Source organism: Pelodiscus sinensis, chromosome 18, assembly GCF_052426305.1.
Source record: "Pelodiscus sinensis isolate ZL-2025 chromosome 18, ASM5242630v1, whole genome shotgun sequence".
NCBI classification, from domain to species: domain Eukaryota; kingdom Metazoa; phylum Chordata; order Testudines; family Trionychidae; genus Pelodiscus; species Pelodiscus sinensis.
This window is the reverse complement of record NC_143069.1, coordinates 30,196,691-30,267,189: the sequence shown is the minus strand read 5'-3', so window position 1 is coordinate 30,267,189 and position 70,499 is coordinate 30,196,691. Positions and strand designations below refer to the sequence as shown.

General features: G+C 52.5%; 2 protein-coding genes across 2 annotated transcripts; both read right to left on the bottom strand.

The window, feature by feature from the left end:
• Positions 1 to 29,116: 29,116 nt before the first annotated feature.
• Positions 29,117 to 62,559, bottom strand: LOC102452746 (long-chain fatty acid transport protein 2). Its single transcript, XM_075915115.2, has 10 exons — positions 62,039 to 62,559; positions 51,885 to 52,094; positions 49,677 to 49,835; positions 48,325 to 48,449; positions 45,657 to 45,851; positions 40,121 to 40,211; positions 37,346 to 37,544; positions 32,488 to 32,585; positions 31,367 to 31,497; positions 29,117 to 29,950 (listed from the first exon to the last, which is right to left on the bottom strand). The coding sequence occupies exons 1-10, from the start codon at positions 62,511 to 62,513 to the stop codon at positions 29,774 to 29,776; spliced, it is 1,860 nt and encodes a 619-aa protein (XP_075771230.2). The 5' UTR covers positions 62,514 to 62,559; the 3' UTR covers positions 29,117 to 29,773.
• Positions 62,560 to 67,482: 4,923 nt separating this feature from the next.
• On the bottom strand, positions 67,483 to 69,212 carry LOC149523362 (uncharacterized). Its single transcript, XM_089770059.1, has 2 exons — positions 68,367 to 69,212; positions 67,483 to 68,171 (listed from the first exon to the last, which is right to left on the bottom strand). The coding sequence occupies exons 1-2, from the start codon at positions 68,914 to 68,916 to the stop codon at positions 67,624 to 67,626; spliced, it is 1,098 nt and encodes a 365-aa protein (XP_089626185.1). The 5' UTR covers positions 68,917 to 69,212; the 3' UTR covers positions 67,483 to 67,623.
• Between the last annotated feature and the right edge of the window lie 1,287 nt (positions 69,213 to 70,499).

Genomic DNA, 70,499 nt, shown 5'->3' with positions numbered 1-70,499 from the left:
ACTGACCTACACATTCCCAGGAACAACAGCCAAACACAGATGGGGCTTTAATAACTAGATAAGAAAGTGCCTAGGTGTTTGATGTTCTTCTCTCCATAGAGCATCCCCCTCAACTATTATTCATATGTCTCAAGTTCTAACATGGACATGAGTCTACAGCCTCACAGCCACACTGGGTGCTGGAGGAGGCGCGGTGAGGAGCTAAAAACCCCAATGAGTTGAAATAGCCCCTACTGGAGCGTGGTTTAGTCTGCTATTGTGTGCCCAGAGCAGAACATAAAATTTCCATCCATGTGCCTTCTATTTTTGCTGGCTTGGAAAACAAAATTCCCAGCCCCATTCATGAAGATTCCCCATGGCTGCGACTTGTCTCCGTGTGTGTGGATTTCTTGACCATTTGCAACATCAACTTTTCTCAATAGCTCAGCCTGAAGCTCCTGACACTGAGCAGGTCCCCTGCCTATAAGAGAGGCTGGCGAGGCTGCAGAACAGCCAGGACACCACCAGCCGTGGGACAGACACAGTGTGTAGCCCCAGGGGCTCTGTTTTGCCTGGGCTCCGCAGGATACTTCTTTTCATGGGGACTCAGCCAGCCTGGACCCAGGGAGCATGAGATTCATACTCAGGGTAAGTCTTGCTCTGCTCTGCAGCCCTGACACTTGATATTTGAACCTTTGCAGCATAACCTGCGTAAAATTCCACAGGTTTGTCTGATGCTGGCCGTTGTAAGCTGGAAATTTACACTGGATGTACCATGAGCTGGGTTATGTCTGGCAATTGCTGTTTGCTTTGTTCCTCATCTCAGCATCTCCCCTAATATATCCCTTCTCTGTATTTTCTCCCCAACTTTTCTGCCTTTGCTTATTTCACTCTTTCCCTGTCTGTTTTGTTCCATCTGTTTAGCAACAGCTTTCAGTGACAAGCTGCTGCCTAGTTAGGATATGGTGGACACAGACCAAAGCATATTGATGGGTTTCCCTGGTAAGATCCGCCTTCTACTCAAAATGGTCCTGGCAAATGCCTTTTCTACATGGGATAGAAAAGCCAAGATAGGTGCTCACCTTTCTCCAGAAAGGAATGTTTCATCCCGAGTGGATGCCCATTAGTTGAATATTTGTGGTCCATGTGCATGACATTTTCTTTTGTTTCTTTTTAAAAATGAGAGACTAGTTCTCTTTTTCTGTCTCTTCCCTTTCTGAAATCTCAGCAGCCTTCTTGATACAAAAAAGCAAAATCAGAAGAACGTTATGGAGTGTCCATAGAAAACTCTCTTTGCTTGCAATAGGCTATGGATTGTTTTTCCTAGAATTCCCAGGACCAATATCCAAACACAGCTGGCACTCTCTGGAGAACTAAATAAGAAAGTGCTGCTTTGTCTGGACTTTGTTTCTGCGGTGGAGTCTGTGTGCTACACAAAACAGTGACTCTTCCCCGTCCCCAATTCTTTTCCTCACTGTTGTCCCTTTTCTATTGATTCTAAGTTGGAATTCAGTGATGGTTGTGCAAAGACAAGGTAAAACACTGCCCCTGCACTCCAGAGTGGAAAGATGAACCATCTCCCCCGAGGAAATTCTCACCAATCATCTCTAAACCGCTGCACTCTCCAGTCAGGCCTAGAGGCTAGTGCTGCTTGGTTTGGATCTGGTTTCTGGAGAGAACAAGCGCATTGCTGAGTTTCCACGCAGAAATCTGTGGGTTGAGGTGGCATTACGGAGACTAATGCTCTTCCCTCTGGACATTCCCAGGAACAACAGCAAAACACAGGTGGGGCTTTTTAAATAACTAAATAAGAAAGTCCCAGAGTGTTTGGATGTTTTCTCAGGATTTGACTCCATGGGGGGGGGGGGTTCCACCTTTCCCCTTCCTCAAAACAAAGGTGAGGTCTTTTCAGGAGAGGGGGTGCATTTGGGGACACAGCTAAAGCTGGCTGCATCACTCAATTCCCCCTCGCCATAGGCAGGCTTGTGTGGTCTATACATTTAACCCTCAAGAGACTTTGTGTTGGAGGGAAGTGGTCACGGACCTAGCCCCCAACGGGAGCACTCACTGGAGTAGGGAGGAAGGTCAGTGCTTCCCAGGTGAGGCATCAAGTAAAAATCCACAACACGTATTCATGTCTCAAGGTCTAGAATGGACAGAAGCTACAGCCTCATGTCCAGACTACAGGTGTGTGTGTGGGGACGGGGCGGGGAGCATGGGAGTGAAGGGCAGAAAATCTGCAGCTGTGCATCTGGACCCCAAACTCCCATCCATGTGGCTTCGCTATTTGCTGGCTTGGAAAACAAATTCCCAGCCCCGTTCCTGAAGGTTCCCTGTGGCTGAGACTTGTATCTACTGATTTCATCAGTTGCTTGGCCGGAAGCTGCTTTGATCTGCCTGGCCATTGTTCCCTACTAGTTCATGGGGTGCCTCATTCTGATAAAAGGGCACAGGGACTTGTGGGGATACACTGATCGGGGCCCCAGCTTCTCCTGGGAAAAGGAAGCTGCCGGCTAGATTTGTTGGTCTGATGCTGGCCCTGGATGCTGGAAATTAGACTAGATGGGCCACAGGGTGGTTTAGGTCCAGTAATTCCCATTTGCTTTGTTCCCCATCTTATTTTTGCCCAACATCTCCCCCCTCACAACTCACTTATTTCTTTCTCTGACTTTTATCTGCATCCAACCTTCTGTCTTTGCTCCTTTCATTCGTGCCCTGTATCTCTCGTGCGCCATCAGTTTATCAACAGCTTTCAACTACAAAACCCTGGCCATTTTGTGTCAGGTCTGATCATTCCTCTTTGTTTGCTCCCCATCCCTCTCGCCCCTTATATCTTGTGTCTTTCTCTCTATTTTCTTTCCCTGTTTTGCCTGCATCCCACAGGATGCTGCTTTCATGGAGACATCTCAGCCAAACGGAACTCAGGGAGTATGAGTCTCACCCTCAGGTTAAGTCCGGCTCCTCTCTGCAAACCTGACTCTCGATTATTTGCACCATAGCAGCAAGGCCTGGGTGAAAATAGTGGTGCTTCTCCTGGGAAAAGAAAGCCACAGGATCAATTTATTATCCAAGGCTGGCCACTGGAAGCTAGATATTAAGCTAGATTGGACCATGAAGTGATTTCTCTCTGGGAATTCCTATTTGCTTGTTCACCATCTCAGCATCTCTCTGCCCATATATCTCCTCTCTTCTCTGTATTTTCTTTCTCTCCATCTGCATTTGCTCCTTTCACTCTTTCTAATGTTTCTCTGTCTGTTTAGCTCCCTCTGGTTAGTGATAATTTTCAATTACAAGCTGCTGCCTAGTTTGCATCTGGTCGATATAGACCAAAGCACATTGGTGGGTTTCCCGGGTGAGATCTGCCTTCTAGTGCTCCTACTCACAAATGGCTTTCCTACATGAGATAGGAAAGATGAGACAGGAGGTCTCCATTCTCCATAGCTTTCTTCCCCATCTTTTTTGGCCCAACATCTATCCCCTTATAACGCTCTAAGTTGTTGCTCTGTCTTTTATCTGCATTCAGCCTGTCTGGTTTTTGTTTTATTCAAACTAATGCTCTTTTTTTCCCCCTAGAGGAAATTTTCCCAGGCAGGACCACATCACCTGCCACCATTTACCCAGCCCTACCTAGGAACAACAAATCCAACCCATCCAAATGGACCATCACTGATGTACCACCCCAATGGGGGCACTTGCTGGAACATTCAGAATGGTAAGACCCTACCTATTGAGGCATCAGTCAAGTGAAAAACAACCGCCATTTGCCTCTTCCAGGAACGATCTCCAAACACAGCTGGCATGCTCTGGAGAACTAAGTAAGAAAGTGCTGCTGTGTGAAACCATGGGTTCAGCAACGGATCCCATCCGTTAGATGCTTCAAAGCTCCAAGTGAGTCCCTGATTTCAGAGAACATCTCCCAGTGCTCAGTCGAGGGACCCACAGAATCGCACTGAACATTCGCTGACCCGGTACCCCAACGGGAGCACTTGCTGGGACACTGAGCAGGGTAAGTGCTCCCCTGTTGAGGCACCGGTTCAGCATAAAACCAACAACAGCATTTGCACTGCACAGAAAGTGATTCCCATGATTCCTGTCTGGTGAGTGTTTCCCTTTTCCGCCCACTGTTTGCATGCAGTGATTATTGCAATGCGCTGCTGGTCCTACACGCAGACAAGGACAAGAACCGCACCTGCACCCCAGAACTGAATGAGGAGCAACTTCCATTGGGGAAATTCCAACCGACCACGTCCAAACCACTGCGCTCTCCGATCATTCTGCAGGATAGTGCTACCTGGTTTGGATCTGGTTTCTGGAGAGAGCAAGCACATTGCTGGGTTTCCCAGCACAATTTATTTTTTGCACTCTAATGTTCTCTTTCCCTAGAGAAAGTTTCCCGAGACCAGGGCTGGTTGGCTGCCACCATTTCCCTAGAGGTTCCTAGGAACAATGGCCAAACACAGCCGGCACTCTCTGAAGAATTAAATAAGAAAGTGCCAGTGGGTTTGGATGTTCTTTCTGGAACTGACGCCGTTTGTGATCCAACCCCCTCTTCTTCAAGGCTACAGGAGAATCTCTGATCTTTGGGAAACTAAAGATTATCTCACTGACCTGGCGTCCCAACGGGAACCCTTGCTGGAATATCGAGCGGTAAGGGGTCTCATGTTGAGGCTTCGGTCAAGTGAACACACCCAGCATTGGCTCCACACAGAGGATTTCATGAGCTTTTAGTCTCCCTCTCCAGCCACTTACTATCAAATGCAAGCACAATTATGAACTGTGGCCTTTCTAGATTTGGTGAAACACAGCACCTGGCTTCTAGGGCTGAATGTGAAGCAACCCCCACACAGGAAGTGCTAACCCCTCCTGTCCCAAGCCCATCCCTCCGGTTGCTGGGTAGGATAGTGCTGCCTGGTTTGGATTTGGTTTCTTGTGCAACAAAAGCTCATTTCTGGGTGCCCCAGGAGAACACATCCTCTTGGTTTGCACAGCCCACTGCTTGCTTTCCCCACAGGAATATTGACCTGGATGTGTCTGGCAGCTCCCATTCCCCTCCACCATCCAGGAACAATCTCCAGACACCGCTGGCACGCTCTGGGGAGGTAAATAAGGAAGTGCTGCCGTGTTTGGACATGGTTTCAGCAGTGGATCCTATCCCTTCAAACCTTCAAGCGAGTCCCTGGTTTCTGAGAACATTTCCCGATGGACAGTGGAGGGACCCACAGAATCCCACTGAACATTCGCTGACCCGGCACCCCAACGGGAGCACTTGCTGGGACATTGAGCAAGGTAAGTGCTCTCTTGTTGAGGCACCGGATTGGTGAAAACCCAACAACAACAGTGTTTGTACCTCACAATAAAGCGACTCTCTTTTGATTCCTGACGCAGACTAATGCTCTCTTCCCCATGACATTCGCAGGAACAAAAGCCAAACACAGATGGGGGGGTTTCCAATAACTCTAAGAAAGTTTCAATGTCTTTGGATGTTCCTCCAGGAGCTGACTCGTGGGATTCCAGCGTGCTCCTTCCTCAAACTACAGGTGGCATGCATTTGGGGGGCCTTTAATTGGGGATGGTGCCTAAGCCAGACCCTTCTTCCCTGGCAGACCTAAGTGGTCTCTGCCACTACCCTGAAAGAGACTCATAAATGGAGAGAAATCAAATCCGGCTGTTGGAACTGACTGTCACTGACCTAGCCCCCAACGGGAGCACTGGCTGGAATATTGAGGAAAGTAAGTGCTCCCCTGTTGAGGCATCGGTCTAGTGAACAGATCTACGTACCCCAAACCCAGAACAATTGTTTGTTTGTTTGTTTGTTTCAGGCTCTGCCTTTCTCTTGGTTTCCTCTTCAGTCCAACATCCCCTCTGAGGACTCTCAAAGGCTTTCTCAGCTCTGTAGCAAAACTACATCACGTTCTACCATGGATATGGCCAGGCTGGTGAGGGAGTGGGAGGAGCAAACCTCCCCAAAGAGGTTGAATTATCTGTGTTAGAGCCTGTGAAAAAGTCCGGTGTTGTCCACAGCAGGGCCTCAAACTCCCTTCCACCTGGCTTGTGTTTCTGCTGGTTTGGGAACAGCTTGCCAGCCCCATCCTGCAAGGTTCCCTGGGCCTGAGGTTGTGTCTATGTGAAATTTGTGGGGGTGTTTCCTGATCACTCGCAGCATCCACCGACTTCATCAGCAGCTCCGCCTGACTCTCCTTTGATGTGCCTGGCCATTGCTCCCTGCTTGTCCATGTGGGGACTCACTCGGATGATGAAAGCGTAGAAGGCACTTGGGAGGGAGACGCTGAGCAGGAGACCCAGCCTATGAGAGTGGCTGACGAGGCTACAGAACAGCCAGGACAACACGAGCCCCAGGAGGAACCGGGTGCAGCCTCAGAGACTCTGCTTTGCCTGCGCCCCACAGGACGCTGCTTTTCACGGAGACACCTCCGCCAGCCTGGCTCCAGGGAGCATGAGACTCGCACTCAGGGTAAGTCCTGCGCTGCTCTGCAGACCGGACGCTTGATAGTCAGCAGCATGGCCTGATTTGTGCTCCTCCTGGGAAAAGGCAGCCACAGGCTAGATTTATTATCTGGGGGCTGCCGGAAGCTGGAGATCAGAGTAGATGGTCCATGGGGTGGTTTGTCTCTGGTAATTCCTATTTGCTTTGTTCCCCTCTTCGCATCTCTCCCGTCTATCTTTGTATTTTTTTCTCTTCAGCCAGCTTTCTGCCTTTGCACCTTTTGCTCTTTCACTGTCTCTTTCTTGATCTGTTTTCCTCCCTCTTTCTATCCATAATTTTCAATTACAAGCTGCTGCCTGGTGAGGATGTGGCTGATACAGACCAAAGCACATGGGTGGGTTTCCCTGGTGAGATCTGCCTGCTAGTGCTCCTAGTCCTGGCATGTGCCTTTCCTACGTTGGATAGGGAAACCAGGAGCAGAGCTCACGTTGATCAGGACTGAACATTCCTCCATTGAGAATTCGTGTCATTATTCCCCTTTATTCGGCTCTGGTGAGGCCACATCTGGAGTATTGTGTCCAGTTCTGGGGCCCCCACTCCAGAAAGGATGTGGACACATTGGAGAGGGTCCAGCGGAGGGCAACCAAAATGATTAGGGGACTGGAGCATATCTCCAATGAGGAGAGGCTGAGGGAGTTGGGTCTGTTTAGTCTGCAGAAGCGAAGAGTGAGGGGGGATTTGATAGCAGCCTTCAACTTCCTGAAGGGAGGTTCCGAAGAGGCTGGAGAGAGGCTGTTCTCAGTAGTGACAGATGGCAGAACAAGGAGCAATGGTCTCAAGTTGTGGTGGGAGAGGTCCAGGTTGGATATTAGGAAAAACTATTTCCCTAGGAGGGTGGTGAAGCACTGGGATGGGTTCCCTAGGGAAGTAGTGGAGTCTCCATCCCTAGAGGTGTTTAAGTCTCGGCTTGACAAAGCCCTGGCCGGGTTGATTTAGTTGGGATTGGTCCTGCCTAGAGCAGGGGGCTGGACTTGATGACCTCCTGAGGTCTCTTCCAGCTCTATGGTTCTATGATTCTACGAGTGAATGCCCATTAGTTGAATACTAGTGTGTCTGTGCAGGACACCTTCTGCCTTCACAAATAAGAGACACTTTCTCTTTTCTCTTCCCCTGTCTGAAATCTCAAAACCTTCCCAAGACTATTATTGGGTGGTCCTAGAGAACTGCTGCTTTGATTTCAATAGGTTTTGCTTTTCCTAAAAGAACATTGACCTTTGATTTGTCTGTCTGGAAGCCTCCATTTCTCTCCCCAAATTCTCAGGGCCAGTCTCCAACCAGCTGGAGAACTCAGGAAGAAAGTGCTGCTCTGTCAACATTGCTTCTGCAGTGTTGAGTCTGTGAGCCACACAGACCAGTGACTCTCCCCCTCAGCTGTTTTCTCACTGTTCTCCTTTTGCTATCAACTCTCCCTTGACATTCATTGATCATTGCGAACTGTACCTGTTCCCCCAAGCTGGATGATGAGCAAATTCCCACCAACCCCTTCCAAACCACGGCACTCTCCGGTCCGTCCTAGCGGATAGTGCTGCCTGGTCTGGATCTGGTTGCTGGAGACTGGAAGCACATGGCTGGGATTCCAAGCAGAAGTCTCGTTGCTTGGTTTTAGGCACAGACTAGTGCTCTTTTTCCCCTACAGGAAGGTTTCCTAAGTAGGGGCTTGTTGGCCGTCACCTTCCTAGGAACGGCAGCCGAACACACTGGCACCCTCTGAGCTGAACAGGAATGTGCCCGTGCGTTTGGACGTTCTTCCTAGAATCGAGGCCATTTGGGGCATCCCGCCCTGCTCCTGAACGGCTCCAGAAGAATCTCTCCTTCTTGGGAAAATACAAAGGATCTCAACGGACCATCACTGACTTGTGCCCCAACGGGAGCCCTTGCTGGAATATCGAGAGCGGTAAGTGCTCCCCTGTTGAGGCTTCGGTCAAGTGAGCACACCCAGCATCGCGTTAATCCACCAGGCTTGTTTTGGGGATCTGTCTCCCTCTTGGTTGTCTCTTCTCCAGTCACTGATCGTGTGAAGGCCATTTTCATTGGGAATTGCACCCAGCCTCCTCTGCTGCAGCTAACTCAAACACTCCCCTTTCTCCCCCTAAAAAAATGTCCAGAAACGATCTCCAAACACAACTGATACTCTCGGGCAGAAAGTTGCTGCTGTGTTTTCCATGGTTGCAGAAGTGGATCCGATCCCTTAGATCAGGGGTGAGGAACATTTTTGGCTCAGGGGAGGGTGACCCGCAGAAATCTGTGGGGGGGGGGCCACACATAAAGAAGAAGCAAAAAATAATCCCCAAACTCCTCACTGATGTGACCCCTGACTGAGAACGACACTCCCCTCACACAGCCTGGGAGGGGCCATGCTAGTCGATGTTGTGAGCTCCAACCCCACCGTAGGGTTGTGAGGCTCCCCATTGCTGCAGGGAGCCCTGAACCGCAGGGGCTGGATCCCGGAGAGCCGGGAGGAGCCGGGGGGGGGGGGCTGCATTCAGCCCCCAGGTCTTAGCTTCCCGAGCCCTGCCTTAGATGCTTCCATCTCTAAGTGAAATTCTGATTTCTGAGACCATTTCCCAGTGGTCAGTCCAAGAACTCCACGGAACAACCGCTGACCCGGCCCCCCAACGGGAGCACTTGCTGGGACACTGAGCAGGGTAAGTGCTCCCCTGTTGAGGCACCGGGCAAGTGAAAAACCAACAACAACAACAGCGTTTGCCCCTCACAAAAAGTGACTTCCATGATTCCTGTCTCCCGAGTGTTTGCTCATGACTTTCCCTTCCCCACCCGCCATTTGTACGCCATGATCTTTGCAAAGTGCTGCTGGTCTTACACAAAGACAAGGAAATGAATCTCACTTGTACTCCAGAGCTGAATGATCGTTGCAGCTTCCATTGGGGAATGTCCAACCAACCACGTCCAAACCACTGCGCTCCCCCGTCACTCCGTAGGGTAGTGCTGCCTGGTGTGGATCTGGTTTCTGGAGAGAGAGCAAGCACATTTCCCAGCACAATTTATTTTTTGCACTCTAATGTTCTCTTTCCCTAGAGAAAGTTTCCCGAGACCAGGGCTGGTTGGCTGCCACCATTTCCCTAGAGGTTCCTAGGAACAATGGCTAAACACAGCCGGCACTCTCTGAAGAATTAAATAAGAAAGTGCCAGTGGGTTTGGAAGTTCTTTCCGGAACTGACGCCGTTTGGGATCCAACCCCCTCTTCTTAAAGGCTACAGGAGAATCTCTGATCTTTGAGAAACTAAAGATTATCTCACTGACCTGGCGTCCCAACGGGAACCCTTGCTGGAATATCAAGAGCGGTAAGAGGTCTCCTGTTGAGGCTTTGGGCAAGTGAACATACCCAGTATTGGCTCCACATTACGCAAATCCACAAGGCCCCCGGGCCTTAGCTTCCCCACCCCGCCCTAGATGTTTCCTATCTCTCAGTGAGATTCTCATTTCTGAGAACATTTCCCAGTGCTCAAGCCGAGGAACCCACGGCATCCCACTGAACATTCGCTGACCCGGCACCCCAACGGGAGCACTTGCTGGGACACTGAGCAAGGTAAGTGCTCCCCTGTTGAGGCATCGGTTAAGTGAAAACCCAACAGAAAAAGCGATTGTTATGGATGATTCCTGCCTTGCAAGTGTTTTCTCACTGTTCCCTTTTCCTATGCACGGTTTGCATGCCGTGATCGTTGCAAAGTGCTTCTGGTGTCACTGAAGGGAAGGACGAGAACTGTACCTGTACTCCGGAATTGAATGAGGAGCAACTTCCATTGAGAAAATTCCAACCAATCACATCCAAACCACTGCGCTCTCCCGTCATTCTGTAGGGTAATGCTGCCTGGTTTGGATCTGGTTTCTTGAGAACAAGCACATGGCTGGGTTTCCAAGCAGAACTCAGACTAATGCTCTTTTCCCCTAGACATTCCCAGGGAGAAAAGCCAAACTCAGACGGGGCTTTTTCAATAAAAGTTTCCCTGCATTTAGATGTTCTTTGTGGAGTCGGCTCTTCAGGATCCCAATATGCCACCTCCTTAGATCAGAGGTGGTGTGGTTTTTTGAGGCGCTGTTTTTGAGGACACAGCTTAAACCAGCTGACAGTGCTCAGACTACCTCCCCCATTTCCACCTGTAGGCCTGAGCGGTCTGTTTCTACCCTGCAAGAGACTCATTTCAGAGACCCTTTTGTAATGGAGAGAAGTCAAATCCCAGCCATCAGAACTGACTGTCACTGACCTAGCCCCCAACGGGAACCCTTGCTGGACTGGTGGGATAGGTAAGTCCTTCCCTGTTGAGGCATTGGGTCTCGTGAACAAATCCATCACTGTCTCCTAAGCCCAAAGCTACAGCACTTCTTTGTGGCTGCGTCTAGACTGGCATGATTTTCCAGAAATAGTTTTCCATTAAAGCATTTGCGGAACAAAGCGTCTAGATGGCACGGACGCTTTTGCACAAAACCACTTTTTGCGGAAAAGCGTCCGTGCCAATCTAGACGCGGTTTTGCGCAAGAAAGCCCCGATCACCATTTTCGCCATCGGGGCTTTTTTGCGCAAAACAGTTTTTTACCTGTCTACACTGGACCTCTTGCGCAAAAGCATTTGCGCAATAGTGCTTATCCCTTAGCGAGGGCATCATAATATTTGCGCAAGAACACTGACAATCTTACATTAGATCGTCAGTATTCTTGCGCAAATTCAAGCTGCCAATGTAGACAGCTGGCAAGTTTTGTGCCAGAGCTGGACCCAAAACCCTCTTCCATGCGGTGTCTCTTTTCTACTGGCTTTAGGATCCGTTTTCTAGCCCCATCTTGTGGTCCCTAAGGATGAGGCTTACGTGAATATAATATTGTGGGTTTTTGTTCACTTGCAACATCAGTTGATTTCATCAGCAACTCAGCCTGAGGCTGCTTTGATCTGCCTGGCCATTGTTCCCTGCTAGTTCATGGAGACTACGAGGTGACTCACTCTGATTAAAGGCAGAGAGGACTTGGGGGGCAGGAGACACCGAGCAGAGGCCCCAGCCTATAAGAGAGGCTGACGAGGCTACAGCACAGCCAAGACTCCACCAGCCCTGGGAGATTCACAAGGCAGCCACAGAAGCTCTGCTTTGCCTGGGCCCCTCAGGACGCTGCTTTCCATGGGGACACCGCAGCCCACCTGGACCCCGGGAGAATGAGACTCACACTCAGGGTAAATTGTGCTCTGCAGACCTGACACTTGATATTTGAACATCAGCAGCATGGCCTGGGTAAAAATAAATTGACGCTCCTCCTGCAAAAAGAAAGCCATTGGATAGATCCATTCCTTCTGCCTTTGCTCCGTTCACGCTTTCTCTGCCTGTTCGCTGTCTGTTTCCCTCCATCTTTAGCCATCGTTCTCAGCTAGTTAGAATCTGATCGATGCAGACCAAAGCACATTAGTGGGTTTCCCTGGTGAGAGCCTCCTAGTGCTCCTACTAGCGAATGACAAATGTCTTTCCTACATTGGATAGGAAAGCCAGGAGAGGCGCTCACCTCTCTCCACAGTGAATGTCCTTTAGTTGAATATTGTGTGTCTGTGTGTAGGACATTTCCTTTTTCTGTTTCCTTTTAAAACAAAGAGACTCTTTCTCTTTCACTTCCCTTGTCTGAAATCTCAGTCTTCCCATTGGTAAAAAGCAGTGTTGTCTTCAAGTCATCATTGTCAAGTCTAAGGCAACTCTCAAGTCACTACAATTCAAGGCTCAAGTCGAGTCTCGTCCCTAAAGTCACTTTCGAGTCTCAAGTCTTAATTTAAAAAATGTCAAGTCACTTTTGTACATGCCATCAATATCGATAAATAACAATCACTATCTGTTTTCATTTATTAGCATAAATGGTACTTACCGTACTTGTTAACTGCTAATAGTCCAGCTGGGAGGCAGGGCCGTGATCGCTGCTGTGGGCGGTTTGTTACTAACAATAGTGGCATTTTTGGACAATTTTTTCACCAAGTTGATTTAACAAAATGAGCAAGTCTCAAGTCACAAACAATGAACCCGAGTCGAGTCTCAAATCGAGTTACCTAGGTGACTTAAGTCCGACTCGAGTTCAAGTCGTGCGACTAGAGTCAACAACTCTGGTAAAAAGTCAAGTCACAAGAATATTACCAGGTCTCTATAGAGAACTCCTCCTTTGGTTTCATAGCTTATGGCTTGTTTTTTACTGGAAGAATATGGACATTGATGGGTCTGGCTGGCAGCTACTATTTCTCCCCCCAAATTCCCAGGACCAGTATCCAAACACCACTGGCACTCTCTGGGGAACTCGGTAAGAAAGTGCTGCTCTATCTGGACTTTGTCTTTGTGGTGGAGTCTGTGCTATACCACACAGCTTCTCTCGCCCTCTTCCACCCTCTAATGTTTTTCTCTCGCTGTTTTCCCTTTTCTCTCAACTCTGTGTTGAAATTCACTGATCATTGTGAAATGCAGGTATCTTATCCAAAGACGGAGTGAAGAACTGCACTTGTGTTGCAGGGCTGAAGGATGAGCAATCTAGACTGGGGAAATTCCCACCCATTGTACCTAAATCACTGCACTCTCTGGTCAGCTCTAGAGGGTAGCGCTGCCTGGTCTGTATCTGGGTTCTGGAGAGAACAAGCACATGGTTGGGTTTCCAGGCAGAACTCTCATTGGTTGGTTTTTTTTTATTCGGTGCTCTTTTTCCATAGAGGAAGGTTTCCCAGGCAGGGGGCTGGTTGGCTGCCACCAGGAACCGCAGCTGAACACAGCTGGCACCCTCTGAAAGAACCAGATAAGAAGGCACGAATGTGTGTTGGGACATTCTTCCTCAAGTTGATGCCGTTTGTCATTCCACCTCCTTCCTTGAAGCCTCCCGGAGAATCTTTGATCACGGGGGAACTTTTCCTGTAAATAAGAAGGAAAATGCAAATATCTCAATGGACCATCACTGACCCGGCACCCCAACGGGAGCACTTGCTGGGACACTGAGCAGGGTAAGTGCTCCCCTGTTGTGGCATTGGTTAAGTGAAAAAACAACAGTGTTTGCACTTTACCAGAAAGTGACTTGTCCTGATTCCTGCCTGGCAAAGAGTTTTCTCGCTGCTTCCTCTTACTCCCCGACTGTTGGCACGCTGGTCTTACAGAAACACCAGGACAAGAACTGCAGCTGTTCTCCAGGGTTGTAGGAAGACCTTCCATTGGGAAAATGCCAACCAGTCACATCCAAACTGCTGCACTCTCCTGTCAGTGCGAGAGGCTAGTGCTGCCTGCTTTGGATCCGGTTTCCTGAGAGAAGGACCACATTGCTGGGTTTCCAAGCCAAACTCCATGTTGGGAGGAATGAGATGACCCAGACTGATGCTTTTCCCACCCTGGGTATTCCCAGACATAGCAGCCAAACACAGGTGGGGCTTTTCTGAATGACTATAAGAAAGTGCCAGTGGGTTTGGATGTTCTTCCTGGAGTTGATTCCTTGAGATTCCAATATTCCCTTTCCTCAGTCCAGACGTGGTGTATTTTTTTGGAGGGGCTGTTTTTGAGGACACTGCTTAACCAGCAAAAGCAGCTTCTCCTCTCTTGCTATTCACACCTCCAGATCAGCTACTAGAAGTGGGCCTCATCCTCCCTTATGTTCCAACACTGAGGTTAGTCTATAAGGTGCCACAGGACTCCTCGCCGCTTTTGCAGATTCAGACTAACACGGCTACCTCTCTGATACTCTTCCTTAGCTCAGTAGCTAAACTATATCCAGTTCTAGTATATATCCCAGTCGCCAGCCTCATGGACAGACTGGGGGGAGAGGGAGGCTACAAACCTGGAATAGTCCTTGTTGGAGCCTGGTTGATGTCAAAAAGTGCAGAATCATGTGCCTGGAGCTGGACCGCAAACTCCTATCTATGTGGCTTCTCTTTGCTGGCTTTGAAAAACAAATTTCTAGCTCCATTCCTTAAGGTTTCCTGTTGAGATTATGTCTAGTGTATGGGTGTGTATTGGGTGGGAGGGGGTAGGTCAGAAGCCAAATAAGATTTCTAGGTGTTCATAGAGAACTCTCCTCCTTTTTTTAAGCAGGTTATGGCTTTGGTTTTCCTGAATTTTTATTGGTCTGGTTGGCAGCCCTTTGATTTGTCTGGCTGACAACCACTCTTTCTGTCACCAAATTTCCAGGAACAAGTCCAAACACAGCTGGCACTTTTCAGGAAAACTAGATTAACAAGTGCTGGACATTATATCTGGGGTGCAGCCGGCACATGGTTCTAGCCATCGGATACTACAAATATTCAAGTGAGTCCCTGATTTCTGAGAGAATTTCCCTGTGATACCTAGAGGGAGCTACAGCATCACAATGTACCTTCATTGACTTTTTTTGACCTTCAGTAGGAGCACTTGCTGAAGCAGTGACAAAGGTAAATGCTTCTGTGTTTAGGCATAGGTTAAGTGAAGCATTTTCCCCGGATAGCACAAAATAGTATCTCTCTCTGTCTCTCTCACTCTCCATTAGTTCCTTGCTGTTTTCATTGTTTTTCAATTCTAATGTAAATCTATTGTACTAATTCTGTTGGAACAGTAGAATTCTATTGTGAAATTTTGCCCATGGACAGGGCATAAGAATGACACCTGTACTCCAGATTTTAGCAAACTCCCTTGGTGAATTTCTAACCAATCCAATTCAAACCGCTGCACTCTAGGGTTGTTCTGCAAGATGGTGCAGCCTGGTTAGGATCTGGTTTCTTGAGAAAACAGGCTGGGTTTCCAAGCACAATACATATGTATATTTCATTCTAAGGTTCTTTTTCTCTAGAGAAAATTTTCGCAGGCCAGGGCAGGTTGGCGGCCACCATTTCCCTAGAGATTCTTAGGAAGAACAGCCGAACACAGCTGGCCCTCTCTAAAGAGCTAAATAAGAAAGTGCCAGTGGGTTTGGATGTTCTTCCCGGAGTTGACTGCTGACGTGATTCCTCCCTCGCTTCCTCTCCAGTCTCTTAAGAACTTTTCCTATCAGTGAGAAGTGACATAAAAATTATCTGAATGGACCCTCACTGGCCTGGCGCCCCAACAGGAGCACTTGCTGGAATATCGAGAGGGGTAAGTGCTCCCCTGTTGAGGATTAGGTCAAGTGAAATCTTCCAGCATCATCTCCACACAGTGGAAATCTACAAGGCTCATTGGTAGGTTTTGGGATCTCTCTCACTCTTGGTTGTCTCTTCTCCAGTCACTGATCATGCAAAGGCCATGTTCATTGGGAACTGCGGGCTGTCTAGATACAGAACTGCCCCTGTCCTCTAGTGATGAATGTGCAACAACCTCAATATAGGCACTGCTGGCTCCCTCTGGAGCAGAAAGTGCTGCCGCGTTTGGCCATGGTTTCAGCCGTGGGTCCCAGAGATGCTTCAAACTTGTAAGTGCGTTTCTTTTCCTACAGGAATATTGTCTTGGATGTGTCTGGTTGGCAGCCACCATCACCCCCCAAACTGAAATTCCCACGAACAATCTCCAACACAGCTGGCATTCTCTAGAGAGCTAAATAAGAGAATGCTGCTGTGTGTGGCCATGGTTTCAGTTGTGGATCTCATCCGTTAGATGCTTCAGACCTCCCAGGGAGTCTCTGATTTCTGAGAACATTTCCCAATGGACAGAGGAGCCCACAGAGTCACACTGAACATTCGCTGACCCGGCCCCCCAACGGGAGCACTTGCTGGGACACTGAGCAGGGTAAGTGCTCCCCGGTTGAGGCATCGGTTAAGTGAAAAACCAGCAACCGTGACTGATCTTTGCAAACAATGACTCACATGATTCCTGCCTTCCAGCGTTTGCTCACTGCTTTTCCTGTTTGCATGTAATAATCATCAAAGCACTGCTGGTCCTACACACAGACAAGGACAAGAACTGCACCTGTACCCCAGTGTTGAATGATGAACAACTTCCATTGGGGAATGTCCAACCAATCACATCCAAACCACTGAGCTCTCCCATCATTCTGTAGGGTAGTGCTGCCTGGTGTGGTTCTGGTTTCTTGAGCAAGCAAGCACATTGCTGGGTTTCCCAGCACATTTTTTTTTCTGTGTGTGTGTGTATGTATGTGCACACTGTAATGTTCTTTTTCCCTAGAGTTTTTCCCACACAGGGTTTGATTGGCTGCCACCAGTTCCTTCTGGTAGGTCTACAGTACAGCATTATTTTGAAATATCTTATTTTGAAATAACACATCTACACACAAAATGCACTTTTGAAACAAGCTTTTTGCTATTTCGAAATAGCTCATCCACACTGATTGGACGGGGAATTGCATTTAACGCCAGCCGGTTCCTGCAGGACATCAGGTCAGAAGTTACCTTGTGGCCAGGGTGGCCAGCAGGGCACCCTGGAAGGGGCTGGAGGCCCCCCTATATCGAAATAAGCGTCTACACAGTGCTTATTTCGAAACAGCAATTTTGAAATTGGTGCTATTCCTCGTGGGATGAGGTTTACCAATTTCAAAATAAGCCCTCCGGTATTTCAAATTAACTTCAAAATAGCAGTTGGCTTGTGTAGACGCTAGGAAAGTTATTTCGAAATAACTTTGCTGTGTAGACATACCCTTAGATATTCCTAAGGAACCACAGCCGAACACAGCCGGCCCTCTCTAAAGAGCTAAATAAGAAAGTGCCAGTGTCTTTGGACGTTCTTCCCAACGTTGATTCCTGATGTGATTCCACCCCTTCTTCTCCAGTCTCTTAGAAGTTTTCCTATCAGTGACAAAGGAAAATATAAATTATCTCAATGGACCCTCACTGGCCTGGCGCCCCAACAGGAGCACTTGCTGGAATATCGAGAGGGGTAAGTGCTCCCCTGTTGAGGATTAGGTCAAGTGAAATCTTCCAGCATCGTCTCCACACAGTGGAAATCTACAAGGCTCATTGGTAGGATTTGGGATCTCTCTCACTCTTGGTTGTCTCTTCTCCAGTCACTGATCATGCAAAGGCCATGTTCATTGGGAACTGCGGGCTGTCTAGATACAGAACTGCCCCTGTCCTCTAGTGCTGAATGTGCAACAACCTCAATATAGGAAATGCCACCCCCTCTTGTCCTGACCATGGCCCCTGGTCGCTGTGTGGGGCAGTGCTCCTTGACTTGGATCTGGTTTCTCGTGAAACATGAGCACATTGCTAGAAGCCTGTGGAGATCTCCTTTGGGTTTGTCCAGGCTAATGCTTTTCCTACAGAAACACTGACCTGGATGTGTCGACAGCTTCCTCTCCAACCTCCTCCCGCCCCCTCCAAATTCCCACGACCAATCTCCAGGCACTGCTGGCTCCCTCTGGAGCTCTGGAGCAGAAAGTGCTGCTGCGTTTGGCCATGGTTTCAGCCGTGGGTCCCAGAGATGCTTCAAACCTGTAAGTGTGTTCCTTTTCCTACAGGAATATTGTCTTGGATGTGTCTGGCTGGCAGCCACTATTCCCCCCCCCCCCCCCCAACTGAAATTCCCAGGAACAATCTCCAACACAGCTGGCATTCTCTGGAGAGCTAAATAAGAAAGTGCTGCTGTGTGTGGCCATGGTTTCAGTTGTGGATCTCATCCGTTAGATGCTTCAGACCTCCCAGGGAGTCTCTGATTTCTGAGAACATTTCCCGATGGACAGTAGAGGAACCCACGGAGTCACACTGAACATTCGCTGACCCGGCCCCCCAACGGGAGCACTTGCTGGGACACTGAGCGGGGTAAGTGCTCCCCGGTTGAGGCATCGGTTAAGTGAAAAACCAGCAACAGTGTCTGATCTTCACAAACAATGACTCACGTGATTCCTGCCTTCCAGCGTTTGCTCACTGCTTTGCCTGTTTGCACGCAATAATCATTGCAACGTGCTGCTGGTCCTACACACAGACAAGGACAAGAACTGCACCTGTACCCCAGCGTTGAATGATGGACAATTTCCACTGGGGAATGTCCAACGAACCACGTCCAAACCACTGTGCTCTCCTCTCATTCTGTAGGGTAGTGCGGCCTGGTGTGGATCTGGTTTTTTGAGTGAGCAAGCACATTGCTGCTGGGTTTATGAGCACAATTTCTTTTTCTGCGTGCGCGTGCGTGCGTGCGTGCGTGCGTATGCATGCATGCATGCATGCGTGCGTGTGCATGCATGCGTGCACACATGCTCTAAAGTTCTTTTTCCCTAGAGAAAATTTTCCCCACACGGGTGCTAGTTGGCTTCCACCATTTCCCTAGAGATTCTTAGGAACCACAGCCGAACACATCCGGTCCTCTCTATCGAGCTAAATAAGAAAGTGCCAGGGTGTCTGGACGTTCTTCCCGGAGCTGGTTCCTGACGTGATTCAAGCCCCTCTTCTCCAGTCTCTAAGAAGTTTTCCTATTGAGAAGGAAAATATAAATGTATCTCACTGGCCTGGCACCCCAACGGGAGCACTTGCTGGAATATCGAGAGCGGTAAGTTCTCCCCTGTTGAGGAGTCGGGTCAAGTGAAAACTTCCAGCATTTTCTCCACAAAAACGGAAATCTACAAGGCTCATTGGTAGGTTCTGGGGCTCTCACTCACTCTTGGTTGTGTCTTCTCCAGTCACTGATCATGTCAATGCCATTTTCATTGGGAACTGCGGGCTGGCTAGATACAGAACTGCCCCTGCCCTCTAGTGCTGAATGTGCAACAACCTCAACATAGGAAATGCCACCCCCTCCTGTCCTGACCATGGCCCCGGGTCACTGGTTAGGGTAGTGCTGCCTAGTTTGGATTTGATTTCTTGTGAACCACAGGCACGTGGCTGGCGCGTGGCTGGGTGCCCATGGAGAACACATCCTCTAGGTTTGCACAGGCTAATGCTTTCTGTTCCTACAGGAATATAATTTTGGATGTGTCTGGGTGGCAGCTACCATACCCCTCCAACTGAAATTCCCAGGAACAGCTGGCACTCTCTGGAGCGCTAAGGCAGAAAGCACTGCTGTGTTTGACCATTCCTTCAGCCGTGGATAAGAACGGAACATAAGAACAGCCAGACAGGGTCAGACCAAAGGTCCATCTAGCGCAGGGTCCTGTCTGTCTGTCAACTGTGGCCAATACCAGGTGCCCCAGAGGGACTGAACACAACAGAGAATCATCCAGCAATCCCTCTTCCATCACCAATACCCAGCCTTTCACAGAGCACAGACACCATTCCTACCCATCCTGGCTAATAGCCATTGATGGACTGAACCTCTGTGCCAATTTATCTCAGAATCTGCTAGAACTGGAAGGGACCTTGCAGGTCATTGAGTCCAGTCCCCTGCCTTCACAGCAGGACCAAGTACCATCCCTGACAATTTTTGCCCCACATTCCTAACCAGCCTCCCCAAGGATTGAACTCACAACCCTGGATTTAGCAGGCCAATGCGCAAACCACTGAGCTATCCCTGTCCCCCAGCTTGTTTTTTTTTAAACCCTGTTAAAGTCCTGCTCTTCCCAACATCTTCTGGCAAGGAGTTCCATAGGCTGACCATGTGCTACGTGAAGAAAAACTTCCCTTTGCTTGTTTTTAAACCTGCTACCTATTTCATTTAGTGACTCTTAGTTCTTATATTGCGGGAAGAAGTACATTACTTTTCCTTATTCGGTTTTTCCACACCACTCATGATTTTATAGAGCTCTAGCCTCTCCCCCCTTAGTCTCCTCTTTTCTAAGCTGAAAAATCCAAGTCTTTTTTAATCTCTCGTTATATGGCACCTGTTCCAAGCCCCCTACTCCTGTTTTGTTGCCTTTCTCTGAACCTTTTCCAATGCCAATATCTCTTTTTTGAGATGAGGTGACCACATCTGTACGCAGTATTCTACACGGGCGTACCATGGATTTATAGAGAGGTAATAAGATATTCTCTATCCCTTTTTTAATGATTCCGAACATTCTCTTTGCTTTTTTGACTGCCGCTGCACATGGCGTGGATGTTTTCAGAGAATTATCCTTAATGACTCCCAAGAGCTCTCTCTTGAATAGTTGTAGCCAAATTAGTACCCGTCATATTGTATGTATAATTGGGATTATTTTTTGCAATGTGCATCACTTTACATTTATCAACATTAAATTAGTGAGATCTTTTTTGCTCTTCATGGTCTGCTTTGGTCTTAACTATCTTGAGCAGTTTAGTATCATCTGCAAGATGATCCGATCATCCTATCCCTTTGATGCTTTAAACCTCCAAGTGAGTCCCTGACTTGAAAACACTTCCCAGTGCTCAGTAGAGGAACCCACAGAATCCCATTGAACATTCACTGACCTGGTACCCCAACGGGAGCACTTGCTGGGACACTGAGCAGGGTAAGGGCTCCCCTGTTGAGGCATCAGATAAGTGAAAAAACCAACAACTGTGTTTGCACCTCAGAAAAGTGACTCTTCCGATTCCTGTCTCACTGCTTCCCCCTTCCCCCGACTGTCTGCACACAGTGATCGTTGCAAAGTGCTGCTGGTCTTACACAAACACAAGGGCATGAACTGCAGCTGGATTCCAGAGCTGAATAAGGAGCAATTTCCATTGGGGAATTTCCACCCAATTCCATCCAAACCATTGCGCTCTCCTGCCATCCTGGAGGGTAGTGCTGCCTGGCATGGATCTGGTTTCAATGCAGCGCTCTGATGTTGGGGGGTTGGGTTCTGTTTTTGCACAGACTTTCTCTCTCCCAAGAGGCTGGCTTTTCATGCAGGGACAGCCTGGCTGGCACCATGGCCTCAGCCTTTCCAAGCAACACCAGCCAAATGCAGGTGGGGCTTTTTCAGTATTAAAAAGTGTTTGCACCTTCCTTCTGTAACTGACAACGTCCGGGCATTCATTCACCTCTGGCGTTCCTCCAATCCCCAGCAGGCTCTTTTGAGTGCTGGGAACTTTTCCCACTAGTGAGACGTCAAATCCTCCAGGTTGCCCGCTGCAAGAGACCCCGGTCTCAGCAGTTAAAGTCTCGGGTGTATAGTATACACACACACACACACACCACTCACTGCCCTGACCATCGGTTGGCAGAATTGGGGCACTCGTCAACCTCCTCCAGGTTGCCCGCTGCAAGGGACCCCGGTCTCAGCAGTTAAAGTCTCGGGTGTATAGTATACACACACACACACACACCACTCACTGCCCTGACCATCGGTTGGCAGAATTGGGGCACTCGTCAACCTCCTCCAGGTTGCCTGCTGCAAGGGACCCCGGTCTCAGCAGTTGAAGTCTCGAGTGTATAGTATACACACACACCACTCACTGCCCTGACCATCGGTTGGCAGAATTGGGGCACTCGTCAACCTCCTCCAGGTTGCCCGCTGCAAGGGACCCCGGCCTCAGCAGTTAAAGTCTCGAGTGTATAGTATACACACACACACACACACACACCACTCACTGCCCTGACCATCGGTTGGCAGAATTGGGGCACTCGTCAACCTCCTCCAGGTTGCCCGCTGCAAGAGACCCCGGTCTCAGCAGTTGAAGTCTCGAGTGTATAGTATACACACACACACACACACACACACACACACACACACACACACACCACTCGCTGCCCTGACCATCGGTTGGCAGAATTGGGGCACTCGTCAACCTCCTCCAGGTTGCCCGCTGCAAGGGACCCCGGTCTCAGCAGTTGAAGTCTCGAGTGTATAGTATACACACACACACCACTCACTGCCCTGACCATCGGTTGGCAGAATTGGGGCACTCGTCAACCTCCTCCAGGTTGCCTGCTGCAAGGGACCCCGGTCTCAGCAGTTGAAGTCTCGAGTGTATAGTATACACACACACCACTCACTGCCCTGACCATCGGTTGGCAGAATTGGGGCACTCGTCAACCTCCTCCAGGTTGCCCGCTGCAAGGGACCCCGGTCTCAGCAGTTAAAGTCTCGGGTGTATAGTATACACACACACACACCACTCACTGCCCTGACCATCGGTTGGCAGAATTGGGGCACTCGTCAACCTCCTCCAGGTTGCCTGCTGCAAGGGACCCCGATCTCAGCAGTTGAAGTCTCAGGTGTATAACACACACACACAAACACACACACACACACAAACACACACACACACACGCACACACACTGCCCTGACCGTCGGCTGACAGAGAACCAGCACATTGATGGGTTTCCAGGAAGAACTCATAGAATCATAGAGCAGGAGGTCATCAAGTCCAGCCCCCTGCCCAAGGCAGAACTAATCTCAACTAAATCAACCCAGCCAGGGCTTTGTCATTGTTTTCTTTTGTTTCTTTTTTTGTTTGTTTGTTAGTTGTTTTGTTTAATGCTCTTTTTCCCCTAGGGCAGGGGTTGGGGAACCTTTTCTGGATGGAAGGCGACAGACCCAGACAAAAATCAGTCAGAGGCTGCATACAAGTGAGAAGCAAGCAAGCCAACTAACCCCCATTGCCGTGGCTCCTAACTGAGAAGGAGAAAGACGCTCCCCATAATCCCGCATACACCAGAACCTTGGGGGAGCCCAGTAGCCTCAGCTGGGGACCGGATCCAGGCAAGCCACTGACCACATCCACCCCAGGCCTTAGGTTCCCCTAGATCAAGGTTTCATAGGCAGGGGCTTGTTCCTGCCACTGTTTACCCAGCCCTTCCTAGGAACGACAGCCAAACACAGCTGGCACCCTCTGATGAGCTAAATAAGAAAGGGCCAGTGCGTTTGGACGTTCTTCCTAGAATTGAGGCTGTTTGTGATTCCACCCACTCCTTGTAGGCTCCAGGAGAATCTCTGATCTTGGGGAACTTTTCCTATAAATGAGAAGGAAAAAACATGTTCTGAATGGAGCATCACTGGCCCGGCAACCAGTCCCAACGGGGACACTTGCTGCCATAACGAGAGCAGTGAGTGCTCCCCTGTTGAGGCATCGGTCCAGTGAACACACCCAACATTGGCTCCAGACAGCGCAAATCCACACGGCTTATTCATCCCGGGTGTTGTGGTTCCATCTCAGTCTTGGTTTGTCTCCTTGCTGGTCAGTGATTGTCAGTCTCATCATCGTTCTGAATCGCAGGCTGTCTCGATAGGATGAAGACCGGCCCCTGGCCTCCAGTGTGTCGGGAAAAGAACGCACAGGAAACGTGAGAGGATGGAGTAATCGGACCGTTTTATTGCCCACGCACGTTTATCTCCGACCCCCAGCACACTGAGTGGCAAAGATTTGGCAGCTGTTACACTTCTTTATCTGTTTTCACCTGCAAATGCGTATGTCTACTGCTACCTTCAGTAAACCCTAAGGTAAAGGGTGAAAGAAAAGTGAACTCTGTGGCAATTGCAATGAAATCACACAAACCAGTGCTCGGTCATTGTATTCCCAATAGGTCTGGCTAAAAGCAAATTTAGAGAGAGCTACTGATGCCACAAAAACTTACTTTTGTCAAAAAATCCAAAGATTATTGGCCACTGGGGAGAGGCTGTTCTCAGTAGTGACAGATGGCAGAACAAGGAGCAATGGTCTCAAGTTGTGGTGGGAGAGGTCCAGGTTGGATATTAGGAAAAACTATTTCCCTAGGAGGGTGGTGAAGCACTGGGATGGGTTCCCTAGGGAAGTAGAGGAGCCTCCATCCCTAGAGGTGTTTAAGTCTCGGCTTGACAAAGCCCTGGCCGGGTTGATTGAGATGGGATTGGTCCTGCCTTGGGCAGGGAGCTGGACTTGATGCTCTTCTAAGGTCTCTTCCAGTTCTATGATTCTATGATTCAAAGGGGCTCACGGAGGAGGCAGGTGACTGGAGGCCCCAAGAGGCACCGTCCCGGAGGCGGAGGGGCGGCCCCCCTAGGTGAGAGTGGGCCCACCAAGCGAGGGTCGCTGCATGAGGAAGGTCTGTCTCACTGCCGCTGGAGAGGAGTGGGCTCCCCGAGAAGGGGCTGCCGCCCTGCAGAAGGGGGTCCCACCCGGGGGCTGAGGGGCCAAGTGTGGGCCCGACCTGTGAGCCCTGACGCCTATGAAGGAGCCATTTGTGTGGTGATGAAGCCACTTGACAACCCCTGGTCCATCCTGTCAGCTTCTGACTTGACTGTGTTCGTCGGCAGCACCCCAGTGTAACATCGGCTTTCACGATATTTCATTTCCGCGTTGCTGAGGCGGATAAAATCGCTCCACTACAAAACTGTCACCCGCCCCCTCCCATCTGCTGTTGGGCACGGGGGCAGCAGTCGAACAGTCCTGCATCCGGCCCCACAAACCCGAACGATGTCCCAGCCTTCCAAAAAATGTGATTGCCCGATAAAAAGTTGAAATTTTCCATGAGGAAAAGTCTAACCCTCTTCGGAGCCGCTGCAGTGGCTCGTTCTCAGAACGTTTCTGTCCCGTGCGGGGACGCTCTTCCCAGCGTTACAGATTTTCGAGGCCAGAAGAGACCTTTAGATGGGCAATAACACAGGGGCGGTGTGTCAGGGTTAGCCACTAGTGGGCCGCCGCCATTACGTTTGCTTGCACGTCTGCAGGTACCAGCCGTCGCAGCTCCCATTGGCCATGGATTGCCGCTCCTGGCCAATGGGAGAGTCAGGGAGCAGAGCAGATCGGGACAACACTTCCTAGCGCTCCCATTGGCCGGGAATGGCACTCGTCGACCAATGGGAGCTGCGATTGCCAGGTAAATATACCAGGAGCTGACCAGATCTGGTCCATGGGGTGGTAGTTGCCCAACCTACTTTAGATCATCCAATCTGACCTGGCTGTTAAACACTGAGCTGTGAATTTCACCCAGTTGCCCTGTGTTGAACCCAGGAGCTCGTGTTTCACTAAAATACGTCTTCCAGGGAGGCACCAAGTCATGGAAACGTCACTTCTCTCAGGAGTCAATCCCAACGGTTAACCACACTCACCGTTAAAACATTTGTGCCTCGTTTCTAATCTTCCGCCCATTGGGTCTTGTCCTGCCTGTGTGCACTGGATTCTACAGCCCTTTCTTGTCTCATGTTGTCCACCCAGTAAGATACTATTACACTGTAATCTGGGGATACTGTTCTGGTAAAGTCGGGGAGTGGTGAGATCAGGACAACACATCCTGCAGCTCCCATTGGCCGGGAATGGCACTCATCCACCAATGAGAGCTGCAATCACCAGGTAAATATAATAGTGGGGGATACTATTCTGGTATCCCTAGACGGCCACTTTCCTGTGTCTAGTGCGGAGGTCGTGGACGTTGGAGGCTTCCCCTCAAACCTGGATGAGGTCCACGATCTCTGCTCTAGACCAGGCGGCCCGAAAAGCAATTTTGGAAAACCGAACGCGCTCCTTCGCCAACCCTGTAAATCTCATTCTATGAGGAAAAAGGGATGTATCAAAAGAGCAGGTTTTTCTGAAATGTGGTGCCATGTAGATGGGCCAAATTTTGGAAAAACCTCAATAGAAAAGGGGAAAAAGACACACAAATTGCGATTCACAATTTGCAGAACTTTTCCTGACTTACCTTAGTAGTCTAGACCAGGGCTACTCAACTTGGGAAGCCCCGGGGGCCACAAGGATACTCACAGCACATGCCGACGGCTGCAACTTAAGTGGGATTGCATCTACGTACAAATATACATGCACATATATGCAACTAGCTTCTTTCACACTGACATGAATACAAAGATTAAGGCAACACAACACGCAGGCCCCATTTAAGTCAGTTCTGCTGATATTCATAAAATGCAACCGTTACCCGATTTCTGCCCACATGGCAGCACTTTCAATGATCAATGACAGGCCAGAAATGTAACTACTAAAATGCATATCAACAGAAGACCATTATACAGACTTACTGTTTTGTTTTGGCGCCAGCCGGGTGTTGAGCCCCAAGTAAACCCAAACCGCACCACGGGCTGCAAACAAATGGGCCACATATTGAGTAGCCCTGGTCTAGACATAGCCTAACTCTCCTTTTTTTTCCCAGATCTAAAATCATTCCTGGGATGTGCCTCTGCACTACCTCTGGTTTCCAGTAGGGGTCTCTGCCGGCAAGGCTATACCGGCCATCGCTTTGGCACAGCGATGGCTCCAGGGGCCCTCCTTCCTCTCAGTGGGCCACACCAAGACAGTCTCCCTGGCTCACTGCACTTGCATGCCATGGGGCACCCGTGGCACTGTACCAGTCTTGTGGCCGGCTGCAGAGAGTGCGCCTGGCTCTCACAGTCAGTGTGGAGTGCAATCCCTCCCCATGCCCTTCTTTACGTGTCGACCGAATTTGGCGGTCCTCGCTCTTACCGGGTGGGAGGAATACTTGATCACACTGACACACACAGGCAAGACAGACAAACTCTCTAAGGGTATGTCTACACTACAAAGTTAATTCGAACTAACAGACGTTAGTTCGAATTAACTTTGATAGGCGCTACACTAGCACTCCGCTAGTTCGAACTTAATTCGAAGTAGCGGAGCGCTTAATTCCAACTAGGTAAACCTCATTCTACGAGGACTAAGGCCTAGTTCAAATTAAGTAGTTCGAATTAAGGGCTGTGTAGCCACTTAATTCGAACTAGTGGGAGGCTAGCCCTCCCCAGCTTGCCCTGGTGGCCACTCTGGGCACCACCAGGGAAACTTGTCTGCCCCCCTTCCAGCCCCGGAGCCATTAAAGGGGCACAGGCTGGCTACGGTGCCCATGCCAGGTGCAAGCCTGCCAGCACCCAGCCAGCAGACCCTGCACCTGGCACGGCACGAGCCACCCACCCGCTGTCACCCAGCCCTCCGCCTCTTCCCAGGACCAGGCTGGTGTCTCCTAGGAGCCTGCCCGGGGCCGCAAGAAGTGGGCGCCTGCCTGGTCTAGTGCAGAGATCGTGGCCCTCATCCAGGTTTGGGGGGAAGCCTCCAACGTCCACGACCTCCGCACTAGACACAGGAAAGTGTCCGTCTAGGGCAGGATAGCTGACAGCCTGGCCACCCAGGAGCAGGTTTGCATAAAAATCAAGGTGGTGCAGTGAGACCCCCAACTCTGAGCCCTGAGCTTAGAACATAAAAACATAAGAATGGCCGTACTGGGTCAGACCAAAGGTCCATCTAGCCCAGTAGCCTGTCTGCCGACAGCGGCCAACACTAGGTACCCTGGAGGGGATGGACCGAAGACAATGACCAAGCCATTTGTCTCGTGCCATCCATCTCCAGCCTTCCACAAACAGAGGCCAGGGACACCATTTCTACCCCCTGGCTAATACCACTCCATGGACCCAACCTCCATGAATTTATCTAACTTCTCTTTAAACTCTGTTCTAGTTCTAGCCTTCACAGCCTCCTGCAGCAAGGAGTTCCACAGGTTGACTATTTGCTTTGTGAAGAAGAACTTTCTGTTATTACTTTGAAGCCTGCTACCCATTCATTTCATCTGGTGTCCTCTAGTCCTTCTAGAACTTTTCTTTAGGTACCCTCTCCACACCACTCATGCTTTTATAGACCTCTATCATATCCCCCCTCAGTCTCCTCTTTTCTAAGCTGAAAAGTCCCAGTCTCTTTAGCCTCTCTTCATATGGGACCTGTTCCAAACCCCTGATTATTTTAGTTGCCCTCCCCTCTCCCACCCTCTCTCTTCCCCTCTCCCACCTCCTTTTCCCAGTATCCCCGAGTTTTGTTCAATAAAGAGAGTTTCTATTTTTGAACACACGTGTCCTTTATTTTGTACATCAGGAAGGGGGGCTAGGGAGGGGTAAGTGGAAGGAGGTGAGGGAGGAATGGTTTACGAGCCCCCGATGGGGAGGACTGGGGTGGCTCTGCGGGCTCCTCGGGGTGGAAGCTCTCCTGAAGCCCCCCGATTGACACCCCCCCAGATGGCAGCCTTCGGCAAGTGCAGCCGGGCTGATGGCCGAGTGCTGTGATGTGCCGAGTGTGGGTACTCAGAGCACACCAAGACAGGACTGCTTTGCTGTCCCTCATCGAATTAGACAAGCGAGAAGGGAACCCCTGTGAACTGTCTGTCCGGGGTGGGGGTCGGGTCCCTTTAAGCACAGCCCTCGGCTAGCCTGAGACAGCAGCTCCACGCTCTAAGTCCTAATCTGATTCCCCGCCGGCACTGCTTCCGGCCATCCTTAACCCCGGTTCAGGGTCCAGTCAATGTGGACATGCTAGTTCGAATTAGCAAAATGCTAATTCGAACTAGTTTTTAGGTCTAGATGCGCTAGTTCGAATTAGCTTAGTTCGAATTAACTAATTCGAATTAAGTTACTTCGAATTAGTGCTGTAGTGTAGACGTACCCTAAGGGTATGTCTAGCCTACATCTGTTTGTCGGAAAAAGCGATGCAAAACGCGCTTCGCATTTTGCATCGCTTTTACCGATACTTTTCTTGGAAGCGGCTTTTCTGACATTTGGCCTGTCTAGACTGGGCCAAATGTCGGAGAAAACCTCTCTTTCGAAAGCCCCCTTCTTCCTCGTAGAACGAGGAATACAGGGGCTTCCGAAAGAGCGTGTTTGCTCTTCCACAAAAAAAAGCGGAAGAGCAATGGTGTTCCCTGGATGCAGTGGAGTTTTTTTGGGATACCTCTGGTATCCCGACCCCTCCCCCCCCGCAATCTAGCCATACCCTACCACAGTGGTACCCAACATTTTGGGGCTGCCGGGAGTCCGGGGGCAGAGCCGCGCATACACCACGTGCCCAGGGCCAGCACCATGCGTGCGCCACATGCTCAGGGCGCAAGAAAGGGCCGGGCCTGGTCACTTGGTGGGTGCCATGGTGCGTTGGGGTCCACCACCCTAGCATATCCAAAAAGGTGACATTACATAGCAAGTCAAAAGGAGGAGACAAGATAGACGAGGTAATCTTTATTGGACCAACTTTTGCTGGTGTGAGAGACAAGCTTTCAAGCCACACAGATCTCTGTCAGGCTATGCCTACACTGCCGGGGTTTTTTTGGAAGAAAATATGCAAATTGCGCTTGCATTTGCATATTTCCTTCCAATTCTTTTTGCAGAAGAGGATTTTCCGATATTTGGCCCCTGTAGACAGGGCCAAATGTTGGGAAAAAAGCCCTCTTTTGCAAGACCCCTTATTCCTCGTAAATCAAGGTTTACAGGGTCTTGCGAAAGAGGGTTTTTTTCCGACATTTGGCCCTGTCTACACGGGGCCAAATATTGGAAAAACTTCTTCCGCAAAAAGAATCAAAAGAAGACATGCAAATGTGAGTGCAATTTGCATATCTTCTTCCCAAAAGAACTGGCAGTGTAGCCACAGCCTTAGCTCTGGGAAAGGCACTCCAAAGTGGCACCATTCAAAGAATCATTTTCGCCCTTCCGAAATTTTGGATTTGGGGGGATTTGGCTGAAACTATTCACTGAATGGGTGGACAAATCGGAGACAGTCCAGAAGGAGAGGAACAAAAGGGATCCATGATCCTCCTCGGATGGATCCTGAGAAACCAAAAACTGGGGGCATCCTGGCTTCCTTGCAAGGACGGTTAACGTCTTCGTTAGAGTTTCAGTTTCTTGTCCAGGATGGAGCTGTAGATCTCAGGGCACATGGGCACAAAACGCTTCTTTGATTCATCCAGGAAGAACAGGGGGTCTTTGATGAGAGCTGGGTTGAAGCCTTCCTTCACTAGCTGCCCTTTGCACTGCTTGAACGTCCCTGTGATCTCCAGTTCGTCCTGTGTAACAAAGCACAAAACAAGTTGCACCAATCGGCTCACTCTACTGGCCACAGCACACAAAAGGGTAAGAGTCTACTATAGTGCCCGGCTTGTGAAGTTGCTCCCCAGATTTCCCTGTAACTGATCAGGAGAGATTCCAATGCTGCTTAGCTGATTAGCAGAGCCCCCGCACAGCTAGGTTTTGTTTCAACGGGTGGTGCACATTCACACATGCCTTGGTGCACATTAAATTATTCCGCACATGGGTGGAAAAATCTGCACGTGCATGGAAAATATTAGAGGGAACATTGGTCTTGCCCCATGGAGGAGGAGAATAACATTACTCAGGGCTTGTCTTCATGACAGACGACAGCTGGTAGAGCAGCGTCTGCAGACCTCTGGAGCAGAAAACGTTCTCCCACCACCGGAACAAGTTACCGAGGTAGGGTGCTGGTGGGTTAAATCTAGTCTGAGAGGATGTTCACCGTTCTTTATACTCGTAAACAGGGGGGTATAAAAATGCAGCTGAGGCGGGTAACTTGGGGACACACTTTCCATGTAAGGTGAATGTAAGCAGGGCTGGATCATTCACTAAATAGCCCCGGTTCTGTTCGTTCCCTCCGTAGTTCCTGGCATTGGTCCCTGACCTGGTATGGCCGTTGCTACGCTTACAACAGGGCATGAGATGGTTTCCCACAGACCGGTAGTGCACCGCGCCTTTGTGGTGTGGTTGGGTGATAGCAGTAAACCAGACTGACACTGGTTATTTCTGGAGTCTTATTTCTTCACAAACCAAAGTGGCGTCAAAACTTTAGCCATGGGCAGTCGGTGCAGCCCAGGCTGGGCTAGGCAGGCCCCTAGCCCTGCCTACAGCCCCGCCCCCTCTGCTGAGGCCCCGCCCACACCACGGGGAAGAGCAGCATGCCGAACACGCAACAGCCACCCCTCCCCTGCCCTCCACGAGGAGGGGAAGAGCAGCAGCAGGAGGGAGGCAGACCCAGCCTGAACCTCCCCAGAGCTGCCTTCCCAGCTGCCCTGGAACCTGGAACCCCCATGGCAGCTGGAGGCAGGGGGCGGGGCAGCTGGAGGCAGGGAGGGGAGGGGGGGGGCCAGGACGCCCATGTCTTTGGCCTTATGGTGTTGCTGGTAGGGGGTCCCCCTGCCACAGTGGTGACTGGTAAAAGGGCACAAGGGGAGCCACATGACACCCCCCCAGCCCGGGGAAGGGCCAGGACAACCCCCCTCTACCCGAGGCTCTGCCTCTTTCCCCCTCCCCCACAAGGGGGACCCTGCTGCGGGCACCAGACCCCCCCCTCACCTGCTAGTCCCCCTGCTGGCTGCTGTGCCCCCTTGCTGCTCTCCCCCTTGGAGTTTGGGGGCACTCCCCCCCCCCCGCCATGTGTCACCTGAACTGCCAGCCAAGCAGCCTCATACCTGCAGGCGGACGAAGCGAGGGATGGCGTAGTTTGGCAAGAAATCCTTGGCGTGTGCGTAGAGCTTTTCGCCGTCAAAGTCCACCCCCTCCTTCAGGCGCACGGCCGCCATCCCGACCTTCCCCTCGTGCCCTGGAACACGGAGCACAACACGTCGGGCTGCGTCTCCACGGGGTGCTTCACGGTGTTACGCGCCACACGGGCATTAGCTGGCACGGGTTCACCTTAGCTCTGCCCACGCTGCCCAGACATCCCGTGAAGGAGCGACTAGCGCAGGGGCGGGCACTAGCCTCTCAGTGGGCCGGATGTGGCTTGCCTAGACCCCTTAGCAAGTTGCCTGGGAGCCCTGGGGAAGGCGCGAGCCATTGTCATAGGAACGGCTGAAAGGGCTCGCAGCTCTCGGTCCCGCTGGCCCTTTGCCTGGGAGCTGCCCAGGAGGCGTGAACCCTTTCAACTGCTTCTGTTCAAAGAGCTTGTGGCTGCCAGGCCACAGGTGGGCAGCAGGGCCAGGAGCTGCCAGCCATGCGGTGTGAATTCTAAGCCCCAGACAGCTCTGGGAGGGGGCTCAGCCCCGGCACCTTCCCCTCTGCTCCAGGTCCCTTCCATTGGCCAGAAGTCAGAGGGGAGGGACCCGGGCCAAGCAACGCTCCCGGTAGCGGAGCTCTCAACCTGAGGCCCCACCCCTTTCGCTCAAGGCTCCGCCCATTCAATCTAAAGCCCCACCCCTTCCACTGGAAGCTCCTCCCCTTCCACCAAAGCTCCACCCCTTCCGGGTAGGCCCACGGCCACTTCCAAAATTTGTGAAGTGGCTCCCCTTCCAAAATGATTGCCCACCCCCCCGACCAGAAGCTGAAGGCTCCGGTTTGATCATTCCTAGAAGGAGCCGTAGATGGCTTTTCAGGCCACCCTGCCTCATTGCCTGAATGACACCGCGATTTCTGCAGTGGCGAGAGCTAGTCCTCCATGTTTTGCACACACTTTTTTAATCCCAGGGCCTTCTCTCCTCCCCGCACCCGCAAAGAAAGACTCAGATCCTGACAGACACACCATGCAATGGCTTTTAAAAGCCAGCTCCCAAAAAGGACGCTCCCAGTGTCAAGATGAAATCATTGAGGTACGCACCTGGGACCGGCACCCCGTACACATTGACTTCCTGAATAAACTCCACTGCCGCCAGCGTGGTCTCCACCTCCGTCGTCGCCACATTCTCCCCTTTCCAGCTGAAGGGAGAGAGAGCAGCCCCTCATAGATTCACAGCGCTCAGGGCCAGAATGGAGCCTTGTGATCTTCTAGGCCGGGGTTAGCAGCCTATGGCTCTCGAGCCAAATATCATAGAAACAGAGCTGGAAAAGACCTCAGGATTCATCAAGTCCAGTCTCCTGCCCAAGGCAGAACCAATCCCAACTAAATCAACCTGGCCAGGGCTTTGTCAAGCCGAGACTTAAAAACCTCTAGGGATGGAGATTCCATCCCCTCCCTAGGGAATCCATCCCAGTGCTTCACCACCCTCCTAGTGAAATAGCTTTTCCTAATATCCAACCTAGACCTCCCCCACTATAACTTGAGACCACTGCTCCTTGTTCTGCCACCTGTCACTATTGAGAACAGCCTCTCTCCATCCTCTTTGGAACCTCCCTTCAGGTAGTTGAAGGCTGATATCAAATCCCCCCTCACTCTTCTCTTCTAAGGGTACGTCTAGACTACAGGCTTTTGTCGACAGAAGTTTTGTCGACAGATACTGACGACAAAGCTTCTGTCGACAAAGAGCATCTAAACTACATCCAGTTCTGACGACAAAGCAAGCCGCTTTGTCGACATGATAGTATAGATGCAAAGGACAGTGTAGATGCAATAACGCCTTCTGTTGTCCACTTTTGTCAACAAAACCTGTAGTCTAAATACACCCTGGCGGTGTCTAGACTGGCAAGGTTTTCCGGAAAATCAGCCGCTTTTCCAGAAAATCTTGCCAGCTGTCTACACTGGCCGCTTGAATTTCCGGAAAAGCACTGACGATCTCATGTAAGATTGTCAGTGCTTTTCCGGAAATACTATGCTGCTCCCATTCGGGCAAAAATCTTTTTCCGAAAGAATTTTGTGCAAAAGGGCCAGTGTAGAGAGCACAGTACTGTTTTCCGCAAAAAAGCCCCGATCGCGAAAATGGTGATTGGGGCTTTTTTGCGGAAAAGCGCATCTAGATTGGCCATGGACGCTTTTCTGCAAAAAGTGCTTTTGCGGAAAAGCATCCTGCCAATCTAGACGCGCTTTTCCGAAAATGCTTTTAACGGAAAACTTTTCGTTAAAAGCATTTTCGGAAAATCATGCCAGTGTAGAAGTAGCCCCTAAGTCTCTCTGAAACAAAAAACAGGACTATGTAGCACTTTAAAGACTAACAAGATGGTTTATTAGGTGATGAGCTTTCGTGGGCCAGACCCACTTCCTCAGATCAAATAGTGGAAGAAAATTGGCACAACCATATATACCAAAGGATACAATTAAAAAATGAACACACATGAAAAGGACAAATCAAATTTCAGAACAGAAGGGGGTTGGGGGGGGAGGTAAATGTCTGTGAGCTAATGATATTAGAGGTGATAATTGGGGAAGCTATCTTTGTAATGGGTAAGATAATTAGAGTCTTTATTCAAACTTAAGTGTAAAGTGTCAAATTTAAGCATGAATGACAATTCAGAGGATTCTCTTTCAAGTGTAGTCTTAAAAGGCCTTTGAAGCAGGATGCAGGTAATCAAGTCGTTGAGACAATGTCCTTTCTGGTTGAAATGGCAAGAAACTGTTTTTTCTTTGTGATCCTGTCTAATATCTGTTTTGTGGGCATTGCTCCTTTGGTGAAGTGTCTGAGACGTTTGTCCAATGTACATAGCAGACGGACACTTTCGGCACATGATAGCATAAATTATATTCCTAAGTCTCTCTGTCTCTCAAATATGGCTCAGTATCAGGGCTAGCCTTACCATGAGGTGAACTGAGGCAGCCGCCTCAGGTGCCAGACTGTGGGGGGGGCGCCCCTAGGACCGAGAGAATTAAGACCTTTCAAAGTTTTGGCCCAAGTGAGGAGACATGGGGGAGTCATTTGAGCTCCCCGCCTTAAGTGCCAAAATGTAGTTGGCCAGCCCTGCTCAGTATGAAACCAAATATGGCCCTTTGGTCATTCCGGGTACGTCTCCACAGCGGCGCTATTTCACGCTAACGTCCGCTATCCCGAAATAACGTTGTGCATGTCGTAACGGCGCACTCGCAGTTTCGAAATTATTTTGAAATAACGGGCGGCTTCTTCCGGCTTCCTGTAAACCTCGTTGCACGAGGAATAAGGGAGACCCCAGCAGAACGCTCGCTTTCGAAATCCGAAATTTCGAAATAAGCTATCTCGAAATGAACTCTGCCAGTGGCGCAACTCAAATGGCGTCACTTGTTTTGCGCGGCACACGGCCATGCAGACATCCTCCCCCCCCAAAAAACTACATGCAACTTTTTTTTAAATTAAAATGAAAAATTCAAAATTTTTAAAACACGGAATTACTCCTGGAGCTTGAATGCGCAGAGGAACCTGGATTTGACCAGGTCTGAGGTCAACTTTGAAGAAATGTGCGAAAAGAGGCAGCTGCAGAAGTCCCATTAAATAAAGTCTGTGAGTACAATGTTTCATTGATGCTATTATTAATCGTGTCAATAAATTGCCTGGGGGGGGGGCGTTGTGGAATCTCCATCACTGGAGATATTTAAGAGCAGTTTAGACAGACGCCTGTCAGGGATGATCTAGACAGTGCTTGGTCCTGCCACGAGGGCAGGGGACTGGACTCGATGACCTCTCGAGGTCCCTTCCAGTTCTAGTGTTCTATGGTTCTATGAGACTATGAATTATCAATAATATTAAGTTATATATTTTCAGACATGCAACTGGACATTCTTATATGGCTCTTTGTTGGCCACTTATTCAGAATTTTGATGAAGTTTGGCTCTTTGCTTGGAAAAAGTTGCCAACTCCCTGTTCTAGGCTAACCTCCCCTGTAGTGAAGCTTAGAAGGTCAGTGGTGGTACACCAATCAAGGAACAAACACGCACCCACAAACTCACGAAAAAAAATATTTCCCTCCCTAATGATCTAAATGTGCACATGGATGAAGTTTAAAAAAAAAATTGCTGCTGATTAGAACCAAACCCCATTCATGCAGACTTTGGAATCAGACTAGTGGAAGAACAGGAAAGCCAATTCTTTGCTGAGTTAAGGACATTTCCTTTGCCTCGTGTGGCATGAGATGTAGATCATTTCTCTTTTAGTGGCTTATCACCTTTTAACTGTTTTGAACCTCAACCTCTTCTGACACTGAATAATTGTCTGACCCTCTCCCAGCAGGATTTTGGGCAGCTGTGAACATTTAAATCAATCCACCTCTAAAAAAAAAGTCTCAGAAAGAAACATTTGTTATCATCTAGTGAAATTATATTATAAAAAATCAATTTCTGTCAATCTCTCTAAGGCCACATCTCCACTTACCAGAGAATCAATGCTCTGGTGATTGATCTTCTGGGGTTTGATTTAACAGGTCTAGTAAAGACCCGCTCAGTGGAATGCTGAAGGCTTTTCTCCCATCGACCTCCCACTGCGCAGCTCGGCTTAAGGCACACAGACTCCAGCTACGTTATTTACATGGCTGGAGTCGTGTACCTTAAGCAGACCTTCCCCCCGCAGTGTAGACCCGTCCTATGGTTGAATGCTTTCTGTTGGCAAACCCCGTGTCTCCACCAGGGGGCGCAGCTGTCATTGCTATACCAGGCACATGTGATCGTGTAGTAGTGCAAGTCACTTTCCATAATAAATCTAAGCTCCTCATAAATATAGCAGTGGGGGATACTATTCCGGTATCCCGGAAAAGCAATGCCGCATCCAAGGAACGCGTCTGCATTGGAATCTCTCCTGATCAGTTAAGCTTACAGGGAACTCTGGGGAGCGACTGCCCTTTATGATTCCATGTTTCTGCTGGTTCTCAGCTAGACACTGAACATTTTTTTCCAGATCCATAGCTTCCCTCTCTTTCTGGGGTTTCTCTCTCTCTCTCTCTCTCTCTCTTTTTTTTTTTCTTCAAAGGACAATCACAAGGCCCCTTTCATCAGGGGTCAGGGTCTGGTGCTCACATTCTCCACCAATTGTGGCCCATTGGGGTGCACCCCGGGGAATAAGAGGTGTCCCCCTGAGGGTCAGTGGATGGCCATTCCTACCCACTACACGCAGTTCCAGTCCGAGCAGTTCATGACCCAGCCCTACTGCAGGGCAGGGCTGCAGTAAGGAAGCAATTAGGAAGCCAGCCCAAATGCAGGGGAGGCTAGCACAGTTAAATGGTCAATAATTAAACAGCTAGAGGCCCAGCCCTAGAGCACAGCAAGGTCTTCACACAAAACAAGCCAACCTGTTCACAGCCAATAAGCCGCGGTAAGTAGTCTGTCTCCTTGGTCAGAAGGGATTCAGGCACTTTGCCTGTGGCCACAAGCCGCAGGAGGGGAGACTGCCACCCAATCAAGGGGTGGCAGGGGGAATGCGGGCCCTCCCTGCACCACCGCGCCCCAGCCTAGGGCCCTAATAGCAGCCGGTAGTCAGCTGCTAGGTCAGCAGGGATCCAGTCCAAAACTCACTGACCTGTTATGTCGGGGTCGGAGGGGGGTCCACGCAGCAGCCCACTGACCCTCGGCCAGACAAAGGTCGGCTATCCCTGGGCCGGCTCCAGTTCTCCCCTCCGTACCTGGCTCCGTGGCAGGTCCTCCAGCCTGCACGGGTTGGGAACCTCCGGCCACAGCAGCAGGCCCGCTTGGTCATCCTCCGGAGGCCCAACTGGCCTTACAGGCAGTCCTTTTATATCCCTAGCCCCGCCCCCTGGCTTCCTCCCAGGTGAGTCATCCAGGCGAGCTCAGGGATGGGCGATTCCCCCTTGGGGTCAGTAGGTGGCCACTCCAACCCACTACAGGAACTTACCGGAATGTGTCTCCCACCCGGTCCTGGAAATAAAGGAAGCCCTCACGGTCCACCATGAGGAGGTCTCCACTGTTGAAGTAGACATCCCCCTTCTTCAACACGTCCCTCAGGACCTTCTTCTCCGTCTTCTGACGGTCTCCCGCGTAGCCGTGGAAAGGAGACGCTTTCGTGATCTTCCCCACCAGCAGCCCCGGCTCACCTGGAAGGGAGAAGGAGAAGCCGGGTGGGTGTCTCCTCTATGGAGCACTGCTTTCGGAAGAGGAGGAGTCCATTTTGGAGGGGAGAAAACTCAGAACCATAGAACACTAGAACTGGAAGGGGCCTTAAGAGGTCAGAGAGTCCAGTCCTCTGCCCTTACGGCAGGACCAAGCACCATTGAGCATCCCTGACAGGCGTCTGTCCAACCTGCTCTTGCATATCTCCAGGGATGGAGATTCCACAACCCCCCTAGGCAATTTATTCCAGTTTTTAACCACCCTGACAGGATGTTTTTCCTAATGTCGAACCTCAGCCTCCCTTGCTGCAATTTAAGCCCATTGCTTCTTGTCCTGCCATCAGAGACCAACGAGAACAATTTTTCTCCCTCCTTCTTGTAACACCCTTTTAGATACTTGAAAACTGCCATCATGTTCCCTCCGTCTTCTCTTTTCTAAATTAAACAAATGCAATCCTTCAGCCTTCCCTCATGTTTTCTAGACCTTTCATCTGTTTTGTTGTTCTTCTCTGGACCTTCTCCAGTTTCTCATCTTCCCTGAAATGCAGAAAGGAATCTAGGGGTTTGTAGAGTATCAGAGGGGTTAGCCGTGTTAGTCTGAATCTGCAAAAGCGGCGAGGAGTCCTGTGGCACCTTATAGACTTAACTGAAGTGTAGGAGCATAAGCTTTCATGGGCAAAGACCCACTTCGTCAGATGCACATGCACTAACTTCAGTTAGTCTATAAGGTGCCACAGGACTCCTCGCTGCTTTAGGGGTTTGTAGGGGAGCCTGGACAACCCCATCTTCACCAGAATAAGAATGTTTGTGTTGTCCGGCTCTGCCTTAACCGGACTAGCAATGGCTGCCTTGACCAAAGCGTGGCTTCTAACAAAGCAAACCAGGCCTGATTCAAGCCTAGTGCTATGTAGGCCAGGCCGAGGAGGGGTGAGCTCTGAGAACCAGGAGTGCTTTATACAATAGTGCAATGGGAGTATTGGTATAGAGCAGGCGTGGTAGATTTTGCTAGAATGACCAAGTCTCGTAGGTGTAGAAAAGATAATCGGTGGGAGGGATTAGGTAAGAGGTTCCTACTACCTTACTCACTGCAACTAGAAGCTGTGCCTATTCCTAACGACTGATGCATTGTGGACATCTCTGTGCGTGGGGAAACGAGGCCACGACCTCCTGTCTGACAATCATCTGACAATCGTAAGGGTCTTAGCGGCGGAACTGTGTGTGATTGATAGAAATAAGTACACGTATATCCCTATCCTTAAAATCAAGTATCTTGGGTATTGCCCTAGGTGTAGGTATTATATTAGGGTATGTCGACGGAGTAATGTAGATGAGCTGCGTCGACATAGCAAAATGAAGCGGCGATTTAAATAATTGCCGCTTCATTTACATCAAAATGGCTGCCGTGCTGAGCCGATCAGCTGTTTGTCGGCACAGCGCGGTAGTCTGGATGCTTGGCGGTCGACATCAAAAACCTGTGTTGACCACCCCGTTATGCCTCGTGGGATGAGGTTTACTGGGGCGGTCGACAAAGGCTTTTGATGTTGACCGCTGAGCGTCCAGACTACCGTGCTGTGCCGCCAAACAGCTGATCGGCACAGTGCAGCAGCCATTTTGATATAAATGAAGTGGCGATTATTTAAATCACCGCTTCATTTTGCTATGTCTACAAAGCTCATCTACATGGCTCTGTTGATGGAGCTATGTAGTGTAGACATACCCTTATTTAAAAAATTAATGGAGATTGCCTATCTCCTAGAGCTGGAAGGGACCTTGAAAGGTCATCAAGTCCAGTCCCCTACTTCCACTGCAGGACCAAGTACCATGCCTGACCAATTTTTGCCTCAAATGGCTTCTGCAAGGATTGAACTCACAACCCTGGGTTTAGCAGGCCAATGCTCAAAACACTGAGCTATCACATCCCACTGTGCTAATTAGCCTGTGTATTGAAATAGATCTATGTAACCTTGCACTGCTTTCCTTTACTATTCTGTGTATAATAAAGTTAACAGGAGTTTATCTGAGGTGTTTTTATTGGCACCTTTTGTATCCAAAAGCCGAACCACACGACAGGGTCACAGTGGACCACAAGTTAAATATGAGTCTACAGTATGAAACTGTTGCAAGAAAAGCAAACATGATTCTGGGATGCGTTAACAGGTGTGTTGTGAGCAAGACACGAGAAGTCATTCTTCCGCTCTACTCTGCACTGGTTAGGCCTCAGTTGGAGTCTTGTGTCCAGTTCTGGGCACCACATTTCAAGAAAGATGTGGAGAAACTGGAGAGGGTCCAGAGAAGAGCAACAAGAATGATGAAAGGTCTAGAGAACACGAGCTATGAGGCAAGACTGAAAGAACCGGGCTTGTTGAGTTTGGAAAAGAGAAGACTGAGAGGGGACATGACAGCGGTTTTCAGGTATAGTCAAAGCACCTTTGAATCGGGAGACGCTGCCACTGCTTTTCCCTTAGGGCAGGTCTCTGAAGTGCCAGTCAAAGACACTAACCACTGCACCCTGCTCCCTCCCCCCATCAGCACCCCCTGGGGGCCCGGCCTTTTATTCTTACCGGGGAGGACTCGGATGCAGAGCCCTCTCTCGTCTCGCACGGGTTCGTCCTGCTCCACGTCGTACCGGACCAGCTCGAATGGGGCGAGCATCTGGAGAGACCGGGGATGACAAAGGCAGATGTCAGCTGGGAAAATGACACCAGTGCCAGTGACCCAGCCAAGGACAGCCAGGGAGCCCATAGAGTCCAGCGACCTGACCCACCCAACGCCCTCCCCCTTTATGGCACATAACTTGCCATGTCAGGATGCAGCTGCCGGAGCCTTTTGCAACATTTCCCGCACGGTGCTCGTTTGCTCCGTGCGCCAGCATCAGTCATGGGAAAGCGAGGCACTTTTTAAAGCCCTACTAGGCAGGGTTCCTGGCCTGTCCAGAGTCCGTCTCGCTCCCGTGCTGATAGTTCTTGGCTGTGCCCACCTGGGGGTTGGCGCTTGGCAGGCTGCCCTGCCCTTTGGAATCGGCTTCCCCCGCGGCTGGAACAATCACAGAGTTCACTGAAGTTCTGCAAAGCCCTTGTTTGGTTTCCACCTGGCTCTTTCTGACAAGCTGGGTGGAGTTTGTACCTCTTCCTCCGGGGCTAGAGCCGGGTGTCTCTTTGGTAATATTTTGGGCACAACACGTGGCAATTTGATACATATTGCCTGAGTTTTGCATGGTGCCCTGAAGCCAGCATCTCCCTGGGGAAGTTTTACCAGCTCACGGCTTCACAAGGGACCACTAGGACCCTCCAGGACTGGACTATGTAGAAAATTAGGTCAACCCACCTCTGGTGCTCAGGGACACGAAAAATCCACGCTCCTGAGCCGTGTCGTTAAGCTGACCGAAGTCCTTGTGTAGACTTCTGTTGACCTAGGTCTGCATTAACCACACGGATGGGGGAACCCCTCCATTGGCCTGGGGGGAGCCTACGCTGACGCACGACCGTGGCTGGGTTTCATAGGTAACCACGTGCACAGTCTGGTGTATAACGGAGGCCAGAGAATGTCTCCTGACTAGCCCTGTGCTGAACGTATCAACTCACATTTGGCCAAAGCATCTTCCAGATGGCATCCACTCTTGCCTTTTCTCACTCAGTTAAAGAGCGGGTGGGGCGTACATCTCCCCTGCAGGGGGTATGTCTACACTACAGTGTTATTTTGAAATATCTAATTTCAAAATAGTTATTTTGAAATCTCTTCTTTTGAAAAAATGTGTCTGTACACAAAAGGCATTTCGCAATAGCTTTTTGCTATTTTGAAAAAGCGCGTCCACACTGATTGGATGCCGAATCGCATTGAAGGCCGGCCGGAACTGGCTCCGGAACTGGTTCCAGCAGGGCATCATGTCAGAAGTTACCTTGTGGCCAGGGCGGCCAGCAGGAGACCCTGGGAAGGGCTGGAAGCCCCGTATTTCGAAATAAGCTTCTACACAGCGCTTATTTCGAAACAGCAGTTTCGAAATTGGCACTATCCCTCGTGGAATGAGGTTTACCCATTTCGAAAGACGCCCTCCACTATTTCAAATTAATTTTGAAATAGCAGTTGGCTTGTGGAGACGCTAGGAAAGTTATTTTGAAATAACTTTGCTGTGTAGACATACCCAGGGTGACTAGCTCCTTCCGCCTGAGGCCACGCCCCTTCCACCTATGGCTCCGCCCCGTTTGCCTGAGGATATGCCCCAACCGTCCCCACTCTTGCTAACCAGCCCAGAGCAGCCCCCACCCCAGCTGCTCTGCTGGCACACGGAGCAGCTCTGAACCCCGGCCAGCAGCACCCAGAGGAGTCCCGAGCCCTGGCCAGCCTGGGCCAAGCCTGGATGCCCAGAGGAGCTCTGGGACCTGCCAGAGCCCAGCTAGCGAGAAGCATTAGCAGAGATTTGGGGAGAGTGAGCCTCCCCCAGCCTCCGTTAGCTGGTCCCCGTGGGCTGGACGAGTCTGGTGCTTCCTCACCAGGGCTTAAATAGATCGGGGGGGAGGGGTCCTGCCGTTCTTTCACGGGCGAGCCGGGAATTCGATTGCCAAGCCTCTCTCGGCCTAACCTCACCGGACTCTGTGTGTGAAGCACCAGCCCTTTCCCCACCTGTCCCCAGGCCCACGTGAAATACGCAGCTGCCGAGGGCACCCCAAAATCTGGGGCACCCCATTTTGGGATGCCCCATGCGGCTGCGTGTGCTTTGAATGGCCCCATTACCTCTGCTGCCTGGTGCTTGTCTGGCCCCTCTCCAGCTGCTCGCTCCTCCTGGTGGCGGCCTTCCTCCCCACACACTATTTGGCTGCTACCTGAGGGCTCCCTCCTGCCAGAGTTGGGGTGCAGAGGAGCCCTCGGCCTCTGTGGCTCCACTGACCCCAGGGAAGCCTGTGAGCCCAGAAACTATGCGGGGGGAGCATGTGTGGCCTCAGCTACATAGGGACCCATAAATTGTAAGGACGGCCCTGCCTGTGGGGGAGAAATTGCCTCATATCCCAGGGAAGCAGATTCTGGGATCTGCTTCATCTCGTTTCTGGGCAGGGTCTACGGGGCTCCACGTGGGGCCAGAATTGGAATTCGCCTTGTTTCCAGCCTGAATCTGGGCTTGAAATCAAATGTCAATATTGCTTGAATTGCTCAGAGTTTCAATGCAGGGAACCTGACCTGAATTGGGGCCACATTCCCCTCTCTCCAACACTACGTTTTCTGCTGGGAAAAGAAAAATAATTCGGTGGAAAAATGTCACCTCAGCTCTATCTCTCCCGTGTTCCCAGCACGGCTCCCAGAAACAATGCATTCTGGGAGATTCTGAAAAGATGCTGCTTCTCTTCGGGAGAAGAGCTATTTGGTGTCCTCTGTGTCCACTGGACTGGCCTGGTTCATAGATTCAGGCTCTCCGAAGCTAGAAGGGCCCATTTCCAGCATCTGCTTTGACCTCGGTGCAGAAGTTCATTAGGGTTTCCCTGAACTCTTACCTGTTTGCACTAGAAATTCCTCTGGTTAAAAATTAACCGACTTTTAGTGCTGCTTAAAGGCTGCCTGGCTTTCGAGGCCTTGGGGTGCGAGTGCAAAGCATTCTGGGAGCACCAACTGATTGAGATCACGTCACTTGAGAGCCAAAATTGAGAGCCCTTCCCCCCGAAAGGGGTTCACGTTCCAGGGGGCGAGCATTTGGAAAATTGGGGCCTATAACAAAGCCACCAAAATCTCTAGCCACTCTGGTGTGGCCGCCCGCTATCGTGACCACTACGCTTAATGTAGCCACTCTGGATTGGCAGCAGTGTAAATGAGATCAGAACCGGATCAGGCCTGAGCACCACGACCCAGCCATTTGGATACACACACGCCACAAAAAAAAACCCCACTCCACATGAACTCACAATTGGCCCAAAAAGCCACATTTGTGAAATGTTTTGCCATAGTTCAATCTGCGTTTTTTGCTGAAAAAATAAAGCTTTTAGGTACCTTCCTGAGCATCCTCATCTGCAATGAGGTGAAGGCATTAGGAGTCTGCCTTTGGGTATGTCTACACTTGCACCCTGGTTTGAACTAGGGATGCAAATGCAGGCATTCGAAATAGTCAATGAAGCGGGGATTTAAATATCCCACGCTTCATTAACATGATCTCGCTGGCGCACTAGTTCAAATCAGCTGATTCAAACCAGGAAGTGCGTGCCGGGACGCGCTAGTTCGACCCAAACCTCTTGGTTCAAACTAATGTTATTCCTCAAAAAATGCTTTTTTGTAGCTCTAGCATACGCAAGGGGTCTGGGTTCAAACCTCACCTACAATCCAGCTAGTAGTTTGGCCGAGTTGCCTACCTGGCAACACTCAGGACAATGAATCCAACTTCATTTGTAAAGTGGGTTAATTAAACCTGGAGGGGACACTCCTATTCAGAACGAAGGCGGCCTTAATTCCGAATCATTGAATTCGCTTTGGAGGTGAAGTCACTTAATTGTCTTTGGAAGCAAAATATTTGTCTACACAGGGCCAAAGTGCGAAGGAGAGGGAGACTGATGGTCCAGAGCTCTCTAACTACCCCATTTAGACCCTGTTGCTATGCTCTAAAAGGTGTGTTACATGAGTCCTGTCTGAAGCAGGACGGCATCAATCCGCATTAGGTGTCTGTAGAGCGCACTAGCAAGGTCAAGTAGAACCGTGGTGGCCAACTTGTTCTCAAGCAGTAGCCACTAGAGAAGCTATAGCTAGCGCAAACTCGCCACACTCAACCGGACAGCGTGTGGCTAGTGGCTACCGGGTTGGACACCACGGACGTGGAAGATGACCCGTTAGCGCAGACTAATCCATCCATGTGTAGATTTTTTTCCCCATCCCCTGTGCAGAATAAATTTTGTTCTGCGCACCAAGTTGTGTTCAGATGTGCACCACCAGTAGAAATAAAACCTAGCTCTAGGCGCTCTGCTAATCACCTAGAGCCGTCGTCCCCAACACGGTGCCCGCGGGCGCCATGGCGCCCATGGGGGCATTTCCATGCGCCCGCCAGGTGCTCAGGACTGGCCTGGCACCGGACGCATGGCGGGGGGAGCGCCGGCCGCGGGCATGCAGCTATGGGGGAGGCCGCCCCCGGGCATGCGGCTATGGGGGGGGCCGCCCCCTGGTGCCCAAGTGTCCCCGCCCCCTGGCGCCTGGCGAGCAAACGGCCACGCCCCCTGGCGCCCGACAACCTTGAAAGGTTGGGGACCACTGACCTAGAGCCTCCCTAAACCCCCTTGTTGATTTATCGCCCTCACAGGAACACCCCTGCGAGGCCCCAGGCCAGCTGTGTCTTCAAGGCCGGCCTTGGGGAAAATGGCACCCTGGGCAAATTTGGGTTTGGTGCCTCTCACCCTCATGAGCATAGTATTGTCCTTCTTTCACCTTGGACATGAATGAAGTTCAATTAAGTCAAGGCCACTTCAACTTTACGTTCACACCCTTCGTTAATTTGGATTCATTTCCCTGAGTTTCCTCAACCCTTGTTCAAGGCTCTAAAGGCAAACAGAGAGTGGGTGCAGAGACCTGGCAAGCCAGAGCTGAGCCCACCGAAATCCACATCCTCCAGTGCACTGACCATTGGAACTGCTCTCTCCTGGGGAAGGGGCGTGGGCTGTTGAGGGGCCACGTTGCAGCCGCACATGCCCAATCATTGTGCTGTGTCTGTCTCCTTCATGGCCAACTCTAGCTGCTAGTATAAAGCAGGCTCTGTCTGAGGCCCACGCCGCTGGAGGCGAATCGCGGATGCGCGGGAAAATTATGCTGAAACCTGGGCACCGTGGGTGGTGGGTGAAGGTCGGGTTGAGGGAGGCAAACTCCCAGCCCCGCCCCTTCTGTTAAGGCCCCACCCATCAGCCCCCCAGCACCACAGGGAAGTGGGGTGATGCACAGCGCCAACCTCGCCAGCCCCAGAGAACGGGGAGGGTGGGATCAACGCTCCGCCCCCAGGTGGCCTACAGCAGGCATTCTGCGGGAGGAGTCTCAGCAGGGCCCAGCTGGCGGTTCGGGAAGGCAAAGCCTTCCCCTGCCTATGAGACCCGCTGCCCCTGGAGGGGGTTGGGCTCGGTCCGGGGGAGACAGAAGAGCCTTCGTCACCTTGAAGAAGAAATTGGTCCTTCCCACGGCTCCAATCTTCCCTGTGTAGTTGACGAACCCGATGTTCCCCTCCGTGGCCCCGTAGAACTCGCAGATGCGGATGGGCCCGAAGCGCCGGAGGAATTCCTTCCAGACCTCCACCCGCAGGCCGTTGCCCAGCACCAGCCGCACTCTGTGCTCTCGTTCGTTCTCCCGCTGCAAGGCAAACAGGACGGGGGGTCCAGGAGCAGCCCAGAGCGGAGACCGGGTCTTGCTCTGGGTCTCACGCTGCTTCAAGCAGCAAGAGGCAGGACAGAGCCTGCGGTGAGTGGGGAGTTGCCCCAGGCTGTGCTGGAAAGGGCCATGGGCAGCCACTTAGGGGGCGGGCCCTGAGCAACGTTCTTCTAACCTTTTCTAGCCATGTGTGGATTTTTTTCCCATCCCTTGTGCAGAATAAATTTTGTTCTGTGCACCAAGTTGTGTTCAGATGTGCACCACCAGTAGAAATAAAACCTAGCTGTAGGCGCTCTGCTAATCACCTAGAGCCTCCCTAAACCCCCTTGTTGATTTATCGCCCTCACAGGAACACCCCTGCGAGGCCCCAGGCCAGCTGTCTTCAAGGCCGGCCTTGGGGAAAATGGCACCCTGGGCAAATTTGGGTTTCAGTGCCTCTCACCCTCATGAGCATAATATTGCCCGTTTCCCCTGGTACCCCTGGGCTCCCCAACCCTTACACCCCCATCCTGACTCCCCTTACCACTAACCCCTGCATTGTGCCCTTCACCCCAGCCCCTGCACTTTCCTCCCCCCACCCCTACTCCCCAACCCCAGCCCTGCACTTCCAGTATGTCCTGCCCCCTGCTAGGGTTGCCGGGTGTCCGGTTTTTGCCCAGACAGTCTGGTATTTGTGGCCCCTGTCCAGTAAAAAAACCAGAAAATACCGGCTATGTAAATACCACATCTGACGGGTGTGGGAGGAGCGGGGGTGTGGATTTAAAGACGCAGTGACCTTTTTTTTTTTTTTTTTGATCAACAAGTTTGATCTCCCAGTTTTGTTTTGTTTTTTTTGCTCAATAATTTTTTTTCCACGTTCAGGATTTTTTGTGAAAGTAACTGGCAACCCTACCCTCCATTCAGGGTTTACTCATACGCAGCACGTGCAGCTGCGTAGGGCACCTGAAAATCTGGGGCACCCCTGGGTCCTAATGCCCCCCCTCCACCTCTTCCTGACCCTATTCTGCATCTCAGTTTCCTCCAGAGAAGAGCTAGTTTACAGTCAAACCAAAAAGTGAAATATTCTGATTCTGAAATGCTGCCAGGGTACATCATGGGCGATGTCGTCCGGTGAGGAGCTTGACCAGGAGAGGAATATTAAAACACGAGGCAACGGAACTACAACTCCCATGTGGCACCCTGGCAGCATTTCAGGATCAAAATATTTCAGGTTTCAGCTCTGGCAGCGCCATAGGACAGTTCAGGGCGGCTGCCCCGGACCCCGAGTTTTGGGGGCCCCTGAGGCAGCTGCCCCAGCTGTCATATGGATGGGACAGTCCCCCATATTGACGGGAAGCTGTGAAGCACAGGGTACCACAGTGGATTAGCTGGGGGTGGACTGATGAGGGGCAAAAACAGGAGTTGCCCCCCCCCCCACACCCACACACACACTCACCACAGGAAACAGTGCAACCCGGTTGGGAGAGGACAGTGGAGCAGCGCACGGCTGCTGTGCCACTCTGCTTCCTGGGCTCCCATCATGGCCATCCCTGCCACCAGCTGGCGCCAGCCCCCCCCCCGCCCATTAACCCCCCAGGTTGTGTAACTCAGAGGAGGAGGCTTCAGGGTCATACAAGGGGGGCAGGAAGGGGCAAATCAGGGGCAGGAGGAGGCAGGATGGAGCCTGGGGTGGGGGCGGCGTTGCTATGGGTCCCAAGCCCCCCAAGGGTGGATAAGGCATAAAAAGGTGAACAGCATTTTTTTGCTGGTTTCTGTCCGGTTGGTGCCAGCCAGTCCGGGTGCTGGCGTCCCCGGGCTAATCCCGTTGTACATCGTCACTTGACACTTGTAACGGCTCCCTATTGTGGGGGGCGGGGTGACACCTACCCACCCCAGGGCTACTCAATTTTGGAAGCCCCGGGGGCCACAATGATACTCACAGCAGGTGCCGAGGGCCACAACTGAAGTGGGGCATGCAAATATATGCGCAATTAGATGCAAATAGCTTCTTTCACGCTGATGGGCATGAATACAAAGGTTAAGCTAAGTCTACACAACACACAGGCCCCCCCTTTAAGTCAGTTCTGCGGATATGAATAAAATGCAACCGTTACCCCATTTCCACCCAGATGACAGCACTTTGAATGAGCAATGACAGGCCAGGAATCGAACTGCTAAAACGCTCATCAACAGGAGACCGTTATACTGACAGTTTTATTGTTTTGACTGCCACCCGCAGGCCGCAAACAAAGGGGCGGTGGGTTGAGTAGCCCTGGCCTATGAACTGAAGGCACACGGGGGGCAGTTGTGTAAATACACCACTTGCCGTCTGGATTTGCTCTGTGGTTAACTGGGTGCTGTGACAGTATCTTGCAGTAATAACAACACCACTACAGAGCAGGACTTCCCTCCTGGTTCCCCCAGCTCCCCCGCTGGGATCAGCCCCTTCCCCGCAGACAATCTCGCACTGGGGTACCTTGGGCGCGTTGCAGAGGTAGCGCATCACCTCCCCTACGTACTGGATGACAGTGACGTTGTAGCGCCGGCAGTCATCCCAGAACTGGGAGACAGAGAACTTCGAACGCAGGACACAGGTGGCTCCTAGGGGAGAGGAAAGCAGAGGTGATGGGGAGGGGATGTGAACCTGGGAGCCTCACCAAATCCAGCCCTTCCAGGCTACCCTAGCGCAATAATGGCACCCACGAGGCAGCGGGTGCCATGGCTCCTCTGCTTGTTCCGCTTATTGGAATCATCCAGCTATTTCCTTCTGCTCTGCCCAACGATTTCTGAAATGCAGCTTCCGTGTCTCATCTTGTGGGCCTCTCCTGAGACCCTCTCTTTGCTCTGTGTTTGCACAGCGCACAGCACAACAGAGCTGCCAATGGTGCCACCATAAAACACACAATAATATGGCCAGAGCCCCTAGGGGGCGCCGTAGTGTGTACGTTTTTTCCTTAGTGTGCGAGCAAATGGTCAGTCTTTGGAGACATGTTTGAATATGGGTTTGTTCTGTGAGGCGGTTGTTTTTTAGGGGGAGCTGTAAGTTTCTCTCTGACCAGAGCTGATTTTTGAGGCAAAGTTAGTTGGTCCTAGTGCACCGATCTTTGGTGGCACGCTGAGGTTTCTGAAAGAAAGGATTTGTCAGTTTTGGGTGGCTGCCTCAGAATCTTATCCCTCTGATGGTTAGAGACAATCTCTTCTTATTTCTAGTCAGAATGTGGTCATGGCCAGGTTATATCCATATCTAGGCAGCAGCAGCAGCAGTAGTAGTAATAATCATAATGATAATGATAATCATAATGCTTGCTTAAAGATTATACTACATGTGAAAATGCACTTTGTTGCGTTTTTATCTATCCAGTTAATCCCCATCTATCTATCTATCTATCTATCTATCTATCTATCTATCTATCTATCTATCTATCTATCTATCTATCTATCTATCTATCCCCACCTACCCTATCTATCTATCTATCTATCTATCTATCTATCTATCTATCTATCTATCTATCTATCTATCTATCTATACCCACCCCCATCTATCTATTCCCATCCACCCCATCTAATTATCTAGCTAGCTATCTCCATACAGATCATCCATCTCTCTCTCTATCTCTCCCTATACACCCCCACTCTCTATCTAATAAACCTATTTATCTATGTTTCTATCTCTCCCTATCCATCGTATCTATACATCCCATACAGCTCATCCTCTATCTATCTGTCTGTCTGTCTCCATACCCAACCACCTCTCCATTCATCCCTCTCTCCCACGGATGTACCCTGGCACCCTCTGTGTCTTTGGACCCAAGTGGACACTGTACATACCAACCTCCAAGCTTCCCCCGAGTCCGAGGAGCAGTGCAGCCGAGTGGTACAGCGGTAGAGGGGTGTAGATCACGTCCGTGGGTTTGACGCCGCACACGTTTAATATGCTCGCCATCATGCACAGCCTCGTGTGGGTGATGATGGCAGCTTTCGGTAGCCCTTATGGGACAGAAAGGTTGTGTTTAGTGATGCCGCCCTGTGGATCCTGAAAATCCTCCTATGGGTTTTTTTTTGTGTGGGTGCTTGAGTCTAGAATCAGAAACAGCCCCTCTGGGTGGCCAAACAAAGGGCCGGCCCGACCACAGATATTTACAGCCTCTCTCCGAGTTACAAATGAGTTACGGACCAAACACTTGGCTGTAACTCCAGCTGTTCATAACTCGGACCCCATTGAGTTACATGCGACCGCGCTGTTCGTAAGCGCAGGTCACGTTCGTAACTCGGGGACCACCTTTACGACCACTCCATGGGAGCTTTGGTCGTAAGTGCGAATGGTCGTAACTTGACCGTTCGCAACTCGGGGAGCGGCTGTATTGGCAATAGAGGCCGAGAGTCAAAAACTTCAAAGCCGTACAGTGGCTTAAGGACAAACTATCAGCCTCACAATTCAGCGCGTACAAAGGAAGCAGCCTGAAATCCAACTCGAACGCGTTTTCAAGCAGCATTTTTCAGACTTGGCCAACTCGTACGTTTTGCCCACGATTAGCGAAAACACTTTTTTTTGGCAGTTTGTGCCCTTGTGGTGACATGGACCTTTCTCGACATTTCCCAATAAATAACTAAAGCACAGAAATGTACAAAGAGAAGGAACCTCGACAAGTCACAGAGACAGGGCTAAGTACGACCCAGGCCCATGATCTGGTTATCCTCGAGGGTTGCCAGGTAGCTAGTATTGGACCAGACAGTCTAGTATTTGCGGCTTCTGTCTGGTAAAAAAACCCTGAAAATACCAGACATATAAAATGTCTGTTTTCTGTTTTTCTCAGACGGAAGGACACTTGGAACATTCTTCCTCGGCCACTTCTGGTGGGGATGGGAGGAGTGCAGGGATTTAAAGGCACAGTGACTCTTTTTTTTTTTTTTTTTGCTCAACAACTTTGGTCCCTGTCAACTTTGGTCCCCCGTTTTTTTTTTTCCCAACCAATTTTTTCCCCGCCATGTTTCGTATTTGTTGTGAAACTATCTGGCAACCCTAGTCTCTAAAGTGCCACAGGGCTGCTGGGTGGTTTTGAAGTTACAGAATAACAGGGTATGATGGCATGGGAGGGTTTTATGCAGAGGGGGCACTCAGTGTCCCTGGGTGTTACTGGTGTAAGGAAGGGAGGGGGAAGGGGGTTTGTTGTTATAGGGACCAGTACAGAACTGGAGCCCACAGCTGGGTCTGGCCAGTGGGAGCCAATGGGCTGCAGAGAAAGGCCCCTGGTGACCTGTCCAGCTGGGGGGGGGGGGGAGACAAAGGTCGAAAGAGAGGAGAGAGAGGCCCAGGCGACCTTGCTTACCTAGTCAGGGGACAAAGGACAGGGAGGGGCTGCTGGAGGCTCAGGGGGCACCTGAACAGGGCAGTGAGAGAGCAGGCAGAGCCCACCCGGCTGCAGGGAGACTCAGACGTGCTGGGCTGCGGGGGGCCAGGCCGACAGCCCCGAGGGTCCCTGTGCTGGGTTCACAGCTCAATCAACCCTCCTGTGTGACGCTGGCTGGGCGTCGCTCTGGGCTGGAGAACAGGCTGCCCCGTCCCCTCTGGGAGTGGAGGCCCCAGGGGTCCAGAGCGAGGGGCCCCACGGCAGCGCCAGGCTGGGGGCTCACAGAGGCGCCGGCCCAGGAGGCGGAGGGGCGGACCCCTGGAAGCGAGCGGACTCCCCGACAAGGGGCTGTGGCACTGTGTGGGGGGGGGGGAACGCGTGGGCGCGACCTGCAAGCCCGTGACCCACGGCTGCCCCTCGGAGATTTTAGTGCTGAGACTATCGCTGGCCGATGTTTGTTTAACTTGCTCTTAAAAACCTCCCTCACCTCCCTAGGTCATGTATTCCAGTGCTTAACCACCCGGGGAGGCGGGTTTCCCGCAATCTTCCGGGCTGCAATTTACGCCCGTTGCTTCTGGTCCTATCCTCCGTGAACAGAGACGACAAAAGGATCGGACTCCCCCGTATCGCAACGCGCTCTCCCGGCCTACGGACGAGCCAGAACGCCCGTCCTGTGCCCCCTGCTCACCGGTGGTGCCCGAGGTGTAAATGTAGAGGGCCGTGGATTTGCCGGTCACGTTGCCTCGGAAAGCAACAGGCACCGGCGCGGTGGAGGCGGCATCTATCCGGCCCTGGAGGGGCTCCACGCCCTCCGTGGGGGACTCCTTACTCAGGTAGAAAACCCGGAAGCCTTCCTGGCGGAGGGTGGGTAGAACATTCTCGATGGCCGCTTGCAGATCTGAAGGGAGAGGAGGAAGGCGTTTTTCCCCAGGCAGGAAGAGGGGGAAGCCGCATCACGTGCTCCGCGAGGCACATCCACGGGGAGACACGGACACGAGGCGCGCGCAGACAGGCAGGGCCAGGCCGACACAGCACGCGGGGGCAGAATCACACACGTCCCCCTCCCTCGAACCCACGTATTTGCCGCCGTGCGAGAGTGGTGGCGGGTTCTCCATCCCCCCGGCCTTTGGAGCCCCCCACCACCAGACCCCCCAGTGCCAGCCTCGTTTCGGGCCACGGAGCCCTGCGGCCCCAATCCCTGGGTGCACCTCGCTGTGCATACAGTGGGGTGGTCTGTGACTGAAACAGGCGGGGAGTCAGAAATGCGCCCCACTAGCCCCTCAGGGAGGAGACAGAAACAGCAAATGCAGGCATCTGATGTGCCATACCTCATGTAGATCAGGAGCAGCGGAAACACCCTAAAAGTGAAGGCCACCAGCGCCCGAACCCCGGCCCCACCCCTGTGCTGACCCCCAGCAAGGCCTGCCCCCCACCCTGCCCCTTCTCTCTGAGCCCCGCCCCTCTCTCCGAAGCTCCACCCTCACCCCACCCCTTTCCCTGAGGCTCCGCCTCTGCGCTGCCTTTCCCCCCCCAAGAGCCCTGCCCCTTGCTCGCATCTCTCCACCCTTTCCCCCGTCAGGCAGCCCCGGAACCGGATGCCCCAGCCACTGCAGAAGCGACGGAGGTCACGGAAAGCCACAGAATCCGCGCTCTCCCAGGGTATGTCTACACTACAGAGTTTTGTCGGGAAAACAGCCGTTTTTCTGACAAACCTTGAGGAACGTCCATGCTATAGTCACGTTCTTCCTGAGAAAAATGAAAGAACAGGGGGGGGGGGGTTTCTGACATTGGAAATCCTCCTTCTACGAGGAAGAAACCTTTTTCTGGAAAAGGCGTGTGTGGACGGGGAAGAGGGAGTTCTTTCAAAAGAAGAGGAAAGAGGAAAAAGCACAGGTGCCCTGGTGGCCACTCCGTCCGTAGCAATCACAGCTTGCATGTGAGACAGCCTCCATTCAGATGGCTTTTTCGATGCGCTTTGGCAGTGTGGACACGCTCTTTCGGAAGACGTTTTTTCGGAAGATCTCTTCCGGAAAAAGCTTCTTCCGAACAAAGCCTGCAGTCTAGACGTAGCCTCCTGACACCCAGCCTTCACTGCGAGGGCTGCTCAAACCCCATGACACACAAGGGGATTTTTCCCAGGCCCCCAGGGAAAAGTATAAATAAGGGACAGCACCATCACCGAGGAAGCAAGATTGCCTGGGGAAACAAAGGGCTCCCCCAGTCTCTGCTCCCAGAATTGAGAGAGAACCCAGGACACCCCTCTCTCTCTGCAGAGTAACAAAGTAAGAACATACTTTAAACTGTTAACCCTCATCAGTGTTCCCTAAGTCAGTGGCTGCCAATCTTTTGTATGCCAGGGACCAGCAAACCTTTGGTGGGCCTGGTAACATTTAATTTGCATATTTGCATACTCATTATGCAAATAATGAATATGCAAATATGCAAATGAAATGTTACTGGTCTGCCAAAAGCCTCGGCCCTCAGAGCCTCTGCAAATAGCTGGCTTTGGCTTCCCCATCCCCCCGGCCTTTGGAGCCCCCCACCACCAGACCCCCCAGTGCCAGCCTCCTGTTTCGGGCCACGCAGCCCTGCGGCCCCAATCCCTGGGTGCAGCCGCTGTCTGTCATGCACTCATGGCTCTGGCAGCAGCTACCCCACCACGTGGCCTCGGCGTCAGAGGCAGTTGGAGCAGCCGCTCTGCAATGCGACTCTGGCTCCGGGTCTGTCCACCACATGGCCCCACCCCTGGGAGCAGCCAGGGCCCTGGCTGCTGGGGCCGGAACCATGATACTAAAAATGCCATGAGGTGTCAGAACATGTTAGTATTAGAGCTGAGTGGGTCTAATATTTATTTTATTTTATTTTTATAGGAACTAGATACAGTGCTCATCATAGCTGATTGCTGACTTAGCTGCCAATAAAAACTAGAGTTTTCCAGTGCCTTGGTTGCTCCTGGAAAGAGGTGATGCGGGGGGGGGGGGGAAGGGGGCCGATGGGATCAATTCCCCCTTCCCCGTTTGCTGTTTGGTTTGCACTGAGCATGCTCAGTAACACAGCTGAAGCCATTGCCTTCACGCCACCTCCCCCATGCCCTCACTCTGCCCCCCACCATGGAAGCACGCACAGGCCGCCTCTCCCCCCAGAAAAGAATCTGAAATGTCCCCCTGCTGCTGAGTGCTTCTGAAAGAACAGCCCTGGAAGGGGAAGAGAAACCGGCTTTCGCTGACTCGGAGAGGGCAAATCAAAGCCAGCCCTTGATTTGTGTTCTGCCTTGTCCTGATTCTAAGTAGGAAGATTATGGCCAGAGCATGTCCTAAACCCGTTAGTTTGGCAAGAGGGCCGCCGCTTAGTGCTTTATGCTCCTTCCTTGAGAGTTACCCCCTTAGCCTGACCCTGATCAAATCTCTCTTTGGATCCTGAGGATCATTAACTGCAGCTGGTTTCTCCCTGCTGATCTTGCGAACACACAGAAAAACTTTTCACAGGGCTTCTCCCCAGATATTTAGATGGCCCTAATTTACTGGGGGCCTTGTAGGACTTCCACAGACTTCAGATCAGGCAGAGACAGCTGCTTTGAAACCTCATCGCCTGTGCCAGGGTGCCGAGGATTAAAAAAGCATGGGACAGCTCTACGGCCTGCTTGGGTGTCTGATTCATTATACTCAGAGGGTTCGCCGTGTTAGTCTGTAACTTTAAAAACAAGTCGCCCTGTGGCATCTTTGCATCTAACACAACTATAGAGAGTATCGTGAGCGTTCGTGGCTCAACCCCACTTCATCAGATGAGCTGGAGTGGAAATAACAGAACCAAGATATTTATAAGAGAGGGGAAAGGGGGGAAAAATGCCTGTCAATTGTAGGACCGGTGCTAATGAGGTTAATTAAAGTGGGCTGGAAGGGTCCCATTCTTAGCTTTCAGTGTAAAAATGCAGTTGTTAATGGCAGGAGAGACGGGCTTTTTAATGCATTATCCAGTTCATGTCTTTGTTCAAGCCCAGGGAAACAGTGTAAGATTTGCAGATGAATGCCAATCTGCACTCTCTCTGTCATTAGCTGGTGAAATTCGGTTGGAGAAGAATTCTATAATATTAATTATGAGATGAATTATAGTCCACCTGAGGTTAGGGATGCCTGGGAGGGTGTCTTGGAAATTGCTGGTTCAAGGCAATGAACACACTAATTTTTTTTCCCATTTGCATGCAGAATAAGTTTTGTTATGTGCTCCGAGACAAATATGGATGTGCACCACCAATAGAAACATATGACACTGGCTGTGGGTGCTTTGCTGAAGTTGAGCAGCATTTGAATCTCTCCAGGACGGCCGTCCAAGTGCTCAGCTTATAGGGAATGTTGGCTGGAGGTCAAACTAAATCATTCTTGGCCCCAGGTTGCACAAGAGGTATGGGGCGATCGAACGGCTCCTTCTGGGCTTACAATCTTTGGATTTCAGAAGCCGGCGAAGGACCAGGTGATTGGAAACCAGGCTGGCAATGCAGCAGCATTTAAAGCTATCAGGCCAGTAGTCCTGGAGTTTGACAAAAACTTCTGTAGAAATCGGCTCTGCCTTCCCACAACACTGCCCTGCAGGATGCTTACCCACAGTCCTTTGCTCTGTCTACTAGCAACACGGCTTGGAAATGTCGACAATGGGAGGCAGAAAGACTTTTGTGGCCAAAACTTCCCAGCGGAGAAGTGTTTACTTGTGTAAACCTCTCCGTTTTTTTGAGACGGCCTCTCCCCCCTTCCCGAAAGAAACTAGCTAACAAAACAGAAACCAAGTCCTGCAGTCACAGAATTGTAGGATGGGAAAGGATCTCTGTAGATCATCTAGTCCTGTCCCCGGCACTCATGGCAGGACGAAGTATCACCCCCTAAACCATCTCTGACAGGCGTTTGTATAACCTGTTTTTTAAAACTTCCAGAGATGGAGATTTCACAGTCTCCCTAGGCAATTTATTCCAGTGCGTAACCACCCTGAGTACGTCTACACTGCAGGCGTATTCCAGAATAAGCTATTCCGGAAGAAATATTCCGAAATCGCTTCTTTCAAAATAGAGCCTCCGCATTTGGAAGCCTCAAAATTAGTTTGAGGCGTGAGGCAGACTCCCCTAATATGGATGTGCTATCTCAACAGAGGGTATGTCTAGACTGCGCTCTAAAATCGAAATAAGATAGGCAATTGGCGCTATGCAAATTGCATGTCTTATTTCGATTTGATTTCGAAATAGGCTACTTCAAAATTTGCCGCGTCTACACGGCACCACATTTTGAAATAAAGCACTGTTTCGAGACATCTCTTATTCCTTGTGGAACGAGGTTTACAGGGATGCTGAAATAGCACACCCGTTATTTCGAAAATTTATTTCAAAACAGCAAATGCGTTCCTTGGACGCAGGGTAGCTCTTTCGGGATACCGAATAGCCTTGCAGTCTAGACATACCGTTAGAGCCCCAGAAATTACTTCGAATGACCCTGGGGAGGGAGCTATTTCGAAATAGCAGCTGTGGAACATCCACACTGCTGCTATTTCGAAATAGCTATTTTGGAAATAGCTCGTGGAATAAGGTTTACGGAAGTCGGAATAAGCTGTCCCGTTTTTCGATGTTATTTCAAAAAAACGGAATGGCTGTGTAGTCGCTTGCTTTGTTATTTCAAAATAACGCTAGCTATCTTGAAATAACGGTGCAGTGTAAACTCTGACAGTTAGGAAGTTTTTCCTAGGGTGCGTCTACACGGCACCTTCCCACTCGAAATAAGATATGCAATTCGCACTCCGCAAATTGCATATCGTATTTCGATTCTACTTCAAAATAGCTTATTTTGAAATTTGGCGCGTCTACACGGCACCAAATTTCTAAAGAAAGCACTATTTTGAGCCATCCCTCGTGCAGCAAGATTTCCCGAGATGGTGAAATAGCGTGTCCATTATTTCAAAAAGTATTTCAAACTAACAGGCAGCTTGTGTAGATGTGGGGTAGCTATTTCGGGATACTGGAAGTATCCCGGAATAGCTGTGCAGTGTAAAAGTACCCCTAATGTCCAGCCCTAAACATCCTATTCTGCCATTTAAGCCTATTGCCTCTTCTCCTATCCTCAAAGAACATTTGAAAGTATCTTTTACCCATGCAAAACAGTTATCATGTGCCCCTTGTGACGGCGCGTTGGGGGTTCCCCGTCTCCTGCACCCCGAAATGGCACAAACAGACTGCACCAGCCAGTGGAATTGAGGGTGGTTTATTGCTCCTCCAGCACAGCGCAGCACAGATGTAATCTGGTTACAGGAACTGGGGCTAAGAGGCCTCAGTGCCCCCCCCTTGAGATAGGGGAGTCCCAGCCCCCTCCCCAGCTCCTTATTCCCTGCCTTCCAGACAGGAACTAACTAACCCTCTTCCAGCCCTGCCCCCCAGCCAGGGCAGCATTCCACCTTCCTTTGTTCCTCTCCATGGGGGGTGTCTGGCCACTGGTTCAACAAGTTTGGCATTACCTCTGCCTAGTGAGGCTTTCCCTGCTGGGTCTTGCTCCAGACAGCAGGGGTCACCACATCCCAGCAAGTACCCCCACTACGTCACACCCCTTCAGTCACCTTCTTCTCCAGACTAAACAAACCGTGTTTCTTCAATCTTTCCTCACAGCTCATGTTTTCTAGACCTTTCATCATTTTTGTTGCTCTTCTCTGGACCCTCTCCAATTTCTCCACATCTTTCCTGGAACGCAGGGCCCAGAACAGAACACAGCCCACCGGCGGAGGCCTACATAGTACAGAACGGAGTAGAAAAGTTTGGGTAACGTTTTTGAGACTGGAAAGAAAGCAACTGCATCTTTGCCAGTGAGGGCAGCTCAATATTGTGGAGAACGCTCTGGAAGTTTGTTAATCAGGATGGATGTTTTTGAAAAGCTCTTTTCTGCTCTAGTTCACACAGGAATTAGTTCAGGAACATCCTGAGCGGTGATCCCTATAAACTGAGAGTTTAGGTGGCCAGTCAGGAGAGAGTCAGATTAGGGATATAAAATCCCTTTTCATGTAAGCGTAATGTTTAACTGATTAACTGATCAAAGGAGCCTCAGGCGGGGGCGGGGGGGCTGGAGCTGGACTGGGCCCCCGGCATAGACAGGAGCCGCACATGGATGGAAAAAATTAGAGGGAACATTGATTATGGGCAGGGACTGCCCTGGGGGGTTATGAGCAGGGTCTCTCTGTGGCTATGAGGGGGGATGCTCTGAATGGGCCACAGTGCCCCCTTCACTCCCCAGTGGGATCCATGGGGCTGCAGCAGCCCCCTGCCCACATCAGGTAGGGAGCTATTCCAGCCCCCGCCGGGTAACCGGAACAGGCAAGCCATTAACGAGGCTTACCCTTTCATCATTCGCATCTCTAAATCAAATGCCTTCCATCTGATTAACAGTGAGCCCACAGCTGGCAGCATGCGTGCCTATTGGTGGTGCACATCCACACATGCCTTGGTGCATAGAACAAAATGTATTCCGCACGTGGATGGAAAAAATGAGAGGAAACGTTGGTTATGGGTAAAGGCTGCCGTGGGGAGTTATGGGTAGGATCTCTCTGGGATTACAGAGGGGCTGCCCCCTGGGGGTCTTGGGACACAACTTGTACAGAGGAAAGATCTGATAATTACAACTGTTCCTTCTGGCAGGGAGCTGTAACGAAACAGCCACCATCTTCAAACATTGCTGCAGAGTAAGATTGCAAGCGTTCAAGGCTGCAGGGCCTTGTTAGGATGAGTAACTGGAAGCAGGAGAGGCAGGGTTTAATGGCTGTGCAGCCTTGGTCAGGTCACTGACCCACACCATGCCTCAGTTTCCCCATGTCAATGCCCTCCCGGTAGTGTGGGTTTAATTTTAACATCTGAGGAGTTTTACTGCTGCTATTAGGTACAAAGTGGAGGTTGGCGCGGACGGGGATAGGTTGTCATCATAACCTCCCACCGCCAGCATTACATCCCAAGGGGACTTTAGCACAAGCTAGGTAATCCCGCCCAAACACCAGCACACACCCACAAATCCACACACAAGAGACGCACACAAAGCAGCGTGTGCACAGCAGGCACACAAACCACACATGCACACAGAGACAGGCACGCAATCCACTGTATTCGCAAGAACGCACAAACACACACACAGCAGAGACACAGACAAGCAAACCCACAGAGAGTCCCACAAAAATATCCATGCACACAAACACACACATCTGTGCGTGCAAGCACACACGTGAGTACACACATTCAAACACACACGCACAAATGCACCCTTTTCCACATAACCACAAAAAGATGCCTAGATACACACAGAATAACCACAGAGATCCCTGGAGAGTCACTTTGCATCTGAAGACAGAGAGATAGGACGGGACTAGCCAAAGATCACATAGAAACCCCACTAAGAAAGAACATACACACATGAAAATGCACGTATGTACCCAAATACACACTAGCATGGGCATCTTGCCCAGCACACATGCACATAAACACCCACAATAACGCACACACAAACACACTTTAACATGTGCATCTAGCCCAGCACACATGCACATAAACAACACCTACAAGAACACACACATGCATACCCATACACACTAGCATGTACATCTACATGTATACTTATGGACATGCACATCAACAATACCCACAATAACACACACACTAGCATGCGCATCTAGCCCAGCAGACACGCACATAAACAACCCCCATAATAACACATACAAATGCACATACGCATGCACACACATTAACAGGTACAGCTACATAAACACCCACAATAACACATGTACAAATGCATGCACACACTAACATGTTCCTCTAGCCCAGCACACACAAACAGCGACACACACATATACACGCAAACACACACTAACACCACACCTGCACACAAACACCCACAATGTGCCTATAAGGCGCACAGGCTGGTAGACAAACACACATGCACACACACTCCCCAGCCAGTGCCTGCACATGCCGCTGCGGACAGTCACACACAAACACGTGTGCGCACACACAAGGGACAGCACTGTGGCAAGTGCTTTGAACTGCCAACCCTCGCCCTTGGCCTCTTCACCCAGAGGGCCTTGCCCCGGGCTGTGAGTCCCTCTGCACCTAATCTCGCCGCACTCTGCCCTGGACTCAGCTTACCCCCTGGGCTGGCAGGGCCTGACTGACAGGGCCTCCCACGGGGCGGGGGCTGCAGAGACGCCAGGAAGAGGCACAGGCCTGGGGAAAGTACCGTAGGGGGAGGCTGCAAAAATTGGGGGCCTGGCATTGACCCTAGAGCAGAGGGAGTGGGGGGGCCAGGACTCCTGGGTTCTTTCCCCAGTCCTGGGAGGGAAGTGGGGGCTAGTGGTTAGAGCAGGCGGGTAGGGAGCCACGACTCCTGGGTTCTTTCCCCAGCCCTGGGAGGGAAGTGGGGGCTAGTGGTTAGAGCGTGGGGGGTAGGGAGCCATGATTCTTGGGTTCTTTCCCCAGCCCTGGGAGGGAAGTAGGGGCTAGTGGTTAGAGCAGGCAGGTAGGGAGCCACAGCTCCTGGGTTCTTTCCCCAGCCCTGGGAGGGAAGTGGGGGCTAGTGGTTAGAGCAGGCAGGTAGAGAGCCACAGCTCCTGGGTTCTTTCCCCAGCCCTGGGAGGGAAGTGGGGGCTAGTGGTTAGAGCGTGGGGGGTAGGGAGCCATGATTCTTGGGTTCTTTCCCCAGCCCTGGGAGGGAAGTGGGGGCTAGTGGTTAGAGCAGGCAGGTAGAGAGCCACAGCTCCTGGGTTCTTTCCCCCGTCCTGGGAGGAAAGTGGGGGCTAGTGGTTAGAGCAGGCAGGTAGGGAGCCACGACTCCTGGGTTCTTTCCCCAGCCCTGGGAGGAAAGTGGGGGCTAGTGGTTAGAGCAGGAGGGCTCCTGGGTTCTTGTCCCAGCTCTGGGAAGGCCGGGGGCGTTGGATGGGTTAGAGCAGGTGGCACAGAAGAGCTGCCCTGCAAGAATCAGGCTCAGGCTCAGGGACACCCACATCCCTGCCAGGTTTCCCGGAGAGTGCACTTAGCTGGTGCTGGCAGCCAACCATGTGTCTGTGACCTACACACACCCACAGCTGAGTGCCTGCCTCCCCAACGGCAGGGCGCTGATTTACAGAGCACCCCAGGGAGCTGGGAAGGGAGCTGGGAAGGAGGTGCAGCCTGGGCCCTACTCTGCAACCCCCGTGAAAACCATCTGGGAGTTCTGGTGCCCAGTCCCACTTCTCTGACCACTAGACCCCACTCCCCTCCCAGAGCCAGGAGTCCTGGTTGCCAGCCATGTGCCCTGTCATCTGAGCGCTTGGGCGGCCACCCAAGAGCGATTCAGGTGCAGCTGATTACTAGAGGGTCTACAGTCGGTAGCATGTGTTTCTATTGATGGTGCACATCCGCACATACCTCGGTGCACAGAACAAAATGCATTCTGCATCAGGATGGAAATAATTAGAGAGAGCCTTCATTCTGAGCCCTAACCACTAGCCCCCACAGAACTGGGGTTAGAACCCAGGAGTTCAGGGAGCGAACACAGGAAGCAAGCTGCCTAGTCTCCTGCTGTAACCACTAGCCCCCACAGCCTTCCGAGAGCCATACTAGAATCCAGGAGTCCTGGCTCCCTGCCCCTTGCTCTAACCACTAGCTCCTGCTCCTCTCCCCGAACCAGGGAGAGAATCCTGGCTCCCATCCCTCTGCTCTAGCTACTGCACCAAGCTGAGATACCAGACCCACCCCCCCAAAGGCAGTGAAATTGGGGGAAACCCGGTACCAGAGTCCCTGCCAGTGTGGGCTGCCCCCCGGCTGCAGGACCCAGCCCGGGCACAGCACCCCCCCCCCCCCACACTCACCCAGGCTGGTCAGCAGCACGGTGGCCCCGCAGGAGCGGAGCGAGTGCAACAGGGAGGCGGCACGGAGGTGGCTGTTGAGGCAGGCCATGGCGCAGCCGATCTTGGCCAGCCCCAGCCAGACCCACAGGTAGGCGGGCACGTTGGGCAGGAATACGGCCACCGCCTCCCCTTCCCGCAGCCCCAGGTCCCGCAGGGCCCGAGCCACCTGGCTGCTGCGCCGGTCGATGTCCCGGTAGGTGTAGACCTGCTCCCCGAAGAGCAGCAGGGCTTTCTCCGGATGGCTCCGTGCCTTCTCCAGGAAGCTGTCGAGCAGGGTGAGGGGGGGGCGGCGCTGGAGCCGCCAGAGCCCCCTCAAGCCCTGGTAGATGACGAGGGTGGAGGTGACCAAGTCCTGCCACCAGTAGGGCCACAGGCAGGTCCCCAGCAGGGGCAGCAGGAGAAGCAGCCCTGCCAGGGCAGTGCACAGCACAAGCATGGTTGGGCTGGGCTCTGGCAGCCGGGCGCGCTGCGGCGTGGGTGTAGGAGCCGGGGGCAGGGGGTGGGAGTGCCCGGCCTCCCCTCCCCAGGAGCCTGATTCGAGGAGGCCCGGCGGGGAGCGGGAGAGGGGGCAGTGCTACCAAAGTCCCTTGGGCTGATGGCTCCTGGCCCGGGGCGTCCGGGAGCAGTGTGGGGCCGGGGCACGCTGCGGGGCGCTCTCCCGCCAGCGGGGGCAGCCGGGACACGGGCCCAGGGGGCAAGGGGAAGAGGGCTCCCAGGGGGCCAGCGAGTGCGGACCCAGGGGCCTCGCAGCGTCCAGTAGGAGTGGGCAGCAGGGAGAGGGTCAAGCTTCATTTCGCACACAAACCCCCCCAACACAACTACACAACCTCCCGCAAATCCTCCTTTGCACACACCCCAATACAACTACACAACCTCCCGCAAATCCTCCTTTGCACACACCCCCAACACAACTACACAACCTCCCGCAAATCCTCGTTTGCACACACCCCCAACACAACTACACAACCTCCCGCAAATCCTCCTTTGCACACACCCCCAATACAACTACACAACCTCCCACAAATCCTCCTTTGCACACACCCCCAACACAACTACACAACCTCCCGCAAATCCTCCTTTGCACACACCCCCAATACAACTACACAACCTCCCGCAAATCCTCCTTTGCACACCCCCCCATACAACTACACAACCTCCCGCAAATTCTCCTTTGCACACACACACAACTACACAACCTCCTGCAAATCCTCCTTTGCACATACCCCCAATACAACTACACAACCTTCCACAAATCCTCCTTTGCACACACCCCCAACACAACTACACAACCTCCTGCAAATCCTCCTTTGCACATACCCCCAATACAACTACACAACCTTCCACAAATCCTCCTTTGCACACACCCCCAACACAACTACACAGCCTCCTGCAAATCCTCCTTTGTGCACACACACACCCAACACAACTACACAACCTCCTGTTGTACCTCGGTGTTCTGTACCTCAGTACCTTCTGTGGTCTGAACTGTCGGTGTCAGCGTTGTCTGGTCTGGGTCGTCCTGGCGCGCTCCTAACAGGACCTCTACTCCGTCGGTGATGATAAACTTTCGGCTGCGTGCCTAACAATCGGTACTCCCTTTATCTAGAGTGTTAGACCCCCTGCACCTGGGTAAACACAAGAGATCTCTGAGAGGCCCCAGAAACGACAGAGGCAGACAAGGTTTGAAATCAATCGAGCAGGTTTATTGTCAAATGCGAAGCTCTACCAGTTGGTAACAGAGATCAGTCCAATGTGACACCACTGGGCACGATGGCCCGCGTTGACACGGTACCAACACCGGGCAGGCCTGTTGCCATATACAGATATTAACAGCAGTTAGTCAAAGTGAAGCTACTGCGCACTCTGTAAGTTTAGGCAATGACACCTGCCGTTCAGGCGCCTAGTGCGCCTCCTAAGGGCAGCCAGAGAGCACCCTTTGCGGTGTCCTTTTATAGACAGGTACAAACAACTGACATCACTTCTTTACATACCGGGTTACCACCCTCTGTTGCCTAGTTACCACCCCTCACCTTACGGAAGGAGGGTTTACTTACTATCCTTCATGCTGTCAATCCCGACCTGGTCCTGAACCTAGGTCGGTATGTGCCTAGCTCCTAGGGAGGTCTTGTACCAAGACATTTCTTATTAAGATGTTCCGCTACTCCCCTTTGGCTCACAGTCTGTACCTAGGGCCTCCCTGTGTCCTTCCATGCTTGACCTAACTTGCACAATCGCACAGTTCTCAGTAGGGCCTCTTTCTTGGCTCCTGTGTTCCTGAACCAAAGTCTTGCTCACTGGATTGCAGGCCTGTTGGGCTACAGCTACCTTGGCACGATCTCGCGGCCGCTTTTGCGCAAAATTTGCTGCCTGTCCACACCGGCCGCGAGTTCTTGTGCAAGTGCACTGACGTTCTGACGTGTGAAATCTCGCGCCAGAACTCTGACGCTCCCGCTCAGGAAGAAGCCCCCTTGCACAAATGTTCTTGCTCAAGAGGCCAGTGTAGACAGGCAGCCGAGACTTTTGGTGCAAGAGCCATCCGAACAGGAGCCGACAGCTGCCCCCATTACCAGCGGCTCCACGCCATCCCGGGAGAGGTAGCACCCCAGTGATCATCGGTGCCAGTCGATACCAGCAGCCGCCCCCTCGTCACCAGGCCCAGCGAGGCAGAGGGCGACCCAGAGCTGCCCAGTGAGTCGGGGGAGGAGGAGGAGGACCAGGCAGCAGCTTCACCCTCCAGCTCGAGATCCTCTCAGGCAGCCTAGACGTCTCCCGTGTGTCATCGGAGGCCGGGGAAGGATCCACTGGTGAGTGTTTCACTTTGCACTCACAAGGGCGGGGGGGAGCCAGGCGCCCGGGGCGGGGGGAGGAGGAGGGAGCATCACTCAGGCAGCGTGAGCTGCACGCTGTGTACCAATACCAGGATGCAGCATGTGCAACCACGTGCAGCCTGGTGACCGAGAGGCATGTGGCTGTGGCAGGCAGCTCCAGGGCACGCCTGGGACCATGCTGCTCGCACATAGCAGGACCGGGGGGAAGGATGGATGCTGGCTGGAACCAGCCAGGGCCCCAGGGGCTCAGGCCAGAGCCCACACCCCCCGAAGGGCGCAGCACGCAGAACGGCACTCTGCTCCATGCCTGGGCTGTGCGGCACAGCCAGCTGCTCCTGGGAAAACTGCAGCGACACAGCCCTGTGAGCGTGGCCCCCACTAAGCCCCTCGCCTGCTCCCGGCACCTTGGCTGCCCCCCGAGGGAAGTCCCCACTGCGGCCACACATGTCCCTGGGCTATATGTGTGAGGGCTAGCGGGAGGGGGAGGGAGGAAGCGCTCGGGCCGGCCCTAGGGCCACCTGAGTTTCGCTGCAAGGCTGGTACACTCCCCAGTCACCCCGGTTCCGTCCAGGAGACATCCACGTGATGGGGATCTGGGGGTACGTCTACACTACAGCGCTAGTTCGAACTAACTTAGTTCGAATTAGTTAATTCGAACTAAGCTAGTTCGAACTAGCGCATCTAGAACTAAAAACTAGTTCGAACTAGCGTTTTGCTAGTTCGAACTAGCGCGTCCACACTGATTGGACGCAGGGGGGCATTTAAGGGCAGCTGAAACCGGTTCTGGCAGGGCATCAGGTCAGCAGTTGCTTTGTGTGGCTGCTGTCTGAGGCTATCTGAGGCTCGTGCTTAAAGGGACCCCCCCTGGACAGCCGGTTCTCAGCTTTTCCTGCTTGCTTGCCAACCTCGCCGAGGGACAGCAAAGCGTCGGTCTCTGTGCCCGTCTGTGTCGGTGCTTCCCTTCGGGGGGGACCGCCGCAGGTGGCAACATGGAGCCACGGCTCGCCCTGCACCTTCTGGTGCACGTTCTGGACTTGCTGCTGCAAGCCTGCCAGCAATGGCTCGAGGCTGCCTGGCACCACCTGGGGAACGTCAGCCCCCTGCCTCTCCGCCTGGCCGCCCTGGGGGCCGTGGAGGAGCCGCGGCGGCGCCCCGGCACCGGCGTGCCCCGCCGCATCTGGCGTCTGGACACCAGCAGCGACTGGTGGGACCGCATCGTCCTGGAGCGCTGGGACGACCGACAGTGGACCCAGAACTTTAGGATGAGGAGGGACACCTTCCTGGAGCTCTGCGAGTGGCTCGCCCCTGCCCTGCAAAGAAGGGACACTCGCATGAGACCCGCCATCCCCCTCCAGAAGCGGGTGGCCATCGCCCTCTGGAAGCTCTCCACGCCGGACAGCTACCGATCCGTCGGGAACCAGTTCGGCGTGGGGAGATCCACTGTCGGAGCGGTGCTCATGCAGGTACGGCGCTCGTCGGCCACCGAGCCGGGGGGGAGGGGGGCTGCGAGGAGGGGATGGGCCGCCCCAGGGACAAAGGGGGGGGCGGGAGGAGGCGAAAGCGCCCCGCACCGGAGGGGTCGGGCTGTCCCGGCCGTACTACACGCCGCCAGGGGGGTTGCTTCCGGGAGTGGGGCGCGGGGCACTGCCAGGGCACGCACGCTCCCAGCCACCCGGGCGCCCCACTGATTGACGCTTTGCTGTGTCTCTCTCCGCAGGTGGTCAAGGCCATCAACCGGGTGCTGCTCCGCAGGGTGGTCCGCCTCGCCAACCCGGATGCCGTCATCCGGGGATTCGGCGCCCTCGGCTTCCCCAACTGCGGGGGGGCCATCGACGGGACGCACATCCCCATCCGTGCCCCGGAACACCAGGCGTCCCGGTACGTGAACCGCAAGGGGTACTTCTCCGTCATCCTGCAGGCCGTATGTGACCACCGGGGACAGTTGACGGACATAAATGTGGGCTGGTCCGGCAAAGCACACGACGCCCGGGTGTACCGGAACTCCTCCGTGTGCCAGCGGCTGCAGGACGGGACCTTCTTCCCCGACCGCCACATCAGGGTCGGGGACGTGGACATGCCCGTCTGCCTGGTGGGGGATGCCGCCTACCCACTGCAGCCCTGGCTCATGAAGCCCTACACGGGACACCTCAATCCCTCCCGCCAGGCCTTCAATAACAGGCTGAGCAGGGCCCGCATCGTGGTGGAGGGGGCCTTCGGGCGACTGAAAGCCCGCTTTCGATGCCTCCTCACCCGTCTGGACCTGGCCGAGCACAACATCCCTCCCGTGGTGGCGGCATGTTGTGTGCTCCACAATTTGTGTGAGCGGAAGGGGGAGGCTTTCTTGCCAGCCTGGATGGCTGAGGCTGACCGCATGGCTGGACACTACGGTCAGCCCCGCACCGCCGCCGTCCGGGAAGCCCAGCGGGGGGCCATCCGGATCCGGGAAGCCCTGCGGGAGAGCTTCCAGGTGGAGGAGGAGGAGGACTGACCTCTCCCTGCATGCCCCACCGGGGCCTTCTTCCACCCTACCCCCCCCTTCCCCTTTCCCCTCCCTACCTACTGTCAAATAAAGACACCTGTTTTTCCAACAAAAACGTCTGTTTATTTCACAGAACTGGGGTGGGGGAGGGAGGAATGAAGGTGGGAGAAGGGAGGGGGAAACCTGGGACGAGGGAGCTGGAAGGGGAGGGGAGGGAAGGGAGGAAGGGAAAGGAAAGCTCAGGGGTGGGAGTCTGGGTGCCTCTCCCGTCTCGCCACACTGCGGGTCCGGGGGCGTCGGTGGGGAATGGTTGTGGAGGGGGGGGCAGAGAGGACAGGGGGTGTGGAGGAAGCAGGAGCGGAAGCAGGAGGAGCAGGAGGAGCAGGAGGAGCAAGAGGGGGAGCAGGAGGAGCAAGAGGGGGAGCAGGGGGAGCAAGAGGGGGAGCAAGAGGGGGAGCAGGGGGAGCAAGAGGGGGAGCAAGAGGGGGAGCAGGAGGAGCAAGAGGGGGAGCAAGAGGGGGAGCAGGGGGAGGAGGAAATGGAAAGCGGTCTAGCAGGCTCTGGAGGTGGCCTCGCAGGGCACGGCCCTGCTCCTCCAGGGCCTCCAGACTCCTCTGGCGCAGCCTGAGGTCCTCCTGGACCCAGTGGTCCTGGAGACGGAGCTGTCGGTCCAGGAACCGGAGATGCCGCCTCTGGTAGTCCTCCTGGTTCCTGGCTGTCCTGCTTGCCCGGGCGCGGGCGGCTGCTGCAGGCGGTGTGGTGCGCCCTGCAGTCCCCGGTGCTGCAGCTGTGGTGCAAGAAGACCAGCGGTCAATTACCCCAGGGGCCCAGGTGTGTGAAACCCAGCTCCCCTCTGCAAGGCCAGGGCCCCTGCAGGATCCCCAGCTGCTGCTCCGTGGTGGGCAAGGCCCAGGCGCACGGTCCCGGGGCTCCCTCTCGCCCCAGCCCCCCGTACACATAAGGGGAACACGAGGGTACTCACAGGTGGACGCCTCCCCGGCCTCTGATGATGCAGGCGAGCGGCTCTGTGGGGTGCCTCGGGGGTCCCGGGTCCTGGGAAGGCTGGCAGCAGGCTCCTGGCTCTCAGAGCCCTCTTGCTCCTCCTCGGTGTCCAGGAGCGGTCCCTCTGCCCCGGGGTCAATCACGTCCCGGGGGGCAGGGACGGCATGAGCCCCCAGGAGGCGGTCCAGGGCATGGAAGTGGGGGCAGGCCTCCGGGTCAGCCCCTGGCAGGCAGGCCCGGGAGTAGGACTGCCGCAAGTCTTTAATCTTGCAGCGCACCTGCTCCCGGCTGCGCTGGTGGCCCCTGGCGGCCAGGCTGGCAGCCATGCGTCCATAGACGGCCGCATTCCGGTGGCTAGTGCGGAGATCGTGGACATTGGAGGCTTCCCCCCAAACCTCGATGAGGTCCACGATCTCCGCACTTGACCAGGCGGGCGCCCGCCTTTTGCGCCCCCGGGCAGGCTCCTGGGAGCCGCCAGGCTGGTCGTGGGGAGCAGTGGAGGGCTGGGAGCCCTCGGATGGCTGGCTCATTGTGTGGCAGGTGCAGGCTGTGCAGGCACGGGTGCTTGCAGCCTTGCAACTGGCACAAAGTGAGTAGCCAGCCCGTGGCCCTTTAAGGGCTCCGGGGCCGGGAGGGGGGCAATAGAGTTTCCCTGGTGTTGGCCAGAGTGGCCACCAGGGAAACCTGGGAAGCCTTAGCCTCCCACTAGTTCGAACTAAAGGGCTACACAGCCCTTAGTTCGAACTAGCTAGTTCGAACTAGGCGTTAGTCCTCGTAAAATGAGGTTTACCTAGTTCGAACTAAGCGCTCCGTTAGTTCGAATTAAGTTCGAACTAACGGAGCGCTAGTGTAGCGCATAGGAAAGTTAGTTCGAACTAACGTCCGTTAGTTCGAACTAACTTTCTAGTGTAGACATACCCTGGGAGCCCAGGCCACGTTTGCCAGATGTGCTCCCAGGCACTGTGTGGGGATTCATCTTGCTCCCTGTCAAACACCATTGATTAACCCAAAGCCTCACAGCCTCCACCAGCAGGGAGTTCCACAGGTTAACACAACACCAGCTGACACGCGCCCCCCCCCCCCCCCAAGGGGCCAGGACACAGACTGGTGGTTACAATACATGGAGGAGCACCGTACCCCGGGGGCGGTCCTGTATGTAAACATACAACACGGGGGGCGGGGACTGAGGGGCCCAAGCCACAATACTGTGGTGTCACTTGGGCTCAGGGGCGGAGGGCCTGGGGACGATGGCCGGGCTGCCTGACTGATCCATGCTTCCCTCTGTTCCCTGCAGCAGGACCAAGCAGGAGCGGGGGACCCTCCAGCCGTGCGGCAGCGGCAGCACCCCCACCACCCAGGCACCAACAACTACACAACCTCCTGCAAATCCTCCCCTGCGCACACACCCCAACACAACTACACAACCTCCTGCAAATCCTCCCCTGCGCACACCCCAACACAACTACGCAACCTCCTGCAAATCCTCCTCTGCGCACACCCCAACACAACAACACAACCTCCCGCAAATCCTCCCCTGCGCGCACACCCCAACACAACTACACAACCTCCCGCAAATCCTCCCCTGCGCACACACCCCCAACACAACTACACAACCTCCTGCAAATCCTCCCCTGCGCACACACCCCCAACACAACTACACAACCTCCCGCAAATCCTCCCCTGCGCACACACCCCAACACAACTACACAACCTCCTGCAAATCCTCCCCTGCACACACACCCCAACACAACTACACAACCTCCCGCAAATCCTCCTCTGCGCACACACCAACACAACTACACAACCTCCTGCAAATCCTCCCCTGCGCACACACCCCCAACACAACTACACAACCTCCCGCAAATCCTCCTCTGCGCACACACCAACACAACTACACAACCTCCCGCAAATCCTCCCCTGCGCACACACCCCAACACAACTACACAACCTCCTGCAAATCCTCCCCTGCACACACCCCAACACAACTACACAACCTCCCGCAAATCCTCCCCTGCACACACACCCCAACACAACTACACAACCTCCTGCAAATCCTCCCCTACACACACACCCCAACACAACTACACAACCTCCTGCAAATCCTCCCCTGCAC

Excerpts from the sequence above, each read along its gene's own strand:
- LOC102452746 (XM_075915115.2), bottom strand. The coding sequence starts at position 62,513 with ATGCTTGTGCTGTGCACTGCCCTGGCAGGGCTGCTTCTCCTGCTGCCC. Across the intron at positions 49,836-51,884 it reads TTACACCTCGGGCACCACCG|GGCTACCGAAAGCTGCCATC; the intron begins GTGAGCAGGGGG and ends CTGTCCCATAAG. Across the intron at positions 48,450-49,676 it reads CGGGGGAAGCTTGGAGGTTG|GAGCCACCTGTGTCCTGCGT; the intron begins GTATGTACAGTG and ends CCTCTCCCCTAG.
- LOC149523362 (XM_089770059.1), bottom strand. The coding sequence starts at position 68,916 with ATGAGCCAGCCATCCGAGGGCTCCCAGCCCTCCACTGCTCCCCACGAC. Across the intron at positions 68,172-68,366 it reads GGCCGGGGAGGCGTCCACCT|CTGCAGCACCGGGGACTGCA; the intron begins GTGAGTACCCTC and ends CTTGCACCACAG.